Below are 55,172 nucleotides of genomic sequence, written 5' to 3' on the forward strand. Positions count from 1 at the left end.
GGGGTGGTCTTAGTCACACAGAGACATGACCCCCCCAGGTCGTACGGCCAGCCATATGGAAACCTGGAGAGTCAGGACAGAGCCTATATTCAAGGGGGAGCTAGCAGAGGGCACTGAGGGAAGATGTGTTGCTAAGTTTTGTTTCAGGTCAGACTTGTGCGTTACCACCATGCCCCGTTGGTCACTCATTTCTGAACTTTGATCCCACAGAATGAACTTGCCTGAGGAGGAATAATATGAGGAAGCCAGCACACAGGTACTACTGCATCAGCCCCATCAGACTTTTACATGCAGAAGGGACTAATGAAGGAGCCACCGCAGTAACTCTGTTGTGGTAGTTGAAGAGAGGGAGCTGCAGGGTGGGGAAGTAGTGTGTATGTGTATTTCCTGCTCCTTCACTTATTTCCTCCCCCGAAAAAAAATGATGTACTTTATATATTGAGATTGATTCCCTCTCCCAGTTATCCCAGGGGACCCTGCCCATCCACTCCCCCCCCCCTTCTTTGTCCCACTCCCCCTTCCTGCACTTCCTACCCCCAGCTCTCCTCTCCCTCCCCCTATCTTTTGACCCTCCCTCAAAACAGAGAAAACACCACAGGGGCATTTCACAATCATCTTGTTCTCTTGCTGTGGGTTCCAGGGTAGCAGTTCCAATGTAGCCGACGTCCATAGTGACTGAAAGCCATTATCCAGCTGGCCACTTGCTTGGTTGCCCTTGTGAGAGGGGTGGGTGGTTTCAGGCTAGATCCAACTGGATGGGTGACCTCACCACAAACCTACCCCATTACTGCTGGCCCCTTTGTTGGCAGCTTCACTGGAGAAGGAAAGGATGAGTGGGCTATACAGGCTGAACTAACTTCAGTACTGAAGATGTTCCCTGCAGGGCAAACGCTGAAGCATGTTAGTGGAGAATGGCACAGTAAGTGTGGGAAGTGCTTCCCTCCCATGATTTTTTCTTCTTGTTTTCAGATTCCTAGAACAATCAGTGACTGGTTCCAGTCATGCTCCTCTGTATCAGATATGGACTGGCTACAGAGCTTGCTTATAGACATGCCAGGTGTCTTCATCATAAGATCCTTTAATGTTCTGCCAATTATGGCTCAGGTTAGCTTAGAATGTTTTATATACAGTGCCACCTAGTGGTGGAACAGTACATTACAGTTTAACATTCCATTACAGTCATTTTCACTGCTAGCACTAAATAGGATTTCTTAGTTTACATTTTAATTAATACATTGAAATTCATCTGAAAGAGGGGGAATAAATGCTTCTGTCTAACTCTCAAGAAAGGTGTACATTTCATGGACATTTTCAAAAGGTATTTAGGCAGGACCGGCCCTAGACCAAATGGCACCCCAGGCAAGGAGCATCTGCAGCACACATACCCACACACGTCATTTGTTAACTTTTGAAACCCTCATTTTTATTGCATTTGTAGCCCATTTCATGAGTTTGATGTACAATTTTCATGTAGGATTTATCCTTGTCAGATGATAAATTTGCACACTAGAAATGTTAAATCTGTATTTATTCATGCCATATATAAACAAATTAAAAAAAAATTCCTTTAAGATTAATCCACATACAGAATACTTGAAAAGTTTTACTTTAAACATTCTATTTTCCCTTTTGTCACTAACAAAAACAGCACCCTGAGCCTGGTGCCTCCCAGTGGTTGCCTGGGTCATCTGCCCCTAAATTCGACCCTGTATTTAAGTACCTAAAGTTGCAGATAGCTAGGTGCTGAATTCCTATTCATTTCAATGCGGGAGTGGATGGGTTGGGGGGGGGGGGGGGGAATAAAAAATACCTAACTCTTATAGAAGAAATCTTCATCAGTAAGATGCCAGAGAACTTTAAAATGGGAATAATGATGCTGACTTCCTTTGTAATGATGGGGAAATTGAGGCACAGAGCAATTAAAGTGACTTACCCAAGATCACCCAGTGGGCCAGTAGAAGAGCTAGGAATAGAACCCAGGTATCTTGAGTGTGGTGCTTTATCTACTAGGCAACAGTGCCTCCCTCTCAGTGCCAAGTTAGGTACCTAGGCACCAGTGGGATTTTCAAAAAAGTGTCTATCTGCATCTTTAATAATAAGATACCTAGCTTTTAAATAGCTCTCAGTAGAGCTCAAAGCATTTTTGAAAAGGAGGGCAGTGCCATTCCATTTTTACAGATTAGGCACAAAGAGGTGGTGAAGGGACTTGTCTACAGCCACCCAGTGGGTCATACCTTCAAAAGTTTGGCAGCTTGGGAGAAGGGAAATCCTTCTGTCTTGCAGAATCTGGGGAGCAGCGTACTTCTGTTACTGGCAGACAGTGTGGGAAGTGTCTTGGTTTTGCAAAGAGAAGAGTTGAATCCTTCTGTCTGTTGTAGGCCCTGTGAGAAAGGAAGAAAACCCATATGGACCCAATTCTTAATAGCCTTTGGACCCATGCAAAGAGGTTGTGAAAGGTAGCATTCTGATTTGGGAGCACTTTACACAGAATTGAATATATAGCTCTTAGGCCTTGATGCTGCAAGTTACTGCATGCAGATGGACCCTTGTGCTGCACAAAGGCCCACTGACTTCAGTGGGGTCAGCCCATGTGGAGTAACTTACAGAATCGGGGCCTAATTTTGCCTTGCCTGCTCACTTGTTTGCCTAGCGATAAGTCTGAATCAGCATATTTCCATCTCCGTTTTGACATTTCATCCTAGACTAAGCCTGTGAAGACAGAAAACTAGCATATGATCTGGCCATTTTGACTGACAAAGGGTAACTGGTAACTATGGTGTCAATGGACATGTGTGTCAAGACCATGGTTTGAGGGCAAACACAAAGAAAATGAAGTTGCACTAGTAGGGAAGATGGCAGAGCTGTTGATTGAAATTTCAGGAGAGAAGCTGAATCAGAAGAATGAATATGTACTTGGGAAGGACACTTAGTGCCATCGGAAAGATCTGGAGAACTGAAAAGAAGAATCCAACACGTAAGGGTGGCAATGAAAGAGGTGGCAGGAGTACTGTGGGACTAGCAATTAAGTAACAAGCTGAAATGAAAAAAAGTTTCAATTCTGTTTGTGTCCCTGCCTGCTCTATGGTTTGGACTAAAATAAATTAAAACCCCACTTTTATTCTGGAATAGAGCATTCCACACATGGAGCTATTCTGGAATAGCTCTAGCAGAATAGTTGAATTCCACAATAGTTATTCTAGTCAATAGCCCCATGTAGACAAGCCCCTAAAGAATTATTATAATAATTTGCATTGAAATAGCAACCAAAAGACTAATCAGGTTCAGGGTCCCATTGTGCCAATTACTGTATAAACACATAAGACATCGCCTGCCCTGAGGAGCTCCTGTCTAAAAATCAATGATTAGATGATTGCTGGGAGCATGTGTGGCAGTTGCCTAATGGCAAGCTAATTAGAAGTTAAGGGACTGGCTTGAGTATTGGGGAATAGAAGGATTGTAATAAGTGTGGACACAAATCAGCTCAAAATTTGGCACATCGTGTTTTAAAGATGATCTGAAGAGGTAGAAAAGAATTGGGTGCTTGTCCTTTTTTGATGATGGATAAAAGAAAATAGCTGCTTATTTTTCCACATTAAAAATTCAAGGGGTTAGATTTTTTAGGGCTGGGAGGGGAGAAGAAGGTGGTGGTACTCTAAACTCTGCCTAGCACAGTCACCAGAGTTAGATGCCTCTAAAGGAGATTGTGCATGCCACCTGGCTGTCCCCCATTGAGGCTTCACTAGGCCCATGGGCTCTGCTAGGATCTTCGGACTTAGCACCACTTGTAAGTCTCCCAAATACCACTCACAAAATTAGATGTCACTTACAGTAACTTGTGCAAATCTGTGACTGCCCCCCCTTCTCACATGAGAAATGAGATCATCATCAATCATCACTGCCAAGCATCACTAGGCATCTAAATCAAGCCCTAATGGTCAATAGTCAGTTACAGCTCTTAACCCTCTCATTCCAGGATCTATGCAGATCCACAGAGGCCTTTTCCAGACTAGAGGTATGTCTACACTAGTATTCTTAACCAATGTAGTGAATATCTTTTATGAAGCCTAATCTGGACATTCCATAAGTGTTTGTTCCAGGCTACTTTTGTAATCTGGAACAAATGTTCATGAAGTGTCCAGTTTACAAATTGTCCGGACTAGAGTGAGGTACCATTTTTTCTGCTGGAGTTTTGTTGTGGTTGTGGTTGTGGTGGTGGGGGGGGGCGGGGTTAAAATGAGGGTGAGGAGGAAGCAGCACCAATTCAGCAACACTGAAACTTTGCAAATGTGTGTCCACTTTACTGACCTGCATCTGTTAAAAACTAAAGATTCTGAACAAAAGTATTTTGTTGTGACTTTTCAAAGTGAAACATTTTAAAAGAAAATTTGAAAACACTTATTTCAAACTGAAAAGGCAATTTAAAAAAGTTTTAAAATAGTCAAAAATCAAATAGTTTTTGACCCAGAACAATTCCTTCCTCCCCCACATCTTCAGAATTCCCAGCCAAAAACCAGCAAGTGATTATATTGTCCAGATTACCATCTTTGTAAAGGCTAGTTACCTTGGATTAGTTGGCAACCAATAAATTGAAAAAAATTCTACAAAGTCTTAAGAAACATCTCAAGGGTTCCATTTGCTTTCAAATGCAAGCAGAGGTTCTGGAGACCAGACAGCATCTTATTATCACATCCAGACCCTAAGAAATTCACACCCTGCTTGCCTTAGGACACTCTGAGCCAGTCTATACTTGGGAAGATTAATAAGCATTCTTCTGCCCTGGCATGCCTGTACCATAACAACAGCTGTAGGAGATATAATCTGGACGAGGCACTGAGTGATCTAGGCTTGCAGGCTGTCTGCAGCTCCAGCGTGGAGGGGATCTTATTCCCCAGCTCTAAAGGGGTATTAAGAATATACTGACCTTTTAAAAAGCAACAGAGGGTCCTGTGGCACCTTTGAGACTAACAGAAGTACTGGGAGCATAAGATTTCGTGGGTAAGAACCTCACTTCTTCAGATGCACTTCACTTGCATCTGAAGAAGTGAGGTTCTTACCCACGAAAGCTTATGCTCCCAGTACTTCTGTTAGTCTCAAAGGTGCCACAGGACCCTCTGTTGCTTTTCACAGATTCAGACTAACACGGCTACCCCTCTGATACCTGACCTTTTAAGATCACATTCTCTTGGTCTTCCAGGCCCATGTCAGCTACTGTTATCCTTGTATTGCAGTCTTCCTAAGGGCCCAACAACATGGTCCTAAGAAAGTCCAGTCCCACATAGCTATTTCCTAGCACTCTCACCCCATGGCATTTCTGGGTCTGCGCCTTAGGCAGCACAAGCACCCACTAGAAGCACTCCCTCTATGTAGTCCCCTCCAGCTGCTACCCCTTTCTGCCAAAGCTGCAGCCTTTTATCCCAGCTATTGCTCCTCAAATAATTAGCCACAAGTGGGGAAGTAGCAGATCTATCCATTAACCCCTTTATGGCTGTTGCAGCATAGGGTCTATACACCTCATCACAGCTAGGATTGCCAATTTTGGTTGGATGCATTCCTGAAGGTTCCATCACAAGACATACTATTTAATTAAAAGATTAATCTTTAATTCCTGGAGACTCCAGGACAATCCTGGAGGGTTGGCAACCGTATATCACACACAGATAACTGGTTTCTCAAGGCACATGTGAGAGCTCCAGAGCCATGTGTGTTCTAGGATGGTTGTGGCCACGGACAATCAAGCTTTCTTCATTTTAATCCATGGCTCCCTTATGCTCAGTTAATTTTTTCTAGAATACTGTATTTTGCTAAAAGGGGCTTGTGCAGTGAGCGTACAGATTAGTCTGGCTGCCAAATGCAGATACTCATTGGAGCAGTAGCAGACTTCAAGCCTATGCTGATTCATCCCATTGTTTATCGGGGGTGCCTGAAATACGGATCCCAGGATTTGTGTCCAATTGTGCTGGGCTGTCAATGAATTGATTTGGGCAACAGAGTGGATTTGCTATCTGAGAACTTAACTCCCAGGATAAAATAGTAGGATTCAGCTGTCTTTGCTTCTGCAAGATGACATTGACTTGTATAGGTGCTTGCTAGCCTCCCCATAGTCTGCCTAGCCACCTGCAGTTCTCCATGCTTGCTGGCCTATGTGCTTAAGTGCCATGTTTGCTAGATCCTATCTGTCTGCCTTTGGCTCCTTAGCGGGTAGCTATTTGTTTAGTGCCTGTGGTTGCTTGTCTGCCTTCCTTGATGTCTCTGCACCTGACAGCTATTTTTTGGGGACATTTGGACTCAGATCCATAAAGGGGCTTAGGTATTGTGATGCTTAGCATCGCAACACCTAACTTTTCGGCACCTTGAAAATTACGGGAACAACACTGCAATCCACAAAGCCTGAGTAAGCTGTGTTGACTAATATATGTTGTCTATCTACATATATATTATGCTGATAATACTACCCACAATACATATTCCAAACATTTAAGTGTACATATTATTAAGCATTAATATAGCAGCTTGTGTTGGGGTATACAAACCCCACACACGGACGGAAGGGGTTAAAGGACAGTCCTGGGCCCAGTTAGCCCTGCTGGTCCAACCCTGCAGAGCATGCTCCAACTGGAGACAGGGTTGAAAGGGGAGCAACCCGGCCCAGAAGGCAGGAGAGGAGTAGAGATCTATCTTGCAGGCTTTTGCCAAAGGGGGCTAGAGACACCTCCCTGAAGTACCAGGACTGTATCCTGAGCCTGGTTGGGGCTTTTTCCTTATCTGGAACCAGAAGTAGAGGGAGTATTGGTAGGGAGTGTCCCAGGGAGGGTAACTCAGAGGGTCCCCACCCTTCAGGGTCAATGCTACTGACCCTCCTAGGGCCTGGGGTTGGAGGCTGATGGAGTGGGGGGGCCTAGGCTCCCCTACCACTACCCCATGGCTGAGTGGATGCTACCCACTGGGCCACCCAGCCCACTAAGGACTCTACTACACAGCTACATAGCCCAAATTGGCCTGTACCTATATTATAATCCTGATCAGGCCCTGTGCACGTTAGGCAGATGAGTGCCTATCTTCCTCCCTTTTGTGGGTTGCTCTGGGGTTTAGGCCTAGAATGAGGCAGCAGTGCGCATGCTTAGAGGCAGAAAATGGACATGTAGGGAACTTTTACTGCAAAAACGTATGTGCCTAGCAAATTTAGGCGCCTACAGGGTCAGGCAGCAGGTGAGTGGGGCGTTTGTGGCTCACAGTGACGTCTAAAAACAGGACTTAAGTGCCTAAGTCCATAAGGGCCTAAGTATCTTTGTGGATCTAGGCCTGCATGCCTAGCTAGACACACTTCTTCCCTGACAAGAGGCTGGCCTGAATACTAAAGTTTGAGCCTGCCTTCCAACCCTCTGAGGTACATGACAGACAGCGTATATGGGCATCTGCCTGAGCATAGTCATGAGTTTCTGTATGTCCCTCTGCTTTCTACAGCGCTTGCATGCATGTCTAAGGAGGAAGAATGGCTTTGTGTTTTGTGTCTTTGTCAATGTACAGACATAATACGTATCCAGAATTATTCTACTCCCCTCCTACCCCAGTGCCAGACACATGCTCACAATAAGACTGGCTTCATCCTGAAAAGGGAGCGCTGGTCTTTCAAGGCTTAGGAAGCGATTCTCCATTCTGACGTGGTGTACTGTTTAGGAACTGGCAGGTGGCATAATAAGTGTGCACCATGAGTCCCTATGTAGGGAAGTTGTGATAGCTTCTAAAGGAGAGGCAACACGTCTCTCCTCATTGAACATCTTCCCATCAGTTTTGAATTACACGTCCACGTCAACGAGGAACAGCTGTGAGTTTAACCTCACAAGGCCATGTTGTAATTTACTTACTCATGCTGAGTAGTATCTTACTCCACAGATACTCCCTCTGGAGTCAGTAGGACTATTTATGGAGAAAGCTGTAGCCCAATATGAGTAAAGGTGTCAGAATCTGGTCCATGGTCTTTGTAAGTACTCCATGATTTGTTTTCTAAAGTGTGATATCACCTGCTTTTCTTCCTGTGATCAGGAATTACGATAGCCAAACCTGATGTGATCCCCGGTATGGAACAAGGGGAAGAGACTTGTTTTCCAAATCTCCAGGTCTCTGTGGATAAGGTGATCCTGAGAGGTTTCTCTACAAGTGAGGAATGAGGATAAGCAATCTAAAACAATTAGAGTATAAATAAGAAGATGGAATTTCAGAAAAGCCAGCATGAAACCTTCAGATTCTGTCTCAAATAATATAGTCCTCTCTTGTTCCAATTGCCATCATATCCTTGTTGCAGATGTCAGTGAGGGCTTTCCATCAATACTGATCGACTTCCTTCCCTCTACCTCTCTTAATATTCAAATGGGATTTATAAGCACAATTTGTCCCCTTCTGGTACTCTGATCAAGGATTATGAAGATTTGGCTCCTGACTATTTATCTCTCTTATCTTATTCTGATTTGGGGTTGTGATTTTGAAGTTTACCTATTCCACACTTGTATGTGTCCCAAGTACACAAATCATGTGCATATTTTCTTTTTATTCCCGAAGATGAGGCGTTCTTGATGGAGAGGCTTCTGCTGGATTCTCCTTCTCATAAAGGACCTGAGCCAGTGGAAACACAAGAGACGTTGTTGGAAAGATCCAACAATAATATTTCCTGAACTTCTGACTGGGGAAAAGCCTGCGACAGTGAGTGCACGTCAGAAAGTGAGAGGAATACCCCTGTGTGGAAGAGCCAGGGTAAAACCACTCACCAGGAAATAAATTTCAAGAACCTCAAAGAAATGACTCTTTGCCAGAAATCCCCCATAGGATAGAGGCTGGGCACATGGCGCAAATGTGGGGAAAACATCAGTCAGAGCTCAGAGCTTAGTCAGCATCAGAGAACCCACATGTTAAATATACTGAGTGTGGGAAAAGCTTCCAGGAGAGCCCCCCTCCCCCTTACATCTCATCAGAGACTCCACAGAGGAGAGACACCCTACAGAGGTAAGGTGTGTGGGAAAAGCTTCAGTGCCAACACGGACCTCGTTAACCACCAGAGAACCCATGCAGGAGAGAGACGCTACCAGTGTGCTAAGTGCGGGAAAGGCTTTGGTCGGTGTTCTCATTTTATCAAGCACCAGAGAACCCACTCGGGAGAGAAACCCTACACTTGTAAGGTGTGTGGGAAAAGCTTCATCCAGAGCTCAGACCTCCTGAGACACCAGATAACTCACAAGTGTGAGAGACCCTATAAATGCCCCCCAGTGCAGGAAAAGCTTCAGCCAGAGCTCACACCTTGTTAGGTACCAGAGAATCCACAAAGGGGAAAGCCCCTACAGATGTACACAGCGTGGGGAAAGCCTCCGAAACAAAGCGCTTCTGTTATTGCATCTGAGTCTCCACGTTGAATAGCAATCAGGGGGGCAGCTGCATTTTTAGGTGTATCAGTCACTCTTCCAATTAACAAAATACATTTTCTGGAGCATCGAGCATTGGAGGGAGAGCAAACATGTTCCTGAGGTTACTGCTCATTTGGGGATTGGGTGTTCTGAACATTGGCTAGTAAGAACTCGAAGCATGAGGGAGGGTGGAGCTGTCATACTAAAAGACTGGATGCTTGTAGAGGGAGTGGTAAGAAGTAAAGTGAAGAGAAAGCAGAGAACAGACACTGGGTGATCAGTCAAGTTGTGGGGAGTGATTCTGAACAGGAGAATAGCAGGGAGAGGAGTTGTAGGGGGTAATTGACTAGAGGCTGGGAGGGATAAGAGGGATTTTTTTTTCTTCTCTTATGTATTTATAGTACTGACAGAGAAGACACAGGAGACAGTCACCTGAAGTCAACCCGTGAAGCATTAAAACCTTTGGGTTTCTTTATTGTGCAAATTAAGTTACATTGATTCTGGAAGGCAGACTCAGACACCCTGCAAAGTATACAGAGAGAATAGCCTCTTGTAATCACAGGTGTACAAAGACTAATAAAACAGCCCAGACGTTGTTTAATCACACAGAACACAAATTAAGTCTGCTTATTCCTGCCTGTAGAGGGGCCTAGAAGGTTCTGAAGCTAATAAATGCATTTGAGAGAAGTGTGTCATTTCAATAGTCTATCTGCAGGAGCAAATAGATTCTGAATATTTCACTGGATCACAGTAAAACTCCAGTTTGCTTTAACTATGGATTTATCCATTCTCCTGGCAAAGGTTGCTTTAAAATGGAATAAAAGAGGGGATCTATTACAGGACAGCTGAAAGCCTGGGGGGTATGAAATGCAGCAATCAATGGTGTAAAAATATAGTATATTGAATAACACTATCACCTTGCTCTTACATAATGCTTTTCATAAGTAGGTCTCAAAGCGCTTGACAGATGGGAAAACTGAGGCACAGGGAGCTGAAATAAATAGAACCATTCACTCCTAAGTGTGTTAATGGGGGAGGGAAGGATTAATAGGCTTTGCTACAGAGAAAGTAAAGATCCATTTTTCAACGGTAGAGGAGAATTTATGAGCTGAAGTATGACAGGAGATGCAGAAAGGAAGGCTCTCAAACCAATGAAGATGAGAATGTGCAAAGAGACAGAGAGGGGGATGGTACTAGAGAAGAATTACCAGGCTTTGCTGTTTTCATAATACAAGACCCCCTTGTTACTGCCCAGCTAATCCTGGGGGAAGGGCAAGCGGGGGTAGCATGGGAGCTTCAGGGCTGGCTGTACACTACTTCTAAGCAGCACGAGCTAGTGTATCTACCTCTTCCCTGAATGGCTACAGGAGGCCAGCAGAGGAGAGTAGGAGGAACTACTGCCATCTCTGGGGGGTAGCTCCTGGAGTCGAGGGAGAGGCACTGTAAGCACCAGCAGATGCAGCTGTGTACTGGTTTTTCAAATCTAGGGTCTCAAAGGCCAGCTGAAGCAGCATTCTGATTAGATCTTATAAAGAATTACTTCAGAAATAATGTCAAAATGCACATTTTGTGGCCCTACTTGGCATGCAAATTAGCCCCTGCTCCCATTGGAGAACTTTGGCTAGGCCCTGCCCCCTCTCAGGCAATGGGTGGGGATGGGGTTCTTTCTGAAAAACAGTCCTGAGCCCCTAGATTCAACTGAGATGCCGACAATGAGGAATAGCAAGAGAAGGGTTTGCATCAGAGGTCTTCATACTTGCCAGCATCTTCAGAAAAAAAAAGGGGGGGGGGTTAATTTGCAAATATGTTTTTAGGCCCGGCCCAGCCCAGACTGATGATTCACTGGGTTGCAGCCATTGTTGTAGCTGTATCAGAGCAAGCACTAGTGCTGACAGGCAAAGTTGCCATTTGCACTGGGGGAGCTTACCTTGAGTTTCAAAGAGGCATAACCTCCCCAGGTGCAATCCGTGTCTTTGCCTGTCTCAGCTACAGTAATAATGACTGGCCACCAATGGCTGAAACTTCACAAATCCCTATAGAGGGGCAGCTGATGAGGCAGGTGCACTCAACCCATTGAGGGAGGAGCTGCCATGAACTCTCCACAATACTGAGACCCAAACTAAAGAAGAGGAGCTGGAAGCTCCCACTCCATGACCAAGCGCTGTCATTCCTAACTATCTCTCAGTGAATTAATCATCTGCCTGCCCTCTGACACACATGCACACACAAACACACACTCACACGTGATCCTCACACTCCGGCCCCACTCCCCACTTGGAATAACAGTGAAAGGAGGCCCACTTCTCCACCCAGCGAGGCAGTGGCATGGAGCCACTTTCCCCCCAAGGGATGGCAACAAACCCATCTCCCCAACCCTTTCAGGAGCAGCATGAACAGCATCAAGGGTCGTCTCTGGCACGCACCCCACGGGCAGGAACAGCAGCACAAGGCCCCCTGGTACTTACCAGAAATCCATCCCAGTGGCCGTTTGCTTGGGGATGGCTAGCCCCAATGTGCTCTTCTTCTCCTGCCACACGCACAGTCCTCTGCTGGGATGACATTGGCAGGGCTCTGCGGGCAAAGAAACCAACATGCCATTGAGATGACTTGGAAAATTCACCCCATTGTTCCCAGCTCTCCGCAGATTCAGGCAGACGCCCCCAAATCAGTTATGCTGGAGTCATGTCTTCAAGTGTCTCTTCACAAGCACTAGCAACTTTCATAAAAATGTGAAAAGTGAGATATCGATGTAATCATATCCTTCCCAGGAGCTCTTGTCCTATGCGCAAGCCAACAGTATCTATTCCTCAGTCCAGTCCTGCCCCCCTCACACACACACAAACCACTGCCCAAAAAACTAATCTGCCCCTGCACACATTCACAGAAACACACATCCCCAGCTAATCTCGAAACACAGTGAATTACTATGGCTTTCTCCCTCCATACTGAGAACCCACTCCAATGAATTATTTGCCCCAACAGCCCCTGATATCATTTGGACTCCCTCAACGCACCTCATCAACGATTGCATCAAAGATTGATGCCTATCTTTTCCCTCTGGCTCTTTTCTTTGCTCCTCAACTTCAACATTCCTCTCCAGGAAATGCATGGAGCTCAGAGCCCCAGGCATTGTTTGGATTCCCACCTAGTCAGCTGCCAACCATAAGCAGCAGAGACTGCATTATACTGTGTGCTATTTTTACACACACATACATAAACAAAACACCTTAGAACACTAATACTTTTCATTCAAGCTAGCTAAATGAGGATCCCTTGCAGAAACAAGAACCCCATTAAACAAATACTAACAGAGTTTCAGTTACACAAATTGCACTTCCTGGAGTGACTGCCAAAAGCGGGATGATATTTACTAAGTGCCAGGTGACTCATCTCTCTCTTACCAAAAATATTTTCAAACATAGGGAAACACCAGAGATGAAATAGCAATGACTTGATTCATTCCAATTATGAATTTTCCCCCAAATTATGTCAAAATGAATAATTCAATGTACTACTTAGTATGCAAATTAACACTTGTTCCTATTGGAGGGCACTGGTTATGCCCCCTTCCCTCCCAGGCAGAGATATTGGGTGGGTGCCTTGTGAACATGGGTCTGAGCCCCCCATAATCAGAATCAGAGACACACTTTCCCGGAAGTACAAGGAGTAGAAGGGGATTATGTGTATCTAAAGTCTTCATACCTCTATGCTTCAGATGGCATAAGCTGCAGAGGAGGCTCTTTCTTCATTAACAGTGACAGGAATAGGACCGAGGTCACTGGACTGAAGAGGAGCAGTCAGGCTCTCCTGTTTGCACTTTCTCAGGAGAACACATGGACATGAAAGGAACCAGAAAATACATTTTAAAGCTGACTAAAGGGAATCCATACATTTTGCACAATGTATGATTGGCCTGTGAGACTCACTGCCACAAGATATTATTGAGACCAAGACTGCAGCAAGATTTTTAAAAGGATGAGACATTTATATAGACAATGAGAACATCCACAATTACATTAGATAGAATAAATATGAGTAAGGAGGATAATCCCTGATGCTAGAGGGTATAGGCCAACCCATTAATGCTAGGGGCTAGGAAGAAACTTCCCCCATGCAGTGGTGACACCTCTCACAATTTTATTGGAAGTCTTGTAAATAATTAGTGTTTGTTTTAGGGGCCCAGCTGCTGGAGTTGTTTGAATATATGAGAATCTCGGCTTTCATTGAAAGAAAAAAGTTTCTACCCACTGTGGTTGTCCAGAACAGCTTGAAAAGATGAGCTGACTGTACCCCAAAGCCTCAAAACCCAGAGGCAAATTAACACCCCCCATAATGCATTTTTAAATTATATTTTGTAATAATCTCTTGATTTTTGGCGACCTAACTCAATTTTGTAACTTTGGGGGTTAGTGATATAGCACAGGGGCAGGTTATTCCTTAATTGTCCATTACAAGGTTTCTTTGCACTTTCTCTTTACTGTCAGGGTGGGATTGCTGGGTAAATGATCCGATCTGACCTGGCATGAGAGGGAATTGCTGTTTCTGAGCAAGCTAAGGTGATGGAGAGAACTGAGAGCATTTTTGGAAAGAGTTACTTATTTCCCCGAATCTGGGGAGTTAAGGATTAAAACCGGAGAGCAACTGATGTCTCCTTTCCCCAGAGAGGACCAGGAAGTAATGTGAGGGGAAGCGAAAGGCACATGGAACATCCTGTGCCAGCCATCCCTTGGAAACCCGGTGTCTCAGCACCGAGATCGCTCACGGCACCTGGACCCTGACTGACTGAATCCCCATCTCAGCTCCTGCTCTCTGTGCCCCGGCACACACCATGGATCAAATTAACAACCCCGTCCCTGCTGCCAGCTGAGCCGTGAGTCAGGGGGTCTGGGATAAAGAGAGAGCGGAGAGAGCTGCAGCAGGGCACGGGACAGAAAACAGCAGAGAGGTCTGGAATTGCTAGCAGCAGGACCTGGTAAGGGAAGGAAGGGGACTGGAGTCTGAGCTGCACCGGGATGGAAATAAGAATAATTCAGGCACCGCACATAGGTGTGTGTGCATCCTCAGCACACATGGTGACAGCTGACCCTCTCTGCCAGGATTTCAGGAAGGGGATTGGTGAGTAAGAGCTCGACTATAGGAGTAAGTTGTACAGCTCTGACTATAGGGGTGTGGCTAAAGCAGTACCTAGTGCGGATGCATTTGTATTGATATAAAAGTGTTTATATTGGTATCGTTTATTCCTGTTTGGGAAGGGGAATAACTATACCAGTATAAGGCACCACTATACTGGTATAACTGTCCACCCTAGAGGTTGCATCGGTATCACTAGGTTGGTAAAAACACACACCCTGACTGACATAGTTATGCCAATAAAATGTGTACCTGTACACCAAGCCCAAACATTCCCCAAGAACTAGCTAGTCCTACCAAGTGGAAGTTTTGAAAATGCCAGGAAGGCGCTATTTCCTCTGCAGCAATGGTAGAACCAGTAGTGGAAACACCCTGCCCACTGCTCATCTTTATCTACCACGTGTCCTCCACAGCACCCTCTATCACGCACTCTACCCCAAACACCATTCACAAACATTGCCTCCTACCACACCCACCCATATCTCCTGAAGACATCTCAGACCACAGCTACCCTCTTCCAAACATCACGTATCGCCAAAATCTGCTCCATTGCACCCCCACGTTTATTCACCAGCATCATCAACACCAGACTTCATAAGGGGAGGGTGTGGAATAGCTGTAAGTCTGCAGAGGCTCAACCCTTCCTTAAAAAAACATTGTTTGATGTTGAAGTCCTTAACACCAAATATTGCCCAGTCTCTACCGTCCCATCTTTGGGGAAGGAGATAGATGGAGAAGCTGGTAGCTATTTATCCAACATCATAGCAGGTTCTAGTCTGGGGGTTGGGCACCAGTGGTGACATAACAGGTTCCAGTCTGGGTGCTGGGCTTCCTTCGGTTCTGAGGCCAGGCTGATCAGGATCATGCTGTTAATTATAGGACAGGATCAGTTGGCCAATTTGGTCATGATGCACTTTTTAGTATCTTTTTATATGACTAACCATGGGTAGTTGCTTTGCTGACTAAAGGTCTGATCCAGTGCCTGCTGAAATCAGTTGGAGGCTTTCCTTTGACTTCAGTAGGCTCTGGATCAAGCCATAAGAGAAGTTGCCCTCCAGAGGATCTAGACATACCTAAATGTTAGTAGTCAGTTACTGGGAATGGAAAATTACATCCTTATGGAAAGATTTGTAATGTGGTGTCCTTCTTTGAGCAATCCAGTCTCTTCTGTTGCTATATATTTGAAAAATGTACCAAAATTCTATCTGGGTGGAAGAGTATCATCACTAAGCTGATGATACACAGCTTATGATGTACATTGCCCTGTGGATCCTGCAAGTTTGGTCTCTCTTCTGGAGGATTTCTTGGATGCTGTCACTGGTTGGATGAACTGGAGCTACCTCATACTCATTTCTGGGAGAGCGGAAGTCTCGATTCTGGGTAGAAGATCTTTTCTACACAGTGCCTCACTTCTCCTTCCTGTCCCCACTTGCTGAAGGGATTTGTTCAGAAGTAGTGAGTCAGGTTAAGAATAGTTTTGTTGCTTTTGAGCATGCCCTTTTCACAGAAAACTCCCAGTTGGACATAACGTGACAGTTCATTGGAGTTACACCAATTGTGAAGGTATGCCTTTATTTGCCCTGTGATGACCATTGCAGCAGTAGTATCTTGCCTCATAACCACAAGGCTCAGTTATTGTGCTTCCCTCTTATCAGGGCTTCCATGTCATTTGCAGCTTGTTCGAACCACAGCAGCATCTGTGCTCATTGCTTTGAGCAACCAGGGCTGCTTTGCGTTCTTTATACTTGCTATGTCTAAGATGGTGAATTGACTAAGTATAAGCTTTTAATGGCAGGTCCTAGCTATATTTGTGACCTCATCTTTGAGCCTCATTCTGCTGCTTATCCATGTTCCACACAACATGGCTTATAGGGATCCTACTGTGGCATTTTCAGTTGGCAGGCGATCACACTTTTCTTGATGGTATGGAGCCATTTCCCCCCAGGAAATCCATCGCACCACACATTTAAAAGGTATCTACTTTCACTCTGGAACTGTTTTTCAGACTGTGCGTTGTTGGCCCCATATTTATTATTTTTTGCTGTCATTTGCCTCCTTTTTTTCTCTTGGATTCCTCAATTGCTTCAGTTTGACTTTTTCATTGTTATTATATTTCTAAATGTTGTTATGTTCCACCAAGCTCCAGCTGCCTTGGCTGAGGGGGACATGTGTGTGTGGGGAGGGAGCGGGGACAATTTATATCTAAAATTCTTCTTTTAGTTTAAAATCGATTTGTTTATCACAAAAGACATTTTGTCCCTCTCTATCTCCTGTTAGCTGCCCCGGGCTTCCACACCCCGGCCCACATCAAGCTGCATAAACACACAGACCTTGTGCAGGTATGTTGCACCAGCTCCGCCCCTATCCCTAGAGCCTGCCTGTGCTGCTGAAAGCTATTCATGTTGCCCTGACACCGCCAGCTCCTTCCCTCTCTGTTCAGAGGTGGAATTATTGCTGGAGCTGTAGGCAGTGACCGGGGAATGGTTGTACTTTCAGGTGGCAGAGACATTCTACATCAAAGACAAGGGAACTCTTTGGGATGAAGAAAAGAGAAGTGTCTGGAGGGATATCATGCAGGAGGATTGTGACACCAAGCTCTTGCTAGGTAATAGCACCTTTTGTTTCTGTTTAGTGCCCAGTCTGGCTTCCGCTCAGGGTTCTTTCCTGGGTTCCTTATGTTTCCGGGGAAAGAATTTATACCATTCCCAGATCCTGTGTGATAGAAACTGTGTCCCTTCAGTGAAATACTAAATTCAGAAACACAGTGGCGGTGCTAATCCTACCAGGCTAAGAGCATTCTATGAAAGGAGAATGCTTGCATTTACATGTACATGCTTGTAGTAATACAAAATAATTTATTCCCCTTCCTTGGCTCTTGCTTCATTCTCAGAAGGGTCTCTGACTGATCTGCAAGTACAGAAATGATCAAGTGCCAGTAGCTTAATACTTGTGCTGAGTCATCAAGTCCCCATATGTGTGCATATCTCTGAATCTCCTACCGTAAAAGTTTTGCTTTCCCACAAGAGCTCTGTAAACATCCTCCGTCTGTTCAGCCAACAGGCACTCCAGCACATAAAGGAGATAGTTTTAAAATAACAGGTCATTGCTTGTCGTGAGTACTCTACAGGTATTTAATAATATTTGCTATCATTTGTTTTGTTTCCTCATGAGTAGGATTTATGATTTCCAAGCCTGATGTGATCTCCCAGGTGGAACAAGGGCAAGAGTCAGGTGCCCTGACTCTCCAAGACTCCAAGAAAATAGACATCTTTAGAGGCACCTGAACTGGTGAGAGTTTATTTTATGTTCATTATTTATTTGCATCTCTAAGGTCTCCCTCATTGTAGTACTGTATACAGTCTCCCTTCCTATAACTTAGATCAAAAGGATATGTTTCCTTGAGAAACAGGTGCATATACTCAATGCTCCCACGTGGTGGTCAGAACAATATGAATCAGAACCAGAGGACACTAGCCAGGATACTGATTGCTGAGGGGAATTCCAACAGTGACAGCTAGCCAAAAAGTCCAGTCAAAGAGACTTAAAAATGCAGTCTTGCATCACACTAGTACAGTAGCTATCTTAGACTTAGATGACATTGATGCATGGAGTTCCAACAAATCCTCAATGGTCTCTCAGGTCTGTCTCATCTCAAGTTAACCAGTATTGTAAAGTGCTATCATCTATCAGTGGTCCCTTTATCCATCTTTTATCTGAGTGCTCGGAGGAAATCTTGAAGCAGAACTGATCCCCTGTGTGGAAGGGATGCAGAAGATTGAAATCTTGGTTTTCAATCTTATAAATAATGATAGTTCGTTTTATTTTTATTCTAGCAGACAATAAGATCATCCTGAAGAGGTCACTCCTCAGCAGAAAGATCCCAAAAAGACAGAACCATACTGGACATTAGCTGGGAGACCAGCAGGGGATATTGCCCGGAATCCTGACTGTGGAAAAATCTCAGAGTCAGGGCAGGTCAGAAAGGAAAGAGGGAAATTCTGTAGGGAAGAACCAGGATAAATTGGTTCGCCATGAAAGAGGTTTGGGAGGACACAAGAGCATCATTGCCCAGGGAGAGAGTCCGAATACGTGTATAGGATGTGGGAAAAGCTTCTGTCTGAGATCAAATCTTATTACACACCAGAAACTCCACATGGGAGAAAAACCTTATAAATGTACTGAGTGTGGGAAAAGCTTCCTTCAGAACTCTAAATTTAGTCAGCACCAGGGAATCCACATGGGAAAGAAACCCTATAAATGTCTGGAATGAGGAAAAGGCTTCACTCTGAGCTCCACACTCATTCGTCATCAGAAAACCCACAGGAGAGAGAGGCCCTACAGATGCACTGAATGTGGGAAAAGCTTCAATAAACACTGAACACTTGCACAGCATCAGAGAATCCACTCCGGAGAGAAACCCTTCAGATGTGCAGTATGTGGGAAAAGCTTCAGTCGGAGCTCAACGCTCATTCAGCATGAGAGGATCCACACAGGGAACAAACAGCATAAATGTGCCGAATGCGGGAAGAGATTTAGTCAGAACTCAGATCTGATTGTACATCAGAGAATCCACATGGGCGAGGAACTCCACGATTGTACTGAGTGTTGGCAAAGGCTTAGCTGCAGGTCAACGCTTATTAAACATCAGAGGATCCATACAGGACAGAGACCCTATAAGTGCCCTGAATGTAAGAAAAGCTTCTCCTGGAGCTCAGACCTTATTTGTCACCAGAGGGTCCACATGGAGGAGAATCCCTATAAATGCACTAAGTGTGGGAAAAGCTTCGGTCGGAAATCACAACTCATCCAGCACCAGAAAATGGTGAGTCCTGAGGGTCTGGGCTGACATTCTTCTTACCATCCACTTGACATTTAAAAGCATACTTAACGTAGGTAATTCTTAACAGTTGGAGGAATTTAATTTATGCCACTTTAGAATTTAATTCTCTCCCTTTCTCCAATTTTTTCCTCATTCCCTCTTCCTTAAACAAAACGAGCCCAGAAACCTCCCTGACTCTCTCCGTCTTTTGCAGTCTTTCCCTCTTCTATTTTCTTTGCCGCTTCTCGCTCTCCTTCATTGCATAAAACAAACCCACAAAGCTTTCAGGGGAACCTTCCTCGTGTATCCTGCCTCTTACACTCAGGATGCTTTTCACGCTCCCTAATGCTGCTCTATCCTCTGCTACCCAGCTAGTGACTGACCATTAGGGTTGTCAGCTGAGTAGGGAACTCTTCCTGTTTCAGATACAGATGATATTCGAGGAAGTGGCTGTGTATTTCACCCAGGAAGAGTGGGCACTTTTGGATGAAAGGCAGAGAGAACTCTACAGGGGCGTCATGTGGGAGACATTTGAGACTGTGATCTCACTGGGTGAATGATTGTTTTCATTTGGTTAATAAATTCTGCCCAAATATTTAACATATCATGACATCAACTGTTTTCTGTCTCATGAATGGGATTTCTGGTTCCCAAACCTGATGTGATCTCCCAGACGGAACGAGGGGAAGAGCCATGTGTTCCAGATCTCCAGGCCACCAAAAAAAGAGAGGTTCTGAAAGCTACCCAGACAGGTGAAGACTAAGTTGTTGAACCAACTGAGAAACGATCCATGAGTAAAGTATAATGCTGGAATTCCAAGACAGCCATCAGTTAATACAGTAATAATATTTGGTGACCATTATAGTGTTTCACATGTTCAAAGAACATTCATTTAATAAACTGGTGTCAGAGTTATGACTAGAATTTAGGCATTCCTGGATGCTAGCCCTGTGCTTAGTCCTTTAGTCCAATGGGTGTTAGGCATCTAAATACCATTAAGGATATGAGCCTTACGGCTTGTCTACGTTACCCACTGGATCGACAGGCAGCGATCAATCCAGCGGGGGTCGATTTATCGCGTCTAGTCTAGACACGATAAATCTACCGCCGAGTGCTCTCCCATCGATTATGGTTCTCCACCAGGGCGAGAAACGCAGGCGGAGTCGACAGGAGAACATCAGCCATCGACTTACTGCAGTGAAGACACCGCGGTAAGTAGATCTAAGTACGTCGACTTCAGCTACATTATTCACGTAGCTGAAGTTGCGTAACTTAAATTGATTCCCCCCCCCTCCACCCCGAGTGTAGACCAGGCCTAGGTCTTCATTACTTTGCTTCAGAATTGGCCCCATCCTTTCTCTAAAGATTTGGTTCCTGATTATCAATCTCATAAATAATTTTTAGATTTGGGATAAATCCTTTGCCATTCTTAGTTCTGGGGTTTGAAATTGTTTCCCCCCCCCCAAAGAAATCATATATATTTTTATTTCAGCAGATGATGAGGTCTTCCTGAGTGAAAATAAGGAGGAGAATTCTCCCCTGAGAATACACAAGACAGAGAGACTGAACATGTGTGCAGACCTTATTAAACATCAGAGATCGCAAATGGGAGAGAGACCATATAGATGTTCTGACTGTAAGAAGAGTTTTAGTCGGAAATCAGATCTTACTCAACATCAGCGAATCCACACCAGGAAAGAAACCCTATACATGTGCTCAGTGTTGGAAAAGTTTCAGCCAGAATTCATCGCTCACTCGACACCAGAGAACCCACGGGGGAGTGAAACCCTATCCCAGACTGAGTGTGCCCACTTATTCCTGTGGAAGATACATTAATAATGCATGAGAGATGGGACAGAAATCAATGAGAGCTGCACTTTATGGGGGCACATGGGCAATGTGTGGCACTGCCAAAAATAAACAGATTAAAAACTACATCATGTGAGGGAAGTGGGGCGGCAGTGATCAGGAGAAGGAGTATGTGCTAAGGTGATTGATCCTTTGGAGATCATTTTGTTGGCAAAATCCTTCCCCAGGAGGAGTGTGTGTTGTGAGAATGGAACACCTGGAATTGATGAGAGATGGATGGGAAGTATAAACCAGAAGGTGAGGGAGCTGGATGCTAAGCACAGGGTGCTGAAAGGAGCAGTCATTGTAGAGATCAGGGGATGAGTGTGTAGAGCCAGAAGAGCAATGTGGGTCCTGGGGGATCAAACATTTAGGGATCATTGGGGTTGTAACAATCTTGGGGTTCATTAAATAACAAACCGGTGAATGAGAAAAGAATAAAATTTTAATAAAACAAATTGGAGAGCTAATGTGGTGAACTGCACACAGCCATGCGGTGTACCCACCCCCCTGCATCCAGGGCACATCTCCAAATTCCTATGTTCATAATACTGTCCCTTATAAGGGAGCATCTCTAAATTATAATCTTCTACAAACATATCTCTACATCTTCCCTCTTAAAGAGAAATGAATTAACTCATATATATATATAGCTAACAGCTATCTAATAACACATGCATTACATTTCAACCTATGTAGTACATTTCCATAAACCCAATGTGTCACCTACCTAGTAAAGAGAGATTACCAGCATATCACTCTTGATTGAGTTTTTACCACTCACTTCAAATACGCATTCCCCAGGCAGGTTAGCAAGTCTCTATGGTCTTTCAGGACATTTATTTTCCCGTTCTGGTCTTCTCAGTATCAACCTTTCATTACAGTCTGAGTTGTTCTCTTGTTCGTTGGCAGTTTCTCCTTTGTGCATTGATGATAAAGGATCAGTCAGATGGGAAATGCCAGAGTCCACATCTACTGTCAATGTGTTGGAACTTTCTGGGATTACTCATAGATCCCTTTGATTACGTCGAAATGTGTCCCTCTGGTCTACATAAGACCTTGGATGCAGCTGTTCTTTAATGGTATCTCTTTGGTCTCAAGTATTAGAGGTGTGATTCCTTGGACACACTCCATCACCTGGGCTAAGAGATGGGAGATCACGGGCCCTTTTGTCAAAATAATATTTCTGCTTCCACTTCTGATTTTCTTTCATCTTCTGTATGGTATCATTGTTATGAGATTTCAGTACATTCTCAGTAATTGGTAAATTATATCTGATCCTTCTTCCTATTAACATCAGAGCTGGAGAAAAGCCATTCTCCAGGGGTGTACTTTGATAAACCAGTAATCCTTTATACAAATCATCCCCACTGTCAAAGGTCTTTTTCATAAGGTTCTTTACTGTCTGTATAAATCTTTCCACAAATCCATTTGATTGGGGGTAATTTGGATTTGATGTTTTGTGATGAAAATCCCTATCTATGGCAAATTGCCTAAAATCTGCCCTGGAAAGTTGCAGTCCATTATGGCTAAAGACTTCATCTGGAATTCCATGTTTGGAGAAGATTCCCTTCATGCCAGCTATCACTGACTTAGTATTATGCAGTGTGCCAATGTCTGGATGCAGGAAATAATAATCTGTGACTCTTAAATAATCCTTTGGTTCCCAGGTAAATAAATCCGTGCCTACCTCCTCATAAGTCCTTTGTGGAACTGGATGAGGTCTCAGTGGCTCTGCCTGTTTGCATGGCTTGTATTTCAGCATGAAAAGCAGTTTCTGACCACATGAGTAATGTCATGATTGATCCGTGGCCCGCACAGCACCTCTCATGCTTGTTGTTTGCACTTCTCAATTCCTAAATGACCCTTGTGGATCTTCTGTAGAATTTCTTTATGGAGGCTCATTGTAATTACAACCTTACTGCCCTTGGAAATCACCCCACCTATCACAGTAAGCTCATGTTTGCAGTTCCAATACTCTCTTATACTTGGACAGCAACTGCTTATTTCTTCAGGCCACGGTTTAATTATCACTTCTTGAAGGATTCCCAATGATTCATTTTGCTCCGTTTCCTCTCTTATTTGTTGCAGTTTCCTGTTAGCTGTGGGAATTGACTTTACAATCAAATCTACATAGGCTTGCAGCTCTGTCTCTAAAGTGTTCTCTGGTTTCTCCCTTTGTCTCTGCTTTCAGTTGCAAACACAGGAGTTAACTTCAAAATAACTGCAGTTTCCTTCTCATTCAGCACTTCTGACACGATCTTGAAGTTCATTAAATTGCAAACCAGTGAATGAGAAAGATATTAAAACTTTAATAAAACAAACTGGACAGCAATTGTGGTGAACTGCTTCACACAGCTCTGCGGAGTTCCCAAACCCCACCCTCACTGCCTCCAGAGCACATCTCCAAATTCCTATGTCCATAATACTGTCCATTATGAGGGAGCGTCTCTAAAGTATAATATTCTACAAACATATCTCTACAAGTGTGGTGTTTGTTTTGAAGGGGAAATAGCTGGGTGCTGTGTTCATAATTAGCTTGGGTATCAGGAGAGTGGAACATAATGAAATAAAAGGGGAAGACTATTTTAAACATCTTGATTACTGTGATTAAGGCCTTGAAGGTGTCCATATATCCTGACTATAATCCCTCCTAGGCTTTTGGTTGCCATTAGATGCGGTGACACCCTACACCCCCATGTTCATCTTTATAAAATGATTGTGTGGTATCCAATGCAAAGTTTGTCATGGTGGGTGTCTTTGGAAGGCTCATGATGCACTGAGCATGGTTGTTATAGTGATGTTATAGTAATTGTTACAGTAAGGTTATAGTAATGTTATAGGTTATAATTTCATGTATATAGTTATGAGGCTGAAAATGTATCTTCATGGCTTAAGGCAAGCTCAGACAAAAACTCTCCAAGAGCAGAGAGGCAGTTCACACCTCATCAGGGCAGGTATGAGACAAACCCAGCTCAGCCTCACAAGAACAAAAGGCACTGGCCTAGGCCGCAACAAAAGAATCTGTTAGACTCTCCAAGGAGTCACCCTCCTTCCTTTGGTCAGTTTGGAACTGCGATGAGGTAATGCTCACCTGACTCTGAAGGGTGGCGGGGGAGGAGTGGGAAGCCAAGAGGGAAGAATGGACATGATAAAAGGGAGAGACATTTGCCATGCTCTCTCTCTCTCTTCCACCTACATCTACGGACACCGCACCATGCGACTGAAGCGCTGATCAAAGGGGAGAGCTTGGCTGAAGAGCAACCAGCCAGCCTGTGGTGAGAAGCATCTAAGTTTGTAAGGACACTGAAAGTGTTAAGATCAGCTTAGAATGCATTGTAATTTTATTTCATTTGACCAAATCTAACTTGTTATGTTTTGACTTATAATCACTTAAAATCTATCTTTATAGTTAATAAATCTGTTTGTTTATTCTACCTGAAGCAGTGTGTTTGGTTTATAGCGTATCAGAGACTCTCCTTGCCATAACAAGCCTGGTACATAACAATTTATTTGTTAAATTGACAAACTCATATAAGCTTGTAGCGTCCAGTGGGCATAGCTGGACACTGCAAGAAGGAGGTTCCTAGATTTGTGTCTGGGACCGGAGATATTGGCTAGTGTCATTCGGTTGCACAATCCAAGGAACAGCTTACATGCCGGAGGCTGTGCATGAACAGCCCAGGAGTGGGGGTTCTCACAGCAGAGCAAGGTAAGGCTGGCTCCCAGAGTCAAGGATTGGAGTGACCTAGCAGCTCACCAGTCCGGATAACACCAGAGGGGAATGTCACAGATGCCCAGATCCTACACCCAATAGTTTGGTATTTTTCATAACACTTTAGTTTGTGGTGTTAAGTTTGCAATGTCTACTCAGATGCAATAAGAACTCTTTCTTCAATATTCTGTGTTGCTTAATCCTTGGTGTTAGAGTCTGATTTCAGATGTCATGTTTAAAAAGTGCTCTGGAACATCCTCTTAAGGAATCCCAAGGAAAACAGTTGTTCTCTGGGTGAATGTCAAATTTCTTCGAGATCTCTTGGGGACAATGAAAGGTTCCATTATTGGAGAAGTCCTGCAGGCATAGAATTCCTCTTCATGCCTCTATTAATATTGACAGTATATCCTCACCTCGTGTACTGTGTTTGAATTCTTCATCATCAAAAAGAGAGCAGCAACAGAAATGTAACAGAGAAGGACAGCAGGACTGATTAGATGCATCGAAGTGGTGATTGGAAGGTAAGGTCTCACATGAGTAGATATTAAAAGGACTCAGACTATTAATTTTGGAAGAAGAGTAAGATAGATAGGATGAAGGCCATACAGGTGCCCTTTTCCCCCCCTTCACATTTGTAAGAAGATGGGGACATTTGGATTACTGGACTCTACTCTCCTGACACCAGCACCTTAATCTTAACCAGAGATTGCCAGAGTTAAGGGGAGAAACTTCTAAAGGAAACTTCCTTATAAGAGCTCTTCATCAAGCCCCCAGTTCCTTGTACTATTTCAAAAGCTAGAGACAGATTCTAGGAGACCCAGACATAAGCCCATGTGTCTCTTCTTTTAAAGTTGGAGTCTCTACTACTACTGTAATATACATAATAATGAATATGAGGCTGCAAAGCAGGGGAAATGTTCTGCCCCTATTTGTTGGTTAAAGAATCATAAGAAAAGAATCAGTCCTGAGGCTCCGAGCACTAGGACTATTCAGAAGCCTGAGATAAATCCCTTTCGTATTCTTCAGAGGTTTTTCCTCACTTAGACAACACAATGAGACTGGGAATGCTATGATAGCACCAGCTGGTTTATCTCAGTCTTATTCCACTTCTCCCCTCCAAAACCCTTGCATCAGGCTAGCAACGAGCGTACATACTCAGGGGGACCAGGCAAGCTTGGACAGCATGCGCTGAAGCCCACGCCGCTGGATCTTCACTGCTATTTTTACCTGTGCTAACTAAATTAAAGCTTGTGCAGGTATGCCTACATTGCTGCAATCAAATCTCCAATGGCAGTACACATAGACATATCCATAGAGTCAGCTGGCAAACAAACACTGGGTGACTGCAGAGAAGGAGTCTTAGGCCTGGATCTGAGAGCAGCTGCAGCACATTCACTCCAGTCTTTCAGGCTGACAGGTTTATCCCTTGAGAGGAGAAGCCCTGCCCAGCACATGGGCTACAAGGACAGAGACTCGGTGACCAATAAGACCAGGACGCCTAGGTACAAGATCCCACAGCAGTCAGATATCAGTCACCCACACAAAGGGGAGGAGAGACCATTAATCTGGGGCACAGGCTGGAGAGGCAATTTGGAGAGTGTATCAGTTGAGTTAGAGCTTTCCTGCTGGTTGGGTGTCTGGGGTTTGTTACTTTAGGCTCCCATGGGTCTCCTTTGAAGCAATTTACCAGTGATGGCCCCTTTAATGGTTGTTGTGAGTATGTCCCTACCCACTAGGTAGCTGGCAACAGTGCTAGAGTCAATCTGCCTGTTGAAATCATTACTGGGGGAATTCCTGCCCCCAAAGGCTGGAGAAGGGGTCTCCCCTTTGGCAAATATGGTGGGAATTAGAGACAACCTGGCAAACAGGAGTGCCCCCACCACAAGTACTATCACAAACAGGATTTGGGTTGCTCAGGGCAGAACCCATGGGATGATGGATACAGGTGGGCTGATTTACATAAGTGGCCAGGAGTGGCTCTGCAGTGGCCTGCCTCAGCTTCCCCTCTTGGTTCCTCAATAACAGCTCTTCCTGGGGTCTGATTTTAATAACATAAAGTTCAAAATAAACACAAGCAGTCTTTCATCCAACCTTAACCGGGTCACTGCCCCTCCTCCCTGAGATACTGCCCTTCCTCTGGTCTCCGAGAATCTGGAGAAGAAACAAGTCCTGGCCCACCTTCTTTGCCTTCGCTCCTTTTTTTTCTTCCTGAAGATGATGGCAAGTTTGAAAACCCCAGCCGTAAACCATCCCCTTCCAGCCCCTATAGTTTAGGAAAACTTGTCTCTGATTCTGATTATTCTCCATAGCTGCCTCCAAGCTGCTTTGCATAAAAGGGGGCATGGCTTATTCAGTTTCCTCCAATGGGAGCAGGTGCTAATTTGCATATCAAATAGGATCAGTAAGGATGCATGTCTGTCATTATATCTGAGGAAAGTCTTATTAAGTATAAATCTGGTCATTACTGTGGTATCTCTACTGTTATCTCTAGGGTTAAAAATACTGTTGGTAAGAGCGAAAGAAAGTCTCCATGATATTAATGTACATGTTCTACTTTTGGTACAGTTACTCTGGGAAGCATAGTTTGTGTAATTAGAGGTCTTTTAATGTTTTTAAAGGGTTTTTCCTGTCAGGATTGGGCTGGGGACTCATGTCAGATATCTTCATTTGGCTGGTTTGAGACATGGTTATTGCTGATTTTTCTGCTGTTTAGATGTTTGGTTTAATTTGTATCTGTGAATTATGAAAGGAATGTAATCTGCTCTCTGATTTGCTGTTGCTTGATTACTAAACTTAAATCTGACTAAAGCCTAGGAGTTTTATCTCTAAGGTCTTTCTGATTGTTCTTTGGTGGGGAGTGAGGTGGTAGAGTTAGGAAGAAAAGTACAATGTAAGGTCTGTGCTACTGCCAAAGCCAAAGCAGTAGAGGCAGCATCAAGAAGAGATGTCTGGGGAACCCAAATAATGCTGAGTTTTGACTTGTAAGGAGCTAATTAATTCATTGTGGCAGGTGGGCTGTATGTGGCCAGAAAGGCCATTGCTATCTCACTTTTTTTCTTTTCTTTTTAAAGAAAGTTTCTAGAGCTCATGGATCTAAAGAAACCTTTCAAAATGTGACCCTGGCATAACCGATGCAGACTGCCTGGAACAATAGCTCTGTGAGGGGTGAATTTCCTCAATTGTCTCAATGATGTGTGATTTTCTTTGCCCCCTGCCAACACCAGCCCACCTGGAGAAGAACAGAGCAGGGTAAGTCCGTCTGCACAGGCAGCCACTGGGATGGATTTGTGGCTCCCTGTGATCCTGTTCCTGTCTCTCTGCAGGATGGGGTCTGAGAGACAGGGCCAGCTCCAGGCACCAGCAAAGGAAGCAGGTGCCTGGGGCGGCCAATAGAAAGGGGCAGCAGACCATCTGTTGTTGGAGCAGCATGTCCGGGTCGTCGTCGTCGGCAGTTCGGCGGCGGGTCCTTCACTCCTCTTTGGCGGCACTTCAGCAGCAGCTCAATCAAGTTTTTCTTTTTTTTCCTTTTTCCCTATTTTTTGCCACTTGGGGAGGCAAAAAAGCTGGAGCCGGCCCTGCTAAGAGAGGACCCCTGCAACCATTCCTGCTGCTCCTGAAAGGGTGAGGTGGGGTGGGGCGGGGTCTGTTGCCGCTCCTTGGGACAGAAATTTGCCCCATGGCATTGCTGCCTTTCTGGTGGGGAAAAGGGGGGTGGTTTCCTTCCAGTTCTGTTCTTTGTGTGAGTACAACCAGAGTATGAAGGCTGAGGAATGGGGCTGGACCACTACAGGGCCCAGGATTGCCTTTATCTGGCCAAGTCTGTGTTTGGGGAGGAGTACGTTAAATCTCTAACGCTGTGGATTTGCTCAGTTGCCACCATTGATGCTCAGCCTTCAGTGGAGCCGAGACAGAAAAGACACTATTTGCAATGGGGGAGTTGATGCATTTTTAAAAAACCTTGAGGTGCAAATACCACAGTGGTTCTCAAACTTCATTGCACCACCACCTCCTTCTGACAACAAAAATTACTACATGACCTCAGGGAGAGGGACCAAAGCCTGAGCCCTGCTGCCCCGGGTGGGGGACCAAAGCCAAAGCCTGCCACCCTGGGCAGAGCCAAAGCCCATGTGCTTCAGCCACGCTGCCCAGGGCTGAAACCAAAGCCTGAGCTCTGTCACCCAGGGCTGCAGCCTTTGGGGTTTGGCCCCAGGCAGTGGGGCTCGGGCTTCGGCCCCGTACCCCGGTGAGTCTAATGCCTGCCCTGGCGACCTCATTAAAACGGGGTCGCGACCCATTTTGGGATTTTGACCCACAGTTTGAAAACTGCTGAAATAACAGCTGTGCCTGTTAACTCTAGCATTTGCATTTCTACAGCTACAGCAGTGGCTGCAATCCAGAGAATCACCAGCCTAGGCCAGGCCTGAAATCTTTTGTCTAGTTAAAAGCTCCTATGTCTATTTATTCATGAATGAATGCAAGTATGAAAACCCCCAGTTGTAAATGGTTCCCTTCCATTCCTCATACTTCGGTAAAGTTTGTCTCTGATTTTGGAGGTTCAGGGTTATGTCTCCAAGGCCCCCCACCAAGCACTTGTATTTGGGAGGAGCTGTTTCTTATTCAGGGTCCTCAAATGGGAGCAAGTCCTAATTTGCATACCACAGGGGACCATTAAATATGTCTTTTGACATTATTTTTGGGGAAATACTTGTTAAGAATGAATCACGTCGTTATTTAATTTCCAGTGTTATCCAACAGTTTGAACTACTGTTGAGGGGAGAAAGAGAGGGAAAGCTGGAGTCAAGTCACCCTGAGCTTAGTAGATATCCTCCAGGTTTGGGCAGTCACTCTGGGCAGGGTAATTTGTGTTACCATAGCTCTTTTAGTATTTGTTTAACAGGGTTTTCTGCATTTGTAGAAGACCCTTATTTGGTTAGTTTGAAAGAAAAGAATTGTTGTTCTGGGGAAGGTCTTTGTTTTTAAGGCCTTGTCTACACTACGAGAGTAGTTCGATTTTACTTGCATCGAATTTTTGTAATCGATATTGCAAAGTCGAACGTGTGTGTCCACACTAAGGACAGTAATTCGACTTTGTGCGTCCACACTAACGGTGATAGCGTCGACATTCGAAGCGGTGCACTGTGGTCAGCTATCCCACAGTTCCCGCAGTCCCCTCTGCCCATTGGAATTCTGGGTGTAGCCGGCAATGCCTTCTGGGTAACAAAATGAGTCGAGGGTGCTTTTGGGAAACTGTCGTCATCCGTCCATCACTCCCGCCCTCCCTCCCTGAAAGCGCCGGCGGGAAAACAGTTCGCGCGCTTTTCCAGTCATTGACAGCGCGGACGCCACTGTACTCCGAGCATGGAGCCCGCTGCGACCATCGCTGCAGTTGTGGCCGCTCTCAACGTCTCGCAGCTTATCATAAAGGTTTCCCTGAGGCAGATGCAGAAAAGTCAGGCAAGGAGGCTACGGCACCGCGGTGATGTCCTGAAGTCTGAGAGTAGCACAGACCTGTCAGAAAGCAGGCGACCCAGCGCCGAGGACATCACAGTGGCAATGGGTCATGTTGATGCCGTGGAACGGCGATTCTGGGCACGGGAGACAAGCACTGAGTGGTGGGACCGCATAGTGCTGCAGGTCTGGGATGAATCCCAGTGGCTGCGAAACTTTCGCATGCGGAAGGGAACTTTCCTGGAACTTTGTGAGTTGCTGTCCCCTGCCCTGAAGCGCAGTGACACCCGGTTGCGAGCTGCACTGAGTGTACAGAAGCGAGTGGCCATAGCCCTGTGGAAGCTTGCAACGCCAGACAGCTACCGGTCAGTCGCGAACCAGTTTGGGGTGGGCAAATCTACCGTGGGGGTTGTTGTGATGCAAGTAGCGAAGGCAATCGTTGATGTACTGCTGCCAAAGGTAGTGACCCTGGGAAACGTGGAGGCGATCATAGATGGCTTCGCAGCGATGGGATTCCCAAACTGCGGTGGGGCCATAGATGGAACTCACATCCCTATCCTGGCACCGGACCACCAGGCCACCCAGTACATTAACCGAAAGGGATACTTTTCCATGGTGCTGCAAGCACTGGTGGACCACAGGGGACGTTTTACCAACATCTACGTGGGATGGCCGGGCAAGGTTCATGACGCTCGTGTTTTCAGGAACTCTGGTCTGTTTAGACGGCTGCAACAAGGTATTTACTTCCCGGACCACAAAATAACTGTTGGGGATGTGGAGATGCCTATAGTCATCCTCGGGGACCCAGCCTACCCGCTAATGCCCTGGCTCATGAAGCCCTATACTGGCGCCCTGGACACTGAAAAAGAACTCTTCAACTACCGGCTGAGCAAGTGCAGAATGGTGGTGGAGTGTGCTTTTGGCCGTCTCAAGGGGAGATGGAGAAGCTTACTGACTCGCTGTGATCTCAGCGAAACCAATATCCCCATTGTTATAGCAGCTTGCTGTGTGCTCCACAATCTCTGTGAGAGCAAGGGGGAGACCTTTATGGCGGGGTGGGAGGTTGAGGAAAATAGCCTGGCTGGTGATTACTCACAGCCAGACAGCCGGGCGATTAGAAGAGACCAGCGGGAAGCGCTGTGCATCCGGGAGGCTTTGAAAGCAAAGTTCCTGAGTGAGCAGGGTAACCTGTGATTTTATAGTTTGTGTACTGAGAAGCTAAACCTGCCCCCGTTTCTTTACCCAGGTAATGTTGACTATCCTATCCAGTTACATACCCCCTTCACCCCCCCTCCAACACACGTGTCGAAATAAAAATAGTTCTACTTTGTTAAAGCACACCGTTTTCTTTAATACTGTTTTCGCGGGAATTTTTTAAAACTGGGACGCAGACTGTGGTGCGGGGCGGGTCTAGTGTTGTGATGCGAATGCAGCTTCTAAACTCAAGGATTGACAGGCTCCGCTGCGGTGGGATGCTTGTTTCAACGGAGCCTGTCACCCCTCCTGATCGGGACTGTGTGTATGGGAGGTCTATTTGACTTTGTGGCAGGGGGAGGACGGTTACAGATCCCATGCTGTGTGGCTCTGTGATCCTGTCTAAGGACCGGCGCTTAAGATCTGTAACTGCCCTCCCCCGCCACAAAGTCACAGAGCAACCCCCCCCCCCAACATTACATCAAAACAACCTCCCAGACTAACCGGGGCAACTAGTCACTGCATCACTGCACTGTGTATGTGCCCTGCTGCTGTGCCTGCCCCCGACTATGTACCCTGCCAAAGGAGACTGTCCTGTCCAATTTCCAACCCCCTTTCCCCTCCTCCTCCAAAAGAACATGATTGAAACAGTAGTTAACAGAAACGAATTTTTTATTATCAACTACACATGGCATTGGGAGGTGAAACTTGGACGTGGGCTTGTGTCAGGCGGGAAGGAAAGAACTTTTCAAATTTTGGGAAATGAGAGCCTTCTGCTACTAGAGCTCTCTGCAGGGGTGGAGTGAGAGTTAGCAGGGACTCTGCCGCCTCTCCTTCTTTGCACTTTGGGTGAGGTGGGTATGGGACTTGGTGGCGGGGGAGGGCGGTTAGAGATGGACTGCAGCGGGGCTCTGTCCTCCTGCCTCCGTTCCTGCAGAACATCCACAAGGCGCCGGAGCGTGTCCGTTTGCTCCCTCAGTAGTCCAAGCAGCGTTTGAGTCGCCTGCTGGTCTTCCTGCCGCCACCTCTCCTCCCGATCCATGTTGGCTTGGTGCATTCGGGTCAAGTTCTCCCGCCACTGGGTCTGCTGTGCTGCCTGGGCTTGGGAAGAGGCCATAAGCTCAGAGAACATGTCCTCCCGTGTCCTCTTCTTCCTACGCCTAATCCGCGCTAGCCTCTGGGAGTGTGATTCCAGGCTAGGTTGTGAGACAGTCGCAGACGGGGCTGTGGAAATGGGAAAAAGGGAGTGAATTCCTCTGAAAGATAAATGTAGTTGTGAACAAAGAACATAGTCTTTCTCTGTGAACAAGACCATGCACAGCACCTTTCACATGCGCACTCAGCACAAGGTCGAATTCTCGGCCTTCGCATTCTGTGCCTGGGGTCTTGAACAGCACATTTGAGAAGCGAGGCAGCACAACGGAATTTCTGTTGCAGGCAGACATGGTAAGCCGTACACTTGTGGCAGTTTAAAACTTTTATATTACCACTGGCCTCATTTCACATTTAAATCAATGTCAGTCCCTGCTGCCAGCAATCCGGCAAGCGGGAACTCTGCCCCTGTCCCACCCCCTCGCGGCTGTCCCCGGGAATGATCCCTTTCGGCTGCCCCTCTCCCGCCTCCACCGCGTGGCTGCAAACCAGCGGTGACAGTTCTGTAAAGGAACGGGAAAGCAGTCCCAACACTAACATTCCCCTACCTAATTAAAAGCAGGTCACCATGGCCGACATCACCCTGATGAGGATCTCCGAGAGCGACAAAGAGAGAATGCTCCGGGAAAGCCTCCAAAGACCAGGGCCGTATGCCGCCCTGCTGTGCAGAGCAATGATCCCCGAGTACCTGATAATCTCGTGGCGCGGCAACGTGTCGTACTTCGGAGGACCCAATAAGGCCGCTCTCCCCAAGAACCTCATGCAACGGCTTTCAAGTTACCTCCAGGAGAGCTTCATCGAGATGTCCCAGGAGGATTACTGCTCTATCCCCGCACATATAGACCGCATTTTACTGTAGCTGCAGTAGCAGGGAATACACAGTAGAGCGGCTTGTGCAGGACAATCACTGAAAACCGGACATTGCTAGATTTCTTTTCAAAACTTGCACTGCCCCTTACTAAACCGTTAAGCGCCTAGGGCACACTAATCATGAACAACCCATTCTTTTAATTGTTAATATTCCTGTTTTGTTAAAAATAAATGTTTAGATGTTTACAACACTTACTGGCTGATCCTTCACCAGATTCTGTGTCCGGGGTAATGGCTGGGGACGCTTCGTAGGGGATCTCTGTAAGGGTGATGAAGAGATCCTGGCTGTCGGGGAAATCAGCGTTGTGAGAGCTGCCAACTGCCTCGCCCTCCTCATCTCCTTCCTCATCTTCCCCGTCCCCTAACATGTCTGAGGAACCGGCCGTGGACAGTATCCCATCCTCAGAGTCCACGGTCACTGGTGGGGTAGTGGTGGCGGCAGCACCGAGGATGGAATGCAGTGCCTCGTAGAAACGGGATGTCTGGGGATGGGATCCGGAGCGTCCGTTTGCCTCTTTGGTCTTCTGGTAGCCTTGTCTCAGCTCCTTGATTTTCACGCGGCACTGCGTTGCATCCCGGCTGTATCCTCTCTCTGCCATGTCTTTAGAGATCTTCTCGTAGATCTTTGCATTCCTTCTTTTGGATCGCAGCTCGGAAAGCACGGACTCATCGCCCCACACAGCGATGAGATCCAAGACTTCACGATCAGTCCATGCTGGGGCTCTCTTTCTATTCCCAGACTGCATGGCCATCACTGCTGGAGAGCTCTGCATCGTTGCCAGTGCTGCTGTGCTCGCCACGATGTCCAGACAGGAAATGAGATTCAAACTGGCCAGACAGGAAAAGGAATTCAAATTCAAATTTTCCCGGGGCTTTTCCTGTGTGGCTGGTCAGAGCATCCGAGCTCGCACTGCTGTCCAGAGCGTCAACAGAGTGGTGCACTGTGGGATAGCTCCCGGAGCTATTAGCGTCGATTTCCATCCACACCTAGCCTAATTCGACATGGCCATGTCGAATTTAGCGCTACTCCCCTCGTCGGGGAGGAGTACAGAAGTCGAATTAAAGAGACCTCTATGTCGAACTAAATAGCATCGCAGTGTGGACGGGTGCAGGGTTAATTCGATTTAACGGCGCTAACTTCGACATAAACGCCTAGTGTAGACCAGGCCTTAGTGTTGTTGTTTTTTTTTTTAACTTGTTCTCTGACTTGAAAGAGCAGCATGGTGTGATCTGATCTATGAGTTAGTGGTGGTTAATCTAAGTCTTAGAGGTTTTTTAGTTCAGGCTTTTGGCTGTAGGGAAGGAGCAGATATGGAACAACTTAGAGGAATAGGAGCAGTCTTAACCTCTGAAAAGGTGTGTTGGACAGGTGCACTATATGTGAGGAGAGAGGTCCTTAGAATCTCACCTTTCTGTTTTTTTGTAAAGTAAGCTTTTAGTATTTGTGATTTTGAAGACAGCTTTGGAGACATGACCCTGGTGTAGCTGATGTAATGATACTCTGCAGACTGCCTGAAACAATAGCTCTGCGAGGGGTAAACTTCCTTAATTGTCTTAGGCCTGGTCTACACTACGACTTTAATTCGGATTTATCAGCTTTAATTCGAATTAACCCTGTAACCGTCCACACAACGACGCCATTTAATTCGATGTAAAGGGCCCTTTAAATCGATTTCTGTACTCCACCCCAACGAGCGGAGTAGCGCCAAAATCGATTTTAGCAATTCGAATTAGGGTTAGTGTGGCCGCAATTCGATGGTATTGGCCTCCGGGAGCTATCCCACAGTGCATCATTGTGACCGCTCTGGACAGCAATCCGAACTCGGATGCACTGGCCAGGTAGACAGGAAAAGCCCCGCGAACATTTGAACTTCATTTCCTGTTTGCCCAGCGTGGAGAGCACAGGTGACCACAGATACCTCATCAGCACAGGTAACCATGCAGGCTGATAATCGAAAAAGAGCACCAGCATGGACCGTGAGGGAGGTACTGGATCTGATCGCTGTATGGGGAGAGGATTCAGTGCTTGCAGAACTTCGTTCAAAAAGACGAAATGCAAAAACTTTTGAAAAAATTTCCAAGGGCATGATGGAGAGAGGCCACAATAGGGACTCTGAGCAGTGCCGCGTGAAGGTCAAGGAGCTCAGACAAGCCTATCAAAAAACAAAGGAGGCAAACGGTCGCTCCGGGTCAGAGCCGCGGACATGCCGCTACTACGCCGAGCTGCATGCAATTCTAGGGGGGGCTGCCACCACTACCCCACCTTTGTTCGTGGATTCTGGGTCGGGGATACTCTCGACGCCTGAGGATTCTGCCGATGGGGTAGAGGAGGAGGAGGAGGAGGAGGAGGATGAGCTTGCAGAGAGCACACAGCACTCCATTCTCCCCAACAGCCAGGATCTTTTTATCACCCTGACTGAAGTACCCTCCCAAGCCTCCCAAGCCAGTACCCAAGACTCTGACCCCATGGAAGGGACCTCAGGTGAGTTTACCTTTTAAAATATAAAACTTGTTTTAAAAGCAAACGGTTTTTAATGATTACTTTGTCTGACTTTGCATTCGCGGTCAGTTCAGCTACTGGAAAAGTCTGTAGCTACTGGAAAAGTCTGTTAACGTGTATGGGGATGGAGCGGAAATCCTCCAGGGACATCTCCATGAAGCTCTCCTGGAGGTACTCTGAAAGCCTTGCCAGAAGGTTTCTGGGCAGTGCATCCTTATTCCCTCCTCCATGGTAGGACACTTGACCACGCCATGCTTGCAGCAAGTAATCTGGTATCATTGCCTGACAAAGCCTGGCAGCGTATGGTCCCGGTGTTTGCTGGCATTCAAGCAACATCCGTTCTTTATCTTGTTGTGTAATCCTCAGGAGAGTGATATCACTCCTGGTAACCTGGTTGAAATACGGGAACTTAATTAAGGGGACAGAGGTGGCCGTTCCTACTGGGCTGTTTGCCTGTGGCGGAAAATAAATCCTTCCCTGCAGTTAGCCAAGCGCAGATGGGAAATTGGCCCTGAGTTTTTCGCGTTTGGCTAGCAGGGATCTTCCCTGTTACCAGCCACGTGGTGGGGGGAGGGTACCGTGATCATCCCAGAGAATTCATGGCGAGGGGGGGGGGGGTCGGCGGAGGGGGGGGGTAGTTTGGTGCCTGCAGGGATCTTCCCTGATACCAGCCACGCGGTGGGGGGAGGGTACCGTGATCATCCCAGAGAATTCATGGCGAGGGGGGGGGGGTTAGTTTGTTTTCTGGTGCTGCTGAATGTTAACAGAAAAACCGCAGCACTCTACTTGCCTGAAGGGGCCCAGACAAGCCCCACCACACTGCCCCCCCCCCCCCAACTGGCTGAGATTGGCCAGGCTTCTGCAGCACTCTACAAGCTATGCTTGGTATGTGGGAAAGGAGGGTGCAGAAGCTGTAAAACAATGGCTTACCATGGCCGCATGCAAGCCGAATTCTGTTGCCCAGACCTGTGATCTCTAGCAGCAAAGCCACAGGCACTCAGCATTAAGAGGCAAAATGCGACCTTGCACAGAAATCACATGTGCTATGTAATGTGAACAGTGTTGGTCACCGTGAAAGAGTATAAGCATTGTTCTGCAAAATGTAGCTTTTAAAACAATTCTCTCTTTTTTCCCCTCCCTACAGCAGCTGCAAATTCCTCAAGCCTCCCTCCTCCATCCCGAAGGTTATCACAGATAAGGCGTCGTAAGAAGAAGACGCGGGAGGACATGTTTTCTGAAATTATGCAATCCAGCAGGAGTGACAGAGCTCATCTGAATGAGTGGAAGGAAACAGTTTCAAAGTATAGGAAAGAAGTCAGTGATCGTGAGGAGAGGAGGGACCAACGTGAGGAGAGGAGGGACCAACGTGAGGAGAGGAGAGACGATCGAGATGAGAGATGGCGGCAGGAAGACCAGAGGATGAAGGATGCAACGCTGGGGCTGCTCCGGCGTCTGGTGGAGGTTCAGGAACGGCTGCTGGAAAACAGACTGCCGCTTCAGCCCCTGTTCCACCCTCCCCCCTCCCCATGTTCCGTATCCTCCTCACCCAGACGTGTAAGAACGCGGGGGGGGAGGCTCCGTACACCTTCCCATTCCACCCCAGTAGACAGCCCAAGCAAAAGGCTGTCATTTTTTTAACCTTTTCTTTGTGGCTTTTTCCTTCCCAGCAATCCTCCTCCCAAATCCCACCCGGGTTCCCGCCCTCTTTTTCTAATCTATTAATAAAGAATAAATGATTTTTAAATGATAGTGACTTTATTTGGTTTGAAAGAAAGCTGGGGGAAGGGGCAGGGTGGGTTCCTTACAGAAAATCAGTCAGTAAAGGGGGAGGGTTTTCATGAAGGAGAAACAAACAGATATTTCACACGGTAGCCTGGCCAGCCATGAAACTGGTTTTCAAAGCTTCTCTGATGCACAGCGCTTCATGGTGTGATCTTCTAATCGCCCTGGTGTCTGGCTGCGCGTAATCAGCAGCCAGGCGATTTGCCTCAGCCTCCCACCCCGCCATAAAGGTCTCCCCCTTACTTTCACAGAGATTGTGGAGCACACAGCAAGCAGAAATAACAATGGGGAGATTTCTTTGGCTGAGGTCAGAGCGAGTCAATAATGAACGCCAGCGACCTTTTAAACGGCCAAATGCACATTCTACCACCATTCTGCACTTGCTTAGCCTGTAGTTAAACAGCTCCTGACTCCTGTCCAGGCTGCCTGTGTATGGCTTCATAAGCCATGGCATTAAGGGGTAGGCTGGGTCCCCAAGAATAACTATGGGCATTTCAACATCCCCAACGGTTATTTTCTGGTCCGGAAAGTAAGTCCCTTGCTGCAGCCCTTTAAACAGAGTAGTGTTCCTGAAGACGCGAGCGTCATGAACCCTTCCCGCCCAGCCCGCGTTGATGTTGGTGAAACGTCCCTTGTGATCCACAAGTGCTTGCAGCACCATTGAAAAGTACCCCTTGCGGTTTATGTACTCGGTGGCTTGGTGCTCCGGTGCCAAGATAGGGATATGGGTTCCGTCTATCGCCCCACCACAGTTAGGGAATCCCATTGCAGCAAAACCATCCACTATAGCCTGCACATTTCCCAGAGTCACTAACTTTCGTAGCAGCACCTGAGTGATTGCTTTGGCTACTTGCATCACAGCAGCCCCCACAGTAGATTTGCCCACTCCAAATTGATTCCCGACTGACCGGTAGCTGTCTGGCGTTGCAAGCTTCCACAGGGCTATCGCCACGCGCTTCTCAACTGTGAGGGCTGCTCTCATCTTGGTATTATGGCGTTTCAGGGCAGGGGACAGCAAGTCACAAAGTTCCATGAAAGTGCCCTTACGCATGCGAAAGTTCCGCAGCCACTGGGAATCGTCCCAGACCTGCAACACTATGCGGTCCCACCAGTCTGTGCTTGTTTCCCTTGCCCAGAATCGGCGTTCCATGGATAGAATCTGCCCCATTAACAACATGATCTCCAAAGCACCGGGGCCTGTGGTTTCACTGAATTCTGTGTCCGTGTCCGTGTCCATGTCCTCATCATGCTTGTCGCTGCGCTGCCGCCGCCGCTGCCTCCTCTCCTCGTTTTTCTGGTCCTGGCTGAGCATAAACTCCACGAGAACGCGCGAGGTGTTTGCAATATTCATGAGTGCTGTCTTGACCTCAGCGGGCTCCATGCTTGCCGTGGTATGGAGTCTGCAGTGTTCACCCACCCAGGAAAAAAGGCGCGAAAATGGTTGTCTGCCGTCCGTTGCTTTCATGCAGGGAGGGAGGGAGGGAGGAAGTGAGGCTGTACCCAGAACCACCTGCGACGATGTTTTTTGTCCCATCAGGCACTGGGATCTTAACCCACAATCCCAATGGGCGCGGGAGACTGCGGGAACTATGGGATAGCTATGGAATTGCTACCCACAGTGCAACGGTGCAGAAATCGATGCTAGCCCCGGTACTTGGACGCACACCACCGAATTACTGTGCTAGTGTGGCCGCACTCATTTCGACTTTATACAACCTGTTTCTCAAATCCGAATTATCTAAATTCGGATTAATCCCGTAGTGTAGACATACCCTTAATTGCATGTGAATTTCTTTGCTCTGAAGGCATTATCAACATGAGCTGGGCCAAGGACTCTGTGTGAGGCAGGAGGAGAGAGGAGCAGGCCAAGTGCTTCCACACAAGCAGTTACTGGGATGGATGTTTGGGAAGTGCTGTGATGCGGTTCTGCCTCTTTGTGAGGTGGGGTCAGAAACGACCCCGGCTGCTACTCCTGCTGAGTATTGCCAACCCCAGATCATGAGTCAGGCGCACCAAAAATCATGAGATGGGCTTTAAAATCATGATTATGTAAAAATATTGGATTTGGAGTTCTGATTATTTGCCTTCTGCTGTTTGAGCCTTTAGGGTGCTGCTACTGAAAAGACTGCAGGTATATATGTGTGTCTGCTGCCATGCTTTGGTGAGAAAGTGGTCCCATGTCACCACCTCTCCGGGTAGAGGAGAGGACCTTCTTCCAATATTATTCCAAGTGGGCCAGAGCGTAAGAGCCAGAGGATGGGGAAAGGCCAAAGTGGGCCCCAGATTGCCTTAATCGGGTCATGGCTGTGGGTGGGTGTACGGGGAGCAGCAGCAGATTAATTCACTCTGAGATAGAGTCAGGAACGAAAGCACTTGGTGATGGAGTGGGGGATTCCAGCTCCTCCTCTTTAGTTTGGATCCCTATAATGTGTTCATGGCAGTTCCTCTCACTGGGCTGAGGTCACTAGCACCATCACCAGCCATTAGAAGGCCTTCTCTAGACTGGGTATTTGCTTTTTGAAACCTCAAGGTGAGCTTTCCCAATTAGGGCTGTCAATTAAGCGCAGTTAACTCAAGCATTAACTTAAAAAATATTAACTCAATTTAAAAAAAATAATCGTGATTAAGCAGAATTTTAATTGCACTGTTACACAACAATAGAATACCAATTGAAATGTATTATAAAAAATTTTGGATGTTTTTCTTATTTTCAAATATATTGATTTAAATTACAACACAGAATACAAAGTGCACAGTGCTCACTTTATATTATTTTTTATTACAAATATTTGCGCTGTAAAAAAGACAATCTCTTTCTCGTGAAATGTAGAATTTTTTTTGTTACATAACTGCACTCAGAAAGAAAACAATGTAAAACTTTTGAACCTACCAGTCCACTCAGTCCTATTTCTTGTTCAGCCAGTCATTAAGACAAACAAGTTTGTTTACATTTACAGGAGATAACGCTGCCCACTTCTTATTTACAATGTCACCTGAAAGTGAGAACAGGCACTCACATGGCACTTCTGTAGCTGTCATTGCAAGTTATTTATGTGCCACATGTGCTAAACATTTGTATGTCCCTTCATGCTTTGGCCACCATTCCAGAGGACATACTGATGTAATCAAAAATAATAATATAAAGTGAGCACTGTACACTTTGTATTCTGTGTTGTAATTAAAATCAATATATTTGAAAATGTCAAAAATATACAAAAATATTGAAGTAAACAGTATTCTCTTCTTGTTTAAAAGACTGGTTAAAACTGCGATTAATAGTGCCTATCAACACTAGTGCTTGCACTGTTACAACAATGGCTGTAAAGCAGTGGATCTCTGATTCTGATTATTCTCCATAACTACCACCCAGCCCCCTTTGCATAAAAGGGGGCATGGCTTATTCCGTTTCCTCCAATGGGAGCAGGTGCTAATTTGCATATCAAATAGGACCATAAGGATGAATGTTTGCCATTATATCTGAATAAAGTCTTTTTAAGTATAAATCAGGTCATTGCTATAGTATCTCTACTGTTATCTCTAGGGTTGAAAATACTGTTGGTAAGAGCGAAAGAAAAGTCTCCCTGATATTAGCACATATCTTCTAGTTTTGGTGCAATTACTCTGGGCAGCATTGTTTGTTTAATTACAGCTTCTTTAATGTTTTTAAAGGGATTTTTTTGTTGGATTTGGGCTGGGGACTTAGTGTTAGATATCTTCATTTGGCTAGTTTGAAAAATGGTTATTGCTGATTTTTCTGTTTCTGCTGTTTAGATGTTTGGTTTAATTTGTGAATTATGAAAGGAATGTAATCTGCTCAGTGATTTGCTGTTTGTTGGTTACCAAAGTTGAGTCTGACTAAAGGCTAGGAGTTTTCCCTCTAGGGTCTTTCAGATTGTTGTTTGGTGGGGAGTGAGGTGGTAAAGTTAAGAAGAAAATTTCAACGTAAGATCTGTGCTAGGGCAAAAGCCAAAGAAGTAGAAGCAGTATCAACCTCTGACGAGGTGTCTGGAGGCACCCAAATAATGCTGAGTTTTGACTTGTAAGGAGCTAATTAATTCATTGTGGCAGGTGGGCTGTATGTGGCCAGAAAGGCCATTGCTATCTCACTTTTTTCTTTTCTTTTTAAAGGAAGTTTCTAGAGCGTGTGGACCATTGCTCAGTTGCCACCATTGGTGTTCAGCTTCTTGGCTCCTCGGAGCTAAGATCAAGTGTAAGTAGTCTCTCCGCCTATCAAAGGCTGTGATCAAGTGTCTTGATGTTTTTGATCATTTGGCCCCGAGATTAAAACCTTGTCTGTGTGTCCTGGACCGTGAAGTACACACATTATCTTTTAAGTTATATTTGTTCAACAGGGTATTCTACTTTTGTAGAAAACCCTTATTTGGTTAGTTTGAAAGAAAAACGTTTGATGGTGTCTGTTTTCTAGTGTTGTGAATGTGTCTTTTTAAGTTGTCTCTGACTCAAAAAATCAGCATGATCTGATTTACTAGTTAGTGATGGTTAACCCAAGTCTCAGAGGTTTTAAGTTCAGGCTTTTGGCTGTGGGAAGGGAGCAGAGCAAAAAAGAAGCTTAAGATGTATAATAGGGAAGAAACTAGAGGAATAGGAGCAGTCTCAACCTCTGAAAAGGTGTGTCGAACTGGTGGGCTGTATGTGGGGAGAGAGGTCCTTGGAATCTCACCTTTCAGTTTTTTGTAAAATAAGATTTTACAACTTGTGATTTTGAAGACAGCTTTGGAGACATGATCCTGGTGTAACTGATGTAAGGATAAAACAACAAGGAGTCCTTGTGGTATCTTAGAGACTAACAAATTTATTTGGGCATAAGCTTACAGGTGGGCTCTATGTGGTCAGAAAGGCCATTGCTATCTCACCTTTTTCTTTTCTTCTCAAATATGTTTCTAGATTCCTGGATCTAAAGAAACCCTTGAAAATGTGACCCTGGTGTAACTGATGCTGATGAGTCTGCAGACTGCCTGAAACAATAGCTCTGTGTGGGGTGAATTTCCTCAATTGTCTCAATGGTGTGTGAATTTCTTTGCCCCCAGCCAACACCAGCCCACCTGGAGAAAAGCAGAGCAAGGTAAGTCCTTCCGTACAGGCAGCCACGGGGATGGATTTGTGATTAAGTACCGGGGCTCCTGTGATACTGCTTCTATCTCTCTGCAGGATGGAGTCTGAGAGGACCCCTGCAACCATTCCTACTGGTCCTGAAAGGATGAAGTGGGGTGTGGTGGGGTCTGTTGCTGCTCCTTGGGACAGAAATTTGTCCCACCCCACTTCTGCCTTTCTGGGGAAAAGGGGGGTGGTTTCCTTCCAGTTCTGTTCTTTGTGAGAAGAAGTGTGAAGGCCAAGTAATGGGGCTGGGCCATTACAGGGCCCAGGGTTGCCTTTATCTCGCCAAGTCTGTGTTTGGAGAGGAGTACATTAAAATCTCTAAAGCTGTGGATTTGCTCAGTTGCCACCATTGATGCTCAGCCTTCAGTGGAGCTGAGACAGGAAAAGACACTATTTGCAGGGGGGGAGTTTATGCCTTTTTGAAATCTTGAAGTGTAAATAGCAGCGGTGCTTGTTAACACTAGCAGTTGCACTTCTACAGTTACAGCAGTGGCTGTAATCCAGAGAATCACCAGGCCTGAAGTCTTTTGTCCAATTAAAAGCTACTTTGTCTATCTACTCATGAATGAATGCATGTGTCAGGGGGTCCTCCCCACTCTGAACTCTGGGGTACAGATGTGAGGACCTGCATGAAAGACCCCTAAGCTTATTTCTACCAGCTTAGGTTAAAAACTTCCCCAAGGCACAAATTCTTCCTTGTCCTTGGATGGGTACTGCTGCCACCACCAAGTGAGTTAGACAAAGATTCAGGAAAAGGACCATTTGGAGTTCCCATTTCCCTAAAATATTCCCCCAAGCCTCTTCACTCCCCTTCCTGGGAAGGCTTAAGAATAATATACCAACCAAATAGGTTAACAAGGTGAGCACAGACCAGACCCTGGGGTTTTTAGGACACTAAAAACCCATCAGATTCTTAAAAAAACAGAACTTTATTATAAAGAAAAAAGTAAAAGAAGCACCTCTGTAAAGTCAGGATGGAAAGTAATTTTACAGGTTAATAAGATTCAAAACACAGAGGGTTCCACTCTAGGCAAAACTTTAAAGTTACAAAAAAACAGGAATAAACCTCTCTCTTAGCATAGGGAAAATTCATAAGCTAAAACAAAAGATAATCTAACGTATTTCCTTCCTATTACTTACAATTTGTAACTTAGATGCTTAGTTCAGGTATGGCTTTGGGAGGTGTATTTTCCCTGCCCTGATTCCTTGCTGACCCGGAGAGAACACAAAGAGAGACAAAACAAAAACCTTCCCCTACAGATTTGAACGTATCTTTTCCCCATTGGTCCTTCTGGTCAGGTGCCAACTAGGTTAATTGAATTGATTAACAGGTAAGGGGATTCTGTACCTCTGGCCAAGAGGGATTTTATATTACTGCATACATAAAGGTTGTTACCCTTCCCTTTATATTTATGATAACATAAATGACCCCAGTTGCAAATGGTTCCCTTCCAGTCCTCATACTTTGATAAAGTTTGTCTCTGATTTTGGAGGTTAAGTGCCATGTCGCCAAAGCCTCCCACCAAGCACCTGTGTTTGGGAGGAGCTGTGGTTTATTCAGTGTCCTCCAATGGGAGCAAGTGCTAATTTGCATACCGCAGGTGACCATTAAATACACCTTTTGACATTATTTTGGGGAAAATACTTGTTAAGAATTAATCATATCGTTATTTAATTTCCAGTGTTATCCATCAGTTTGAATTACTGTTGGGGGAAGAGACAGAGGGAGAGCTGGAGTCGAGTCACCCTGAGCTTAGTAGATATCATGCAGGGTTGGGCAGTCACACTGGGCAGTGTAATTTGTGTAGCTACAGCTCTTTTAGTATTTGTTTAACAGGGTTTTCTGCCTTTGTAGAAGACCCTTATTTGGTTACTTTGAAAGGAAAGAATTGTTGTTCTGGGGTGTCTTTGTTTTCTTGTGTTGTGGCTCTGTCTTTTTAAATTAGTCTTTGTTGGGGAGGTATATGGGGAGAAGGTCCTTGGTATCTCACTGTTCATTCTTTTCTAAGGTAAGTTTCTAGTACTTATAGCTGTAAAGAAATCTTGGGAGACATGTGTAACGATGCGGTTCTGGTGGGACCCAACTGAGAGTGCCAATTCAGGACAAATTGCTTAAAACAGGGCAGTTACAGCCCTAGGCTGGGGTTTTTCCACCTCTAAGGCTAACCAAACCAGCCAGTCAAAGAGGACTTTGGTTTCCCCCCACTGGCTAACCACAAGTCACACAAGCAATTCCCTTAGACACTCCAGTTTCCCAGTATCACCACCAGTGCCACTTGTTATGGGAACAAATGGTTATGAAAATCAATACCCCATTAAAAGGAAAAAGGTTCTCCTGATCCTAAAGGATCAAGCCCCAGACCCAGGTCAATATACAAATCAGATCTTACCCACAAATCACGCTGTTGCCAATCCTTTAGAATCTAAAATCTAAAGGTTTATTCATAAGAGGAAAAAGATATAGATGAGAGCTAGAATGGGTTAAATGGAATCAATTACATACAGTAATGGCAAAGTTCTTGGTTCAGGCTTGTAGCAGTGATGAAATAAACTGCAGGTTCAAAATCAAATCTCTGGAATACATCCCCAGCTGGGATTGGTCATCAGTCCTTTGTTCAGAGCTTCAGTTTGTAGCAAAGTTCCTCCAGAGGTATGAAGGAGAATTGAAGACAAGATGGAGACAAGGCATCCGCCTTTTATAGTCTTTTCCAGGTGTAAGAACACCTCTTTGTTCTTACTGTGGAAAATTACAGCAAAATGGAGTCTGGAGTCACATGGGCCAGTCCCTGCATACTTTGCTGAGTTGCAAGGTGTATTTGCCTTCTCTCAATGGGTCAATTGTCTAGCTGATGGTCCTTAATGGGCCATCCAGCAGGCTAGGCAGAGCTAACATCAACTTGTCTGGGATGTTTTCCAGAAGCACAGCATAAGTTTGAAATACAGACAGTATAGAGCCAATATTCATAACTTCAACTACAAAACTGATACACACATATAGACAGCATAATTATAACCAGCAGCCCATAACCTTGTCTTAGACACCTCATTTGACCCCCTTTATACTAGATTTGGTGCCACTACAGGACTTTGGTTGCAACCATGTTCTATATGGTCCCAGATTATATCAATAACGTCACAACATGACCCTGGTGTAACTAATGGACAGTGCTTCTATATCGTGATGCCAACTTTTCCCAACCTAGTGCTAAAAATTTCCCAAATCTGGTGAAAAATTCCCAGATAAAATTTTTTACAGTGCTTCTATATCCTGGGAAATTTCCCCAAATCTGGGAATTTGTGAGTAAAATGTTTCAACTTGGGAAATTGGGACTTTTCATTCAAACATTTTACTCACAAATTCCCAGATTTGGGGAAATTTCCCAGGATATAGAAACACCGCTAATGGAATGATGACTCGGCAGGCTGCCTGAAACAATAACTCTGTGAGGGGCTAATTTCCCCAGTTGTCTTAATGGAATGTGAATTTCTTTGCCCTCAGGGCATTGCCCCCAGCAACGTAGTCAAGGACTCTGTGTCAGGCAGGAGGAGAACAGTGGAGCCAGCTAAGTGCTTCCACACAAGCAATCACTGGGATGGATTTTTGGTAAGTACTAGGGGTCCTTGTGATGCTGCTCCTGCCTTTCTGTGGGGTGGGGTCAGACACAGCCTCTACAGCTAGAGGCTGAGCAATGGCTGTAATGCAATGAATCACCAGTCTAGGCCAAGCCTAAAAACATTCATGCACATTAAAACAAACAAACAAAAAAATCTGCCTCAAGATGATCACAGGTTTGAAGACCCAGCTGCACACCATTCCCTACCAACCCATATAGTTTGGGAAAGTTTGTCTCTGATTCTGATTATTTTCCATGGCTACCATCCAGCTGCTTTGCCTAAAAGGGCGTGTGGCTTATTCCATGTCCTCCAATGGGAGCAGGTGCTAATTTGCATACCCAATAAAATGAGTAAGGATGCATTTTTGCGGAAATCCTTTTTCAGTGTGAATCCCGTCATTGCTATTTCCTCTTTACTGTTATGCCAAGGGTTGAAAATACTGTTAGTGAGTGAGGAGAGATGAGTCATTTTAATAGTAGTATATCTCATCTAGATTAGGGCATTTACTCTGAGAATCATAGTTTGTGTAACTGAAGCTCTTTTTTGTTGCTGTTGTTCAGTAGTGTTTCTTATTTTTGACAGAAACTCTTATTAGGCTAGTTGGAAAGAAATTAATTGATTTCTCTGTCTTCTGCTGTGTAAATATGTTTACTTTTATAATTTAATATAATGGCTCAGCTATTCAAATTTTTTTTTTTTTTTTTTTTTTACAATCTCAGCTGGATATGCCCATGCTGATGTAGCCTAGTCTCACTCCACTTGTCAAATGGAGTAATCCCAAATTAAACTCCTTATAACCTTGTTTTGTTTCTATTGTGATGTGTCCAACCATCTGATCATTTCAACATCTTCATTACCATGGTGGACAGCATACTGATTTCCTTTCTTGTGGCTGGCCAAGTCTCTTTTCCATTGATTAAGATAGGTTGAATTACAGTTTTATATGCTATGCCTTTTAATAATATTGGCATCTTTTTGTCATGGAGAAGTGCGGTCAACTCCCACCATTTGTACCAAGCTTTAGTATGATGCCAGGCATCATTCAGGATGGCACCGTCATTAGCAACCATTGATCTTGGGTATTTAAATTTTCACTCTTCTGACCTCTCTGACTGTGCTATCCTTGTGCTATCCTCCACCCTCAGTTATCCTACGTTTGTCTTACCAACATCCACTATAAACCCAGCCCGCTCAAAACTATGTTGCCTCTGTTCAGAATTGGTTGGCAGGGTCTCTCAATCTTCGCCTGATAACATAGGGAAATATGCAAACAGCTCCCTTTGTATATTCTCATTTATCCCATCCATGACAAAAAAGGCTCAACACTGACTTCTGATGAGGGCCAATGTGTACTGGAAATTCTTTACTGTAGCCCCATTTAATTTTGACTACAATATTCACTCTATCATACATTTCCTGGAAAGATAGACATATCTTTCCGGCACACCTCTTTGCCACAAACTCCACTAACCTAATTCTCTTGGTACATGATCATGACCTTTACCAGATCCACAAAAAACATACCCAGTTGCAGTATCTTTTTTCTCTGAACTAGTGCTGTCGATTAATCGCAGTTAACTCACGTGATCAATTAAAAAAAATCGCTATTAAAAACATTAATTGCAATTATTCACAGTTTTAATTGCACTGTTAAACAATAGAATACCAATTGAAATTTATTAAATATTTTGGATGTTTTTCTACATTTTCAAATATATTGATTTCTATTACAACACAGAAGTGTACACTGCTCACTTTATATTATTTTTATCACAAATATTTGCACTGTAAAAATGATAAACAGTATTTTTCAATTCACCTCATAGAACTACTGTAGTGCAATCTTTGTCATGAAAATGCAACTTACAAATATTGATCTTTTTTTTTTGGTTACATAACTGCACTCAAAAACAAAACAATGCAAAACTTTAGAGCAGGGGTTGGCAACCTGCGGCACGCATGCCAAAGGCGGCACGCAAGCCGATTTTTACTGGCACGCTGCTGCCAGCCGGGGTTCCAGCTGCCAGCCCTGTTCAGCCCGCTGCCTGCCTGGGTGAACGGAACCCTAGGCCGTCAGCAGGCTGAGCGGGGCCGGTGGCCAGGACCCCGGCTGGCAGGAGCCGGCAGACGGAACCCCAGACCGGCAGCGTGTGAGCTGCTGTCGGTCTGGGGTTCTGTCCGCCACCCCGCTCAGCCTGCTGACAGTCTAGGGTTCTGGCCGCTGGCCCCTTGCCAGCCAGGGTCCTGGCCATCAGCCCCGCTCAGCCTGCTGACGGCCTGGGATACCAGCTGCGGCCTCGCTCACCTCATTGCTGGTCTGGGGTTCCAGCTGCCTGGCCCCCTCCCAGCTGGGGTCCAGGCCTCTGGCCCTGCTTAGCCCACTGTCGGCCTGGGGTACCGGCAGCCAGCCCAGGGCTCTACTCCTGGCTTGGGCCCAGCGCTCCGCAGCTGCCCCCAGCTTCTAAAAAAATCTCTCATGTCTCGCACCCCCAGAAAGGGCATCTCGCACCCCCAGGGGGGGTGTGCACCCCAGGTTAAGAACCACTGCACTAAATTGATAAGATCTGCATTTTAATTTAATTTTAAATGAAACTTCTTAAACATTTTAAAAACCTTGTTTACTTTACATACAACAATAGTTTAGTTATATATTATAGACTTATAGAGAGAGACCTAAAAACGTTAAAATGTACTACCGGCACGCGAAACCTTAAATTAGAGTGACTAAATGAAGACTCGGCACAGCACTTCTGAAAGGTGGCCAACCCCTGCTTTAAAGCCTACAAGTCCACTCAGTCCTACTTCTTGTTCAGCCAATCACGAGGACAAACAAGTTTGTTTACATTTACGGGAGCTAATGCTGCCCGCTTCTTATTTACAATGTCACCAGAAAGTGAGAACAGGCCTTTACATGGGACTTTTATAGTCCGTGTGCTGCTACTCCTGCCTCTCTGCAGGGTCTATTCCCACTGCTCTTTAAAGATGGGGAGGGGAGGCTGCTGCCGTTCTTTGCGGGAGAAAGTGGTCCTATGCCGCTGCTCCTGTCTCTGCCGGTGAGGAAGAGGGCCCCCTTGCAGTGCTATTCCAAGTGGAAGGGCAGGGAATAAGGTAAGGCCATAATGGGACCCCTGGTTGCCTTAATCCAGCCATGTGAGTGTGTGTGTGTGTGGTGGAGGAGGCAGTACATTAATTCATTGGCAGCTAGAATTAAGAATGACAGCATTTATTGATGGGGGTTTCCAGGTTCTCTTCTTTGGGTTGGGTTCCAGTAATATGACAGAGGACCTGCCATGAACTCACTAATGGGTTGAGAACACCTGTGCCACTGGCAATCACTCTACGATTTTGTCTAGACTGGGGAGTTGCAGACTTGCAGCCATTGGTGTAAACAAGGAACGCCAGTATTTGCACATCTGGACGCTGCTGCTTCTTGAAACTCTGGGGTAAGCTCCACGGGTGCAAATAGCAGCTTTGCCTGACAACGTTAAGGCTTGCGCTACTACAGCTACACCAACGGCTGAATCAGCAGTCTAGGCTAGGCCTCAAATCAAGTTAAAAAAATTTTTTTTTGCGTGTAAATGTTGGCCAGTACAAAGACCCCACAGGCAAACCTTCCCTCTGCCACTCTTCATTGTTGGCATCTGAATGTTAACTTGGGGGCTCAGGTACATTTCTCAGGGACCCCTATCCAGGCCATCTGCCTGAGAGGGGCAGGGCCTAGCGAATGTCCTTCAATGGGAGGAAGGGATCGTTTGCAAACCAGGTAGGAGTATTAAGTATGCCTTTTGACATTATTCTGGGGGTAATTCCTTGTAAGAATAATTAAGTACTTGCTGCTTCAACTATACTTTGAGGCCCTAGATTTGAAAATCCTGAGACATGTCACTCTGAGCTTAGTGAGAACAGGCATTCGCATGTCACTCTGAGCTTAGTAATGGTGGTTCTGGGGGCAGTGAGTAAAATGTTTCAACTTGGGAAATTGGGACTTTTCATTCAAATATTTTACTCACAAATTCCCAGGTTTTGGGAAATTTCTCAGGATATAGAAGCACTGTAAAAAACTTTATCTGGGAATTTTTCACCAGGTTTGGGAAATTTTTAGTGCTAGGTTGGGAAAAGTTGGCATCATGATATAGAAGCACTGTCTGGGGGTAAGTAGTCACTCTAAGAAGCATAACTTTTATTAGTCTGTTTTTTAAGTGTTTATTCAATAGCTTTTTCTTTTTGTTATAAGGAAGCCATGGGGGGGGGGGGGCACTGACATAATTATAGTTTTTTTTTTTTTTTTTTTTTAATTTTGGGTATTATCAATTTTGGTGTCTTATATTTAAGTTCTGAGTTACTTTAAGGTTTGGAACTTTCAAGATGCATTCAGATTAAGATAATTTCCCCTAGTAGAGGTAGTTAGTGTCCTAGAATATAGGTAAAGTCTAGGACTGTGAGTACTCTGGGTGTCTGTGTGTTCATAATGTTGAGCTGGGTCTTTTCCCTCAGACTTTGGATCCCTCTGTAGCTAGAGAGCTGTTTAGAGCACAGGCTGTACTTTCTGAGGTGTTTGGAACTACCTGGTGTGTCTTGGCACCACCATAAATGAACAGTAAATAACAATCAGATCTGCCTAGTTTTGGCAGTTTTCTTCTATGGGTGACACTTTTTGCAAATTATAAAATGAGCTAATTTGCATATTTGCCAATATTTTTTTATATATAGCCAGAAACTCAAGCTGATAGGCAGAATACCTTGTTCAAAGCAGTGGTGCGGGTGGGCCATGGAGCTGCACAAAGGTCTGACTGGGACAAGTGGGTGGGTGTTTGGCAGGAGGGAAGATGCTGAGTGGGAAGCTGATGTGGGGTGTAGGTAGGTCAGTAACTACTGGGATTGTTGGCACCCAAGGTAGGTGGTGCTAAAGCTCCAGGGAACTTCTGGGAGAGTAGAAGGTGCTGGGGCTGCTGGTGGGAAGCAAGTGCATGCTGTGGTGAAAAGGATTCTAGGGTAGGGGGTCTGCTGGATGGGAGGGTAGATGGGTACTAGGACTCCTGGAGGAGGAGGTGCTGGGACTGCTGAGAGGATAGGGGTCTCTTGCAGTGAGGGGCTGCTGGGGTGAAGGGACTGTTCAGTTAGTGTGATTTGTGCTGGGGAAGCCTTCCCCTCCCCACTCCACCCCCTCGTCCTGTTGCTGCTGCAATCTTCCTCCTGTCACCACTACTGCTGCCTCCCAGCTGCACTGCCCACTCCTGGCTTTGATCCACCAGGAAGAGGTGTTGTACCCCAGCAGTAGCTAGTGGCCACCAGCACAACTGCAGGCAAATGCCTGCTTCCTTCCTGCAGCTGTGCTAGATATGTTGCAAGAAGAGTCCCAATCCCTTGATAGAATCCATCCTGATCAGACTCTGTCCTCCAGATGTGCAGAGTGCACTCATCACTAGACTTTACCTTGTCAATCTGACCACCTTTGTCAAATATTGGGGGAAGAGTCAATATGGCTTTGGTGAGGCATGACTCCCCTTTACAAATCTATTACTTCTTGTCATCCTTAGAGAATGCTATGTAGATAAGGATGATCCAGTTGACTATAGTGTACTTGGATTTTCAGAAAAACTTGACGAGGTCACACATCAAAGGCCCTTAAGGAAATTAAGTAGTTGGGCTGAGGGAAGGTCCTCTCATGGATCATAACTAAGGCTACTTTTTAGTCATGGGTATTTTTAGTAAAAGTCATGGCCAGGTCACGGGCAATAAACAAAAATTTACGGCCTATGACCTGTCCATGATTTTTACTATATACCCCTAACTAAAACTTGGGGGGGGGCTGCGGGGGCTGGGCAGGGGTGGTCTGGGGGGGATGTGGCCCGGGACCCCCACTGGTGTTGTGGGGGGGAAAGGGTTGTCGGGGCTGGCAGGCTTCCTACCAATGGGAGCTGTGGGGGTGACATCAGCGGGCGTGGACAGCACGGAGCCCCCTGGCCGCCCCTCCTCTAGGAGCTGCAGGGACATGCTGGTAGCCGGTAGCTGCAGGGAGCCTGGGACAGCCCCTAAGCCAGCACCGGCCACTTCAGAAGTCACGGAGGTCACAGAAAGTCACAGAATCCGTGACTTCCATGACAGACATGCAGCCTTAATCATAACTGGTTAAAAGACAGGAAACAAAGGGCAGGAACAAAATGGTCAGCTTTCACAATGCAGAGTTGTAAATAGCGATGTCCCCCAGGGGTCTGTACTGGGACCGGTACTGTTCAACATATTCATAAATGATCTGGAAAAAGGGGTAAATAGTGTTGTGATAAAGTTTGCAGATGATAACTAGCCTCGGTAGTTTTGTAAGTCCAAAGCAGATGGTGAAGAGTTACAAAGGGATCTCACAAAACTGGGTGACTGGGCAACAACATAGCAGATGAAATTCAGTGTTGATAAATATAAAGTAATGCATATTGGAAACCATAATCCCAACTATATATACAAAATGATGGTGTTTAAATTAGCTGTTACCACTCAAGAAAAAGATCTTGGTATCATGGTGGATAGTTCTCTGAAAACATCTGCTCTATATGCATATTCAAATCCTTACTCTCCTTGATGTGAAGCAGGGTCTTGAACCCAGGTCTCCATCTCAGTTCCCAACCACAGCGTTATAGAGTCATCCGCTCTGTCTCATTGACCTAGTCATAGACAGTGCCAGGTTTACAATGGTGCCAGTGGCTCCATGGAGCTGGGCCCATGCTCAGAAGCCCAGTGCACTTCTGGCTCCAGGCCTGTGGGACCCCACCTGTCTCCCCAGAGCTGAGCCACCTGGGACTGGTGCAGAAGCCTAGCCAGTCTCAGCCTGGGGGGGGGGGGGGGGGACAGTGTGGTGGGCCTTCCAGGCAAGTGCGTCTTGAGGGAGCCCGGCCGAGGCAAGCCTTGGCCTGGCTGATCGCACCACTCCTGAAGGGACAGAGCGATTCCTGGCCCCGGGACCAGCCTTGGCTGCGCTGCTGGCTCAGTCCAGCAGACACAGTCACCTCCTAGCAGGGCCAGTGAGTGCGGCTGGGAGGCACAGAGTGGGGGAGTGGGTTTCTGGGGAGTCTGGGCAGGGAGGTGCTGGACTGTAAGGGGGCGGGGAAGATGTATGTGTTGGGGCAATAGGGAGTGGAGGTTCTGTGGGGGGTGCTGGGCAGTTGTGGTGGGGCTGTGGGCAGGGGAGTGCTGGGCAGGGGTAGTGTTGTGCAGGGTGCTGTGCATTTCTGAGGGAGGTCTGGGGGGGCACTGGGCATAATGGGTCCTGGAGGGCTCTGGCCATAAGGAGTCGGGGTGGGGGGTTGGGCGGGGAGCTCTGTGGCATGGCATGGGCCCGCCCCCTGAGGGGAAGGGGCATGCTGGCATCCCAGGGCCACTGTGCATCTGGCAACTGCCAGTTTATAAATAGTGCCCTCGTACTGGGCTGGGCGGAGCGGGGCCGCCCCTGGCTAGCCCCTCGGTCTGGGGACTAATCTCCCTGAGCCATGCTCCATTGCCTCCATTGGGGCCCACACATATGTTTGGTGCCAGGCCCACAAAAGGTTAATCCAGCCCTGGGGTGCCTAACTCTCCCTGTGCCTGGGCACCTAACTATTCCACTAGGTGGCAGAACATCTAAAAGTTAGGCACTGCCATGCTGAGCCTTTTTCCTTTGTGGATCTAGCCCCCAATTGTGCCTTTGAAAATCTCCCCCAATATTAATCAGAGCTAACTGTAGGCTTTTCATCCTGCTATACTGTTACCACTCCATGCTATCCTTTTCCAAAGGCTGTTAAATACTTGTCATGATCTCTAATTTGCTGATGAACTTGCCAACAAAATTAAAAGTAGAAGTGCCTCATAAACAAACATGTTCCAACGTCTGGGCTCTCAAGCACTCTGAGGCCACGGAGGAATTCTAAGGCTTCACCTGGACATGCCACGCTAAGCCAATATGCCGAGGTCACTGCGACCTCATTATATGTGTCATCGCTTGCAAGTGAGTCCCTGCATGCAGCCCTCATAGCTTTCCAGACTCAGCGAGAGAGAGTTGACAAAGAATCAGGAAGGAGCCAATCAGAAAACAGTAATCACTGAGACAGAAAACAACTTAATCTAACAAGTAGAATTGCTTCCTCAGCTTCCCCCAAAGGGCTGGCCTAATTCCAAACCAGCTACATGCTCTCCTTGCAGTCTGAGTGAGCAAAGGTCTAAAATGTAATAAAGGCCCTTTACCAGATAAAGTCCTGTATTCATTTGAGCAACTCCAAGAAAGCATCTGTGTAGTGGAAGAGAGAAATACATTAAGAGTTATCACAAGAAAAGCATTTTTAGTTCCTTTTTGCTACACACACAAGCAAAGAGCAACAAATAATTACTCTTCTATACCTGAAATACTTCAGGCCTTATCCTGATCTTCCTTATGTTAGTCAAGTCCAGAGTGAATCTGTTAAAGACAATGAAATTTCATCAGTGTAAAACTGGTGTTGGTTTGATCATATTCGGGCTTCTTATCTCTGTGTTGTTTAGCGCGCAGTGTAAAATACAAACTTTGTTTTTTTTAATACATCGAGTTGCAGGTCAGATAGTTTACTTCAACCTCCATCATCTAAGCAGAGA

At 45.8% G+C, this 55,172-nt stretch overlaps 1 protein-coding gene, 2 long non-coding RNA genes and 2 other non-coding genes across 8 annotated transcripts; 3 read left to right on the forward strand and 2 right to left on the reverse strand.

Moving 5' to 3' along the window:
- Window positions 1-1,065: 1,065 nt before the first annotated feature.
- On the reverse strand, window positions 1,066-23,571 carry LOC112059194 (uncharacterized). Of its 2 annotated transcripts, XR_006173227.2 has the most exons (4): window positions 21,917-23,571; window positions 11,855-11,960; window positions 8,488-8,607; window positions 1,387-2,381 (listed from the first exon to the last, which is right to left on the reverse strand). It is a non-coding gene; the product is annotated as an uncharacterized LOC112059194 (long non-coding RNA). The 2 variants fall into 2 exon arrangements; XR_002888449.3 differs by lacking the exon at window positions 8,488-8,607 and having other exon boundaries at window positions 1,066-2,381.
- Window positions 16,735-23,533, forward strand: LOC103305900 (uncharacterized). 3 transcript variants are annotated; one of them, XR_010593352.1, is made up of 6 exons: window positions 16,735-16,858; window positions 17,016-17,124; window positions 17,694-17,807; window positions 18,353-20,090; window positions 20,482-20,549; window positions 20,831-23,533. It is a non-coding gene; the product is annotated as an uncharacterized LOC103305900 (long non-coding RNA). The 3 variants fall into 3 exon arrangements; XR_010593353.1 differs by having other exon boundaries at window positions 18,353-19,341; XR_010593351.1 differs by having other exon boundaries at window positions 18,353-20,549.
- Window positions 23,572-29,764: 6,193 nt separating the features above from the next.
- Window positions 29,765-29,825, forward strand: LOC112059267 (U7 small nuclear RNA). The gene has a single exon (XR_002888529.2). It is a non-coding gene; the product is annotated as a U7 small nuclear RNA (small nuclear RNA).
- Window positions 29,826-32,197: 2,372 nt separating this feature from the next.
- On the reverse strand, window positions 32,198-34,747 carry LOC135976148 (uncharacterized). The gene is made up of 2 exons (XM_065570677.1): window positions 33,762-34,747; window positions 32,198-32,767 (listed from the first exon to the last, which is right to left on the reverse strand). The coding sequence occupies exons 1-2, from the start codon at window positions 34,336-34,338 to the stop codon at window positions 32,292-32,294; spliced, it is 1,053 nt and encodes a 350-aa protein (XP_065426749.1). The 5' UTR covers window positions 34,339-34,747; the 3' UTR covers window positions 32,198-32,291.
- A 10,021-nt stretch (window positions 34,748-44,768) lies between these two features.
- Window positions 44,769-44,829, forward strand: LOC112061789 (U7 small nuclear RNA). Its single transcript, XR_002890378.1, has one exon. It is a non-coding gene; the product is annotated as a U7 small nuclear RNA (small nuclear RNA).
- The last annotated feature ends 10,343 nt before the right edge of the window (window positions 44,830-55,172 follow it).

This window comes from Chrysemys picta, chromosome 1 (genome assembly GCF_011386835.1).
Source record: "Chrysemys picta bellii isolate R12L10 chromosome 1, ASM1138683v2, whole genome shotgun sequence".
Classification (NCBI taxonomy): domain Eukaryota; kingdom Metazoa; phylum Chordata; order Testudines; family Emydidae; genus Chrysemys; species Chrysemys picta.

Excerpts from the sequence above, each read along its gene's own strand:
- LOC135976148 (XM_065570677.1), bottom strand. The coding sequence starts at position 34,338 with ATGCAGAGCTCTCCAGCAGTGATGGCCATGCAGTCTGGGAATAGAAAG. Across the intron at positions 32,768-33,761 it reads ATCTGGTGAAGGATCAGCCA|CCCCGTCTGCGACTGTCTCA; the intron begins GTAAGTGTTGTA and ends CCATTTCCACAG.